This window comes from Gymnoscopelus braueri, assembly GCF_963280865.1.
Source record: "Gymnoscopelus braueri genome assembly, chromosome: 7".
NCBI classification, from domain to species: domain Eukaryota; kingdom Metazoa; phylum Chordata; class Actinopteri; order Myctophiformes; family Myctophidae; genus Gymnoscopelus; species Gymnoscopelus braueri.
The window spans coordinates 38,313,053-38,364,355 of NC_137608.1; the positions used below are offsets into that span (position 1 = coordinate 38,313,053).

At 42.3% G+C, this 51,303-nt stretch overlaps 3 protein-coding genes across 3 annotated transcripts; 1 reads left to right on the top strand and 2 right to left on the bottom strand.

Moving 5' to 3' along the window:
* Positions 1-20,637: 20,637 nt before the first annotated feature.
* On the bottom strand, positions 20,638-23,265 carry ankrd39 (ankyrin repeat domain 39). Its single transcript, XM_080433019.1, has 4 exons — positions 23,082-23,265; positions 22,018-22,121; positions 21,728-21,931; positions 20,638-21,418 (listed from the first exon to the last, which is right to left on the bottom strand). The coding sequence occupies exons 1-4, from the start codon at positions 23,173-23,175 to the stop codon at positions 21,272-21,274; spliced, it is 549 nt and encodes a 182-aa protein (XP_080289145.1). The 5' UTR covers positions 23,176-23,265; the 3' UTR covers positions 20,638-21,271.
* Positions 23,266-28,829: 5,564 nt separating this feature from the next.
* kctd9a (potassium channel tetramerization domain containing 9a) lies at positions 28,830-36,375 on the top strand. The gene is made up of 12 exons (XM_080433924.1): positions 28,830-29,032; positions 29,965-30,086; positions 30,347-30,393; positions 30,489-30,585; positions 30,718-30,776; positions 31,166-31,294; positions 31,506-31,573; positions 31,666-31,761; positions 31,853-32,002; positions 32,635-32,740; positions 32,831-32,964; positions 34,267-36,375. Exons 1-12 carry the CDS (start codon positions 28,862-28,864, stop codon positions 34,381-34,383), a joined length of 1,296 nt encoding a protein of 431 aa, XP_080290050.1. The 5' UTR covers positions 28,830-28,861; the 3' UTR covers positions 34,384-36,375.
* Positions 36,376-44,187: 7,812 nt separating this feature from the next.
* npy8br (neuropeptide Y receptor Y8b) lies at positions 44,188-47,820 on the bottom strand. The gene is made up of 2 exons (XM_080432449.1): positions 47,769-47,820; positions 44,188-45,459 (listed from the first exon to the last, which is right to left on the bottom strand). The coding sequence occupies exon 2, from the start codon at positions 45,323-45,325 to the stop codon at positions 44,231-44,233; it is 1,095 nt and encodes a 364-aa protein (XP_080288575.1). The 5' UTR covers positions 45,326-45,459; positions 47,769-47,820; the 3' UTR covers positions 44,188-44,230.
* Positions 47,821-51,303: the final 3,483 nt, after the last annotated feature.

Here is a 51,303-nt window from a genome sequence, read left to right on the forward strand (position 1 = left end):
ACGTCGGTGAGCTGGATGAGATCCTACCTGGAAGGGAGGGAGCAAGTGGTGGAAGTAAACGGCACCCAGTCCCCTCCCCTCCCAGTGACTTGTGGTGTTCCTCAAGGAAGTATACTAGGACCTTTACTGTTCCTGATATATGTGAATGATATGTCTTCAGCTTGCGACTGCAGACTGTTCCTGTTCGCAGATGACTCGACTCTGCTGGTCTTAGACAGGGACAGGCTGCAGGTTGAGAAAACTCTCAGCACTGAACTCAACAAGATCTGCATCTGGCTCTCCGACAACAAACTTTCATTACACCTGGGTAAAACTGAATCCATCCTCTTTGGGTCCAGTCCTAACCTTAGCAAGGCTGAGAGTTTCACGATCAAAGTGGGTGATGATGTTATTACAAGAAAGGAGGAAATTACCTACCTGGGTTCCATCTTGGAGGCAAACCTCTCCGGTAACAAAAACGCAGAAAGAGTGATCAAAAAGGTCAACCAAACAACACGCTATTTGTGGAGGATTGATCGTCTAGTCAGTAAGAATACTCTGAAGATTCTTGCAGGGGCCCTCATACAAGGTCATTATGATTATGCATGCACTTCATGGTATCACAACACCTCCAAGGCCTTAAAAACAAGGCTCCAAAACATCCCAAAACAAACTTGTAAGGCTACTTCTTGGCCTCAATCACAAAACCCATCTAACCCCTGCTCATTTTGCTAGGATTGGATGGCTTAGGGTTGAGGACAGAGTACAGCAACTTGCTATGGGCCTGGTCTTCAAGATACACCACAACATTGGGATCCCCCTGTATTTGTCAAAATACTAACAAAATGTTAATGAAGTCCATGATCATAACACCAGAGGCAGCTCCACAAATCATGTTCAACCCAGATTTGGCTCAACAAAGGGAATGAACTCGTTCTCATGCTATTCATCAAAAATGTGGAATGCCCTACCAAAAGGAGTAAAGGAGTGTAAAACCCTACTCACTTTCAAAACTGCCCTAAAGATACACCTTCAGGAGGCTGCAATTCAAAAATGGCCCCTATCCAAGTCCTAACCTACCACATGTCCTAACCTAACCTACCCCCCTACCCCCAGCCTCTCTTTCTTCTTTTGTACATATTTTTCACTCTTCATATCAGTAACCTGTAAACTGATTGTATGACATTCTGTATAGTAGTGTGTATATCTGTCTGTCTCTTATATGTCATCATGATTTGTGTGCATGGGGTTCTCATCTTAAACAAGCTCAGTGCTTAATGAGATTTCCAGTTTAGTACACCTTGTATTGTGAATTTTTACTTCCATGTACTGTTATGTACTGTCATGTACTGTTCTCATGTCTTACTAAATAAAGTACATCAATCAATCAATCAATGGCCTATTACCTTCTCTGGGGCAAAAGCTTTCTCCAAAGTGGTAAAACATTGTAAAATCATAGGCCTTAAATGGGGTGTGATATTATATGTACCGTATATATACAGAAAAAAAGGGAGGGGTGTTTTTTATTAAACAGAAAATAAATGTTCCAGTCAGCAGAGAGAACCCTACACATTTATCAGCTTCAATTGTATAGTGTTCCTGTTCCAATTTCACCTGCAAATAAAAATTTTCTTCACTTCACTTCACTTCACTTCCAATCTCACTTGTTTATCCTGCATGAGTTAACTTCTCACTCACACTGATTGGATAAAATTGGTATCCCGACCAGATTTTCTGTTTATTAAGAAAAACGGGGAGACTCCCTTCTGAACAAACACTCTATACAGCAGTCGTTGCTATCATAATATAGAGCTATGCAGCTCAAATAGCAAATAACGTATTTGAACAAAAACTAAATATTACTGAAACCACCAGTGGTGGAAAGTAACTAAGTACATGTACTCAAATATTGTACTTTTGAGGTATTTTTAGAATTTGTAGATCAGCTATTTTCAAAGGAAATGTATAGGATATATATTTTTATAGATATTAAACTTGTGAAATGGGACATTCTGCATAATGAGTACTTTTGCTTTTGGTACTTTAAGTATATTTTGATGCCAACACTTTTGTACTTTTACTACTAAAATTTGAATACCGGACTTGTAACTGAGTATTTCTAGATTGTGGTATTGATACTTTTACTTAAAGTAGTAGTTCACCCCAAAAATGACTTATTTTCTGTCAATTACACATTCCTAAGCCAATAATTTGATGACCGACGGTCTCTCCAGTAGGAGACACAAAGGAGACTCTTTGTGTCTCCTACTGGAGACTACGCCAGTTATCAAATTATTGGCTTAGGAATAAGGAATAAGATAAAAAAAACTAAAAAGTCTCCATGAAAGTCTCAATGCTGTATTGTGTAATTGATAGAAAACAAGTCATTTTTTGGGTGAACTAGGCCTACTCCTTAAAGTGCAACATTGTAGTACTTCTTCCACCACTGGAAACCACTTTCAATACTTAAACATAGGTGTTACCATGAGTGCATAAATCAGATCTGGCCTATCACAATCTGTGGCCTAGTTGACACTAGACTGACTAGAGAACAGTTGTCGGTGTCAGATGTTAGAAGCCACATCAGTGTAAACACCAAGACTGTTTATATTAGCTCAAGAGGTCAATCTGTGCACAATGACATATTTCAGTCATAATAGAAAGTATACGTTTTCATCAACTTCTTGTCTTGTCTTATTACAGTTTTATTGTGATGCGATTAAGATCATATCGTTGCTGTCGGCAGAAACTTGTATCTCCATAATTTTTCCGTTCTTTTAACGTTTTTTTCTAAAATGAGTGCCCTGCTTCATCATACAAGAGTGTTGCACAAAAGTAGTGAAAATAGTAGATCTACAAGCTCACAAAGTTGCGTTGTGAGCTTGTAGATCGGCTATTTTCACAATTTTTAAATGTTTTAAAAATAATAATAGGAACATACAAGGTTTCCACCCGACAGCAACGATATGCACTGGCAATGTTTCAAAGAGTAATCACTTAAAATGCATCTGCCAACTCAGCATGAACATGAACCTTATGTCTGATCAAACACATTGTTTGTATCTGAAGAACTCATATGTCTTTGCTTTAATGTCACCATTAAGATGCAAAGTCACACATGAACCCCAGCTTGGCATCTCTATCATTAAAGAAGTGGAATTCAGACATTAATATTTTAGGAACTGAGGGATGTGTTCATTAGGGACCATGGTGAGGACACTGATAGCCTTTGTCAGTGCACCGCAGACTTTTTCAAGTTCGGCCCTTTAAAGATGTTTGCTGCTTCTCTAATAACAAGCCATAGATAAACCAGTCCATAAGTAGCCCTATTAGACAAAAAAAAAGCACAGGCGAGGGACAACTATTGGGGCAAACTTGAGGATTGCCTGGAGCAGAATAACCGGGAGGTGTTGGGGGTTACAAGAAGATTACCGGTTACAGTTCTGCGAGCACAGCAGTGACAGGGTACCGGGAGCAGGCCAATGAAATGACCAGTTTCTTTAACAGGTTTGATGAGTGCCCCTCAGCAGCGGACGAGGGCAGTGTTGGTAAATGTAGCAGCAGGGCAGTAGAAGCAGCGGTGGACTGTGATGTTGAGGGCAGCAGCTGGGTAGTACTAGTAACAGCCCAGGCAGCGCCTGGGCAACAGGCCCATTCAGTGGCACCAGTTGCAGCAGGCCCAGGCACCGTCCTCACAGCAGCAGCAGCAGCAAGAATCTCCACAGTGGTAGCAACAGCAGCTGCATTAGCGGCAATAGCCCCTGGCCCAGGCGACACTCCCTTGGCAACTGTGGCCGAGTTTGATGCCAGTGTAGCAGGGCGGTAAGGATAATTATATAATATAGCCAACTACGCCACCTGGGGAGTTGCACCCCAGGAAATATTTATAATATAAACCAAACACCTGAACATCTATTACTCCTCACACAAGTTCGTGGTACATAAATGATAAAAGGCAGAAACAGTGTTTTAGATCAATGTACAAAAAGCTTTATTTGTAAATATGGTACAGAGTAAACTCATCAATAATAAAATAGCAGAAACGTTTAATATGCTAAAATCCAGTGGGGCAATGCACATAATAAAACCTATAGGACCAGTGCTGGGGGATAAGGGGGAGGCAGAGCAGGCCGGCTGACCCAGAGGAAGGGCTCCCCGATATGGCACAGCAAAACAACTTCAAACTATAAACACAGCAAAGCAAAAGGGGGAAGGAGGATTACCACAACCCACTGGGCAGCCGCCACCTGCTCCCTCACGCCAAAGGGTCCCCAGCCACAGGCCTGCAAGATAGGAGATCAAGCTTTAAGTGGTGCCAAGAACATAAGACTTAATCAATTAGTATCAGAATATATATATCTATCTATTACAATTGGTAGTATATATATATATATCTATTATAGAGTATATATATATATATATATATATATATATATAGGTATAATTATACTAGAGTGCCGTCTGTAGGCCGTATTTGTAGGGAACAAACAAAGTAAATAACCACAAAATAAACAATAATACTAAATAAGCAAATAACCAAATAAGAAATAAACAATAAACAACAAAATAGGCAACACTAAATAACCAAACGAAAGCAATAATAAGCAAATAAACAGAATGAGCAATAACGCTAAATAATAAACAACTAAACAATAAGGCTGGCTGAGAGCCTGAGTGGGGACATTTGCGTCAGGAAATAATGCTCTAAACCCATATGAGGGTGTACGCTCAGCTGAGCCAGTTGGTCCACGCCGTTTAGGAACGGGGAGAGGAGAACCTCAGCGAGGAGCGTCAATAGGAAGGGTTTGTTATACAGACGTGGGTGAATCAAAAGCAGCAGAGCAGCAGGTGGTATCACAGTGCCTGAAACGATAAGTGGCCGTGTCACTCTACCAATTTATAATACTAATGTTCACTAAGACAGGAGCAGAGAAACACACAGTGACGTACCGCTATGCAGCAAAGGCGGAAGCCCTGATGGCCCGCTTGCAGCGGCGGACACCGGTAGGAATAACTGTAGTAATATAAAGGCCATGATTATTATAGTGCCGCTATGACATAGAATTAATTGGTTATAATGTGGAGAGGAAGGACCACCAACGTACCCGTTGTGCAGCGTGAAGCCAACACCGGACTGGGCGTAAAACGCCGACGAGGTGGATAAACACACCGAGGCTACAAATGACACAAACGGTCATGGTCAAGTTCACGACCATGCGCCACACAGTACAAGACAGTTGCATAAACAGCAAGACGGAGAGACATACCTGCGCTGGTGCGCGATGCAGTAACCGACAGGAGAGCCCAACAGGCCAGCCTGAACATGTAGTGGACCGGTGTGGAGACAGACAGACAGCTAACTGAGTTTGAGGGTGCGTTGCCTTAATACTGTTGTCAATCAGCCCACTGATGAGTGGGCGGAGGATGGCAGCGTGGGAACCCACGCCCATACTGCTACAATCCATCCCACCCAATTGCATCGTCGGCCCGACGATGACTTATCCCAACACGACCAAACCCTAACTCCAGGGTCTATACAAGGCTGAGACAGCGTTCGATGCCGAAACAGGGGTGGAGACCAGTCCTCTATCCACTGCCTGTGGAAGATGGAACAGGTTGGAATGTTGGCCAGCTGTAGACCTGGAAGTTCGGCGTTGGACAGCCTCGCCACTACTGGATGGATCCTCCGGTTGAGAGACCAGTGATCTAGAGAGTGGAAGTACCCTGTTGGACTCAACTAAGTCCACAGGCACAACCGCAGTTGGTTCAAGAGCCGCCAGCACAATGGGGACCAAATCACCCTCGTGAGGTTCCCCATACTCTGGACTCATCTGTGGATCACTGTCTCTGTTGCCGGAAGGTTCGTTCAACCGAGGAACAGAGGATCCTGAATGTAAGTCTATTAATACCGCAGGGTGCTCGTTCGGATTAGCAGGCCCAACCGAGATGTAATCTGGTTGGCTAGAAGGACACAGGGGAGGCCCTGTTAGAAGTGGACCTGCGGGTGGGACCAGTCGGGACTGAGGCATGTCTGAAGACAGAACAAACCAGTCTCCATCACTCTGGTCTTCACCCGCCAAGGGTGGTGACTGCAAGGGAGGTGACTTCTCGATCCGTTGGTCACTTGGGGAGGTGCCGACCGGAGACTCTCTCCCAATCCGTTGTTTGAGGAGGGAGCGATGGATATGCTTCACTCTGCTCGGGTCACTGACCGGCGCAATAGTGTATACGGCCCCACCAGGCATGGGCGCTCTAAGTACTCTATAGACTTCGGAATGCCACAGGTCGTGAATTTTGTGGCGGCCTCTTACACCAAAGTCACGAAGATAAACTAGCTGCCCTTCTTCCAAGGACGGGTCCCGGACTTTGAGGTCATGATGCGCTTTCCGGCGGTCTGCCACAACCTTCAACCGATCCCGAGCCCCCTCGAAAGCTATCTGAAGCCGGGTCTGATGTTCAATGACCCAGGCGTTTACACTACCCGCTACCGGTTCCGGGACCCTCCCCAACAGGAAGTCCACAGGTAAACGTGGTTCCTGCCCGAACAGTAAGTAGTAGGGGGTTTCGCCTGTGGCCTGATGGGGGGTGGTGTTATAACAGAATAGCATCTGGGGAAGGTAATCGACCCAGTCCCTCTTACGAAAAGAGGGCAGAGTGCGCAAGAGGTTATGTAGAGTTCGATTGAAGCGCTCGCACTGTCCGTTCCCAGCCGGGTGATACGGAGTAGTGCGAGACTTTTGAATGCCGTACAGATTACAGAGCTGTTGGATGAGTGATGCTTCAAAGTTTCGGCCCTGGTCAGAATGAATGCGGCCAGGGACCCCTAGTTTGTAAAACCATTCATTGACCAGCACCTGGGCAACAGTTGACGCCCGTTGATCGCTAGTGGGAATGGCCAGTGTATATTTACTGAAGACGTCCGTTATGACCAAGACATTCTCCAACCCTGTCCGGGAAGGTTCTAAGATGGTAAAATCGACGGCCACAATCTCGTTGGGCCGGGAAGCCAGTAAGTGGCCCATGTAACTTCGTGCAGGCGGTCGGGTGTCCTTGGCCACCTGACACCGCTCGCATTCCAGGCACCAGCGGGCCACATCAGCGGACATACCGGGCCAATAGCACCGCTGACGCACCAACTCCGTGGTGCGCTCGACTCCCTGATGCCCGTGGTCCTGATGTAACTGGGTCAAGACCTTGTCCTTCAGGACAATGGGCAAGACCAATTGGTCTGACTCTGCTCCTCCATCCGGGCGGAAAACCCTACGGTAGACCACACCCTCCTTCTCAACCAAGCGGTCCCATTGACCAAGCAGTGCTAACGCTGTCTTTGACAGCTGTTTGCGCTCTGTAGGATTTGGACGCGTCCCCTGCCTCCAGTACCCGAGAACCTCTTGAATGACCGCGTCCCCTGTCTGTAAAGTCTGCAAGTCAGACAAACTATGGCCTGGCAGTGCTGTGATGGTGGCCTGAGTAGCCAGAGCTATTTGCTCCGGTGGCTCCGCCAATTGCAGCATCGTTGGAAGGGCTGTCCCCGGAACCAACCCCTGTAGTGCCGTAGGCCCTAATGGATGCTGTCGAGAAAGCGCGTCAGCATTTTGGTTACTCTTGCCTGAGCGGTACTTAAGCTCGAAGTCGAATCGCGCCAATTCACTGGCCCAGCGCTGCTCCACCGCGCCCAGTTTGGCCGAAGACAGGTGAGCAAGTGGATTGTTATCGGTATAAACGAGGCACCGTTGTCCCAGTAAGTACTCGCGGAATTTCTCGGTCATAGCCCACTTGAGCGCCACAAACTCCAACTTCATAGAACTGTAGTTGGACATGTTACGCTCAGTGGGACGGAGACCACGGCTGGCAAAAGCCACGGGGCGCACCTTGCCTCCCTGCTCCTGGGAAAGGACAGCGCCCAACCCGCTGTGGCTGGCGTCCACCTCCAGAATGAAGGGCAAGGAGAAGTCGGCGTAAGCAAGGACAGGGGCGGATGTAAGAGTCTTCTTCAAAGCGTCAAAGCTCAGCTGGCACTGCTCGGACCAGAAGGAAGGAAAGTCTCTTTCTGATGTTCTAAGGGAGGCCCTCTTAGACTTCGTCCCCGCCAGCTGAGCTACCAGTGCATGTAGGGGGGCCGCCATTTTGGCAAACCCCTCCACAAAACGGCGATAGTAGCTGGCGAAGCCCAAGAATGAACGTAACTCTGATACTGTGGCCGGCTGACGCCAGTCAGCGACAGCCTCGATTTTACTGGGATCTGTGGCGACTCCCTTGCTAGAAATGACATGGCCTAAGTAATGAACTTCCTTTTGGAAGAAAGCACACTTCGCCAGCTTTGCTTTTAAGCCCTCCCGCTGCAGCCGGCCAAGAACGATTTCCATCCGTTCCAAGTGCTGGGCTACAGTGGAAGAAAAGATGACAATGTCATCAAGGTAGAGGAGTAAGGTCTGACATTGTTGGTCCCCGAACAAACGTTCCATCAGCCGCTGAAAAGTCCCAGGAGCGTTGCAGAGCCCAAATGGCATTCGGTTCCACTCGAAGAGGCCAAAGGGGGTGCAAAACGCGGTCTTAGCCCGGTCCTTCTCAGCGACTGGCACCTGATTATACCCGCTGGCAAGATCCATGGCTGAAAACCAACGCGCTCCGGACAGAGAGTCCAGGGACTCCTCGATACGAGGCAAAGGGAATGCGTCCCTCCTAGTCTTGGCATTCAGCCCCCGGTAGTCCACACACATGCGGAGGCTACCGTTTTTCTTCTTTACCAGCACTATGGGGGACGCATAAGGGCTGCTACTCTCCCTGATGATATGGTTCTCCAGTAACTGATTGATGTGGGCCTTTGCTACCTCATATTCAGAGGGGGGTATGCGCCGGTACCGATGACGAACAGGAGCCTCGTCAAGAAGGGGGATCTCGTGGGAGATCAGGTCAGTGCAACCCAAATCCCCCTCGTGAGTAGAGAACACTCCACTATACTTCCGAAGCAGGGCCCTGGCCGGACCTTGATCTTCGCTCGACAGAGCACCCAAATCAAGCGCCTCAATCTGTTCTGGTATGGAAGTCGACGCGGTTGTAGAGGAGATGGTAGCGGTAACTGAACCAACCTCTGTGACACCTGAAGGCAAGGTGACTACCTGAGTGCTACTCAAATGGCCCAAGATAGTCCGTGGATAAAGTAATACATCGATAGTCCCTACATTGACTACGGGGACGTAGACCGTGCCTCGAGTCACTCTGAGCAGGGCTGGAGAGGCCAACAAGCCAACCGGTAGGCCCGACTCAGGGGGCTCAAAGAGGACGGAGGTGGGAGATTCCTGCTCTATACACGTTGCCGCAACCAGCTTCATCGTGCCTCCAGGGATGCGCCAGGCGTGCTTACCACGAACCTTAACCCGTCCCAGGCCACCCACAGTAGATTTAATCTCGGCCTTGTGGCACCGTTGTAAAGCCTCTATAATGAGACTGGGGGCCTGTAACACAGACCGTGTTTTAAAGAGGCCTGCCCCATGCTGGCCAAAGAGCTCTCTATAACGCCGAACCAGGACATTCATGCCCAGAACCCCCGGCGCCGGAGAAGTAAGAGTGGTGGGGGGATCTTTGACGATTAACACCCCACATTTTGGCACCGACTTCCCACAAAGCTCCACATCGAGCTCTATGTAACCCACGTAGGGAATAGGAAGGCCATTAGCTGCGCTCAACTGCAACCAGTGGCAAGACCGAAGACGATCCCGCCCCCAGGGTTCGAAATGCTGCCGGAAGAAGGACTCAGTCATTGTAGACACCATGGACCCAGTGTCGATCAAGCAAGGGACACTTACGCCACCCATGCAAACATCCAAATGTGGGCAAGATGACATCAGACTTGATATCATACCTGCATCAGTAAGAACTCCCGAGCCGGTGGGGTCCCCACCCGAACTGTGGCTCTGCAGCTCGGTGGGTGTCAGTTTTCCGTCGGTGCACGAGGGTGCGACGGCCTGCCCCCACCTGAAGGTGGAAAGGCAGTAGGGGGGGGTGGAGGATAGGGGGGATACCATTGGGCCTCGCATTCCCTGGCGAAGTGGCCGGGCTGCTGACACTTCCTACAGAATACCGGGCCACCACGAGGTGGTCGACTAGGCGGTTGAGTGCTGTGTAGGAGTGACACTGTCTGTGTGAGTTGGTTTAACTGCTCCTGTTGTCTTTTAAGCATCTCCTTCAACTCTGTAAACTCTGAGCGCTGAGGCGAGTTACTGCCTGCTGGGCGCGCCCCACCATGAACAGCGTACTGAGTGCCATGTGCCGAAGGAACGGAATAGCTACGACCCCTCGCACCCCCTGGCATGCCCTCCCTTTCCCACCGAATCGCTTCCTCTCGAACTGCCAACAAGGTACTGGTTGGACTACGACGTACCAATTGTTTTAGTTCCCGTCTAAGGGAGCTGTCCAAGACATGTTCAGTGAACTGATCTCGTAACAGGGCTTCGCTATTAAACATGCCAGCCGGTGCACGCTGTCTGACTCTCTCCATTAGGCTCATAAGAGCGAGAGAGAATTCCTGCAGTGTCTCTCCGTCTTGCTGTTTCCTGCAGAAGAATGCCTCCTGTAAAGCTACGTAGGACTGTGAACACCCATATAGATCTTTTAGAATGCCAATGATTTGATTGGGATCCTCCCTCTCCGCAACAGGCCGATATTTTATCTCCTCTCGTGCCTCACCCTCTAGGTGATCAAATAAGAAAAAAGCTTGGTCTAGGGCCGAAAGATAGCGAGCACGCATACAAGCCTGTGCTTCTTCCACCCATTCATTTATACTTACACCTGACTTGCCCCCGAAATATGGGCACTTTCTATCTCGCGGCACAAAGACCAACCTTTCTGGTGCAAGAGCACCAGCACCACCCAACGGGGGTGCCGGAGGAGGTGGGGCTGACACGTCAGAGGGAACTATACTAGTACCTGGCTGTGTATCTCTCTGCTCCTGTCTTAATGAACAATTATCTGCCCTTAGCTGAGCCACTAGCTCCCTGAGCTCCTGCAGCTCCGCCTCCATAGCGGTGACAGATAACTTCCACACTTACAACCAAATTGAGAACACAACACAGGTCCTGAAGTGGAAACCAGGGAGCCCGTTTAGGCGACCAATGGGTCCTCTCACGTCCACTGATACCCCCTGCTGCTCTGCTTTGCTTTAAACAAAAGAAACACAAGTTAACAACAAAAACCAAACAAATTAACAACAGAACAGAAAAATACAAAAATAAAGCTAAACACGTCTCTGCCTTTGATCTGTACGTCCTGCCGACCCACGCCAATTTGTAGCAGGGCGGTATGGATAATTATATAATATAGCCAACTACGCCACCTGGGGAGTTGCACCCCAGGAAATATTTATAATATAAACCAAACACCTGAACATCTATTACTCCTCACACAAGTTCGTGGTACATAAATGATAAAAGGCAGAAACAGTGTTTTAGATCAATGTACAAAAAGCTTTATTTGTAAATATGGTACAGAGTAAACTCATCAATAATAAAATAGCAGAAACGTTTAATATGCTAAAATCCAGTGGGGCAATGCACATAATAATAAAACCTATAGGACCAGTGCTGGGGGATAAGGGGGAGGCAGAGCAGGCCGGCTGACCCAGAGGAAGGGCTCCCCGATATGGCACAGCAAAACAACTTCAAACTATAAACACAGCAAAGCAAAAGGGGGAAGGAGGATTACCACAACCCACTGGGCAGCCGCCACCTGCTCCCTCACGCTAAAGGGTCCCCAGCCACAGGCCTGCAAGATAGGAGATCAAGCTTTAAGTGGTGCCAAGAACATAAGACTTAATCAATTAGTATCAGAATATATATATCTATCTATTACAATTGGTAGTATATATATATATATATCTATTATAGAGTATATATATATATATATATATAGATAGGTATAATTATACTAGAGTGCCGTCTGTAGGCCGTATTTGTAGGGAACAAACAAAGTAAATAACCACAAAATAAACAATAATACTAAATAAGCAAATAACCAAATAAGAAATAAACAATAAACAACAAAATAGGCAACACTAAATAACAAAACGAAAGCAATAATAAGCAAATAAACAGAATGAGCAATAACGCTAAATAATAAACAACTAAACAATAAGGCTGGCTGAGAGCCTGAGTGGGGACATTTGCGTCAGGAAATAATGCTCTAAACCCATATGAGGGTGTACGCTCAGCTGAGCCAGTTGGTCCACGCCGTTTAGGAACGGGGAGAGGAGAACCTCAGCGAGGAGGGTCAATAGGAAGGGTTTGTTATACAGACGTGGGTGAATCAAAAGCAGCAGAGCAGCAGGTGGTATCACAGTGCCTGAAACGATAAGTGGCCGTGTCACTCTACCAATTTATAATACTAATGTTCACTAAGACAGGAGCAGAGAAACACACAGTGACGTACCGCTATGCAGCAAAGGCGGAAGCCCTGATGGCCCGCTTGCAGCGGCGGACACCGGTAGGAATAACTGTAGTAATATAAAGGCCATGATTATTATAGTGCCGATATGACATAGAATTAATTGGTTATAATGTGGAGAGGAAGGACCACCAACGTACCCGTTGTGCAGCGTGAAGCCAACACCGGACTGGGCGTAAAACGCCGACGAGGTGGATAAACACACCGAGGCTACAAATGACACAAACGGTCATGGTCAAGTTCACGACCATGCGCCACACAGTACAAGACAGTTGCATAAACAGCAAGACGGAGAGACATACCTGCGCTGGTGCGCGATGCAGTAACCGACAGGAGAGCCCAACAGGCCAGCCTGAACATGTAGTGGACCGGTGTGGAGACAGACAGACAGCTAACTGAGTTTGAGGGTGCGTTGCCTTAATACTGTTGTCAATCAGCCCACTGATGAGTGGGCGGAGGATGGCAGCGTGGGAACCCACGCCCATACTGCTACACCAGCATGCATGGGAAAGTAAGCAGGGAGGAAAGATGCAAGAAGGTGCAAGAGCGACAAGCCCTGTTGATTTTACACTAATGGGAACATAATTCTGGTCCCTCTCAATTCTGCAATTCTAGCATTTGAGTCTCCAATGGCGTTTCTGGCCATCCTGGCACCCTAGGCGAGGTCACCAAATGTTACTCAAACGGTAACCAAATTGACCATCAAAAGAATTCTAATCCCCAATGAATTGGACTTCTGTACACAGTACACACCATGCATCAAATCAGGGTTTAGGCGGGTCTTTATACTTTGCCAACACCTATTCAATCTAAGATTTACATCACCCTATGTCCACAGTTAGACGAGCCCCAGGTTCCCAAAGACAAGTTTAGCACATAGTTTATGAGAAAACTAATAAACACAACCAAACTAAAAGGGGCACCCTGCCTAGAGGAGAGGACCAAGAGCCTAGCCTGGTAAAGCCCCTCCCTCCGGAAAATCTCATTTCCATTTGATTTCAGGAAGGAGTCTGGCCTGAAGGCTTGTCTGGGCGTTTCTAGCCCGTTCACCAAATGGACGAGCCTATCAGCGTCGTCGCTCATCGTTCTGTGATTGACAGCGAAAGTTGGCCAATCAGGTGGCGAGTTCGAGTGAGCCCGAATGGAGCCGAGTGCAGCCTGAGTGCAGCCAACAAAAAAAAAAACGGCAGCCATTGTTGTTTGTGCGTTGTCTTTACTTCTTACTTTCGGTTTTAAAACGCTCTCAAACTTATTTTTTGAGGCAAATGAGATTTCCGGAGGGAGGGTTTACCAGGCTACTGGTAAACCCTCCCTCCGGAAATCTCATTTGTCATTTATTTCAGGAGTGAGTCTGGCATGATCGCCCATTCTGCAATTTTGGCTGTGGGCTGGAGTTGGGCGGGAGTAATACCGTTGACTGACAACCCCTTCAGCCAATCAGCAGTGTTCCCCTTCAGCCAATCATTTTTACCACCTCCAGACTATTGTGACGCAACGGGACTTTTGAGACGGCCATGCCCAAAATAGGTTGCCTTATTCGGATACATGCGTGTCACTGCCCGCCCCTGCCGGTTCTCTGAATTTTTATTTAGGGTCTGTCATGATTAATTGACCACATATATGAAGTTAAACAACTAAATTCTATCCAAACGATATCTTAAAAGTAAATTCCGTGCCTCAAAAAATAAGTTTGAGAGCATTTTAAAACCGAAAGTAAGAAGTAAAGACAACGCAGGCTGCACTCGGCTCCATTCGGGCTCACTCGAACTCGCCACCTGATTGGCCAACTTTCGCTGTCAATCACAGAACGATGAGCGACGACGCTGATAGGCTCGTCCATTTGGTGAACGGGCTAGAAACGCCCAGACAAGCCTTCAGGCCAGACTCCTTCCTGAAATCAAATGGAAATTAGATTTTCCGGCGGGCGGGGCTTTACCAGGCTAACCAAGAGCCACCACCTTGGCCAAATGGCCCTTAAAAGGCCTCCACCCAGCTGCAGACCATGGCATGAACTCATCTTTACCTGTCTTGGGAAACAGAGCATAATTAAAAAGAGCAGGGAAAGAGCCATGTCAGGTAAACAGGCCAGTAGACAGGGCCCAGGGCCATCACAGTCCTCCATTATTCACTTTTATAGAGAGCAAACAATCTCACAGCTGTTGCATTGCGTTTAACCTCAAGGCAAATGGAACCACATTTTCTGCTGAATTGACCCAATGGCTCTCCAGCCTCAATAATATTAGCCATAATACAAAATAAGACTGGATCTTGGCTTGTCTTTACAAGTTTACAGGATGATTTTGCCACATACATATTAGATTAATTTCATGCCTGCAAGCACTTTTCCAAACAGGTGTCAAGTTTTTCAGTAAGAGCATATCACATATTAGAATGAAATTCCTCATTAATGTGTTTAACCCTGATGCTGAGACAAGGTTACCAAATGTGCCCGCTGTATTTGTTTCGGTTAACAGAATGAAAGAAAAATGTACTTGAATAAAAAGTTGTAAGAGTCAGTGAATTTGATAAATGCATGCCAAACAAAAGTGAATATACCACATCTTACCATTTCATAACAAAACGTGGATCAGCACATCATGCATTTGATGCAGTCATTCCGTTTCAAAGCACATATTTTATAGATGAGTTTTGTGTTACCAGTTATTTTGGTTTCCTTTACAAAGAGGCTGCTGGAGCTATATGAAGTAATTCATAAGGATATTTATAAAATTATGTGACAGGAACATGAAAGACATGATGCTATTCATAACATGTGCTCATAATCTTTCTTCTTCTTTGATTCATTATTAAAGTCTTCTGATGAGGGGAGATGATTGATGTATTGTGTCCAATTGAAAAAGTGTGTGCTTAACCCATTTAGACCTGAGGCCGATTCTAAAAACGCCTTCTAAATCCTGACCTAAGTTTTCTGAAAAACTTCAATGCCCGCGTAGCGGGCAGAACTTCTAGTACTGTACATAGCAACAGGAACCCCAAATGGGGTTCCCGTCCTGAAAGGTATAGTTACAAAAAGGGGTTCCCGCCCAAAATGGGTTAAAATGCTGTAAACTTCCATTCCGATGTGATCACAGATAGATTTAAAGTTAGATACATTATCAGTTTGACTATTTATAACAACACAGAAGGGACACATGTGCATTTGCTTGCACATGAGAAAAGAACAAAAAACTACTTCTAGACTGAGCAATTTAAATTCAAAGGGGCTTTGCATGGGAAACATGCAGTGTCAAACAAAACAATCAAAAATAAGAAATGTATGTATTAAATTAGAATAAATAAATGTGTAAACAGTGCAACTTTGTAGTCTAATATATTTTGCAATGAAACTTAAAAACTAGATTAAATACAAACAAAAAATGTTACTTTTGCTGTTAAGAAATAATACTTGTATACACGTAAGGATACATGTAAGTTGATGTAAAACGTAACAAAATAGCGATCAATAGTGTGCAGGTAGTGTAGTGCAGGAATATTAGTAGGCCTGGCAGAGACAATAACCATTAATCCATCTCTGTGATGTCCACATGCCATGGTCGTTCAAGAAGCATAATAGGCTGAATTACTTCACTTTTCACCAAAAGGACATTTACCAAGCAGGCACAATACAGGAACATGTGACAAACGTTTTAACCACTTAAACCCTATACTTAATTGACCAGTGTCCCCCGAGGGATCTACTACCCCTTCCTATTTCCGCAGAAAATAGTTGATTTACAATTGTGGCGTGTTGTGAGCTTGCAGATCTGCTACTTTTTCTAAATGTTCATCCTGTAATAGCGATGCTAGGGTTCAAGAAGTTAAATCTATAATGAAATAAGCATTACGTTTTTAAAAAATTATAAGGACTCCTTATTTGAACAGAGTTTGTTCACAAGGGATGAATGAGTTTGCTGATTTACATGATTCGTGACAGGGTTATGCTTCCACATCAGTTGAACCTTCACTAGGAGACAAAAGCACAGCCTAGGCCCACAGTCTGTTTTAAGTTGAGGTGGGGCATTTCTTATCACTCCTTTCTTCCTTTCAATGTAAGGAAATGTGCCGGACATTGTTAAAGCCAGGGCTACCTTATGCAAAAGCAAACTGAAGGGACACAAACCCACACATCAGCATGGAACAAACAGCGAGTCATGCAATGCTGAGATGGAACAATATATGACCCAGGCATGCTTTGCATGATAATTTCCCTAGCAGCTTCTTCACAGCCAAAAGTGGAGTTTTATTGTCCTTCCCTCACTGTTTGCATTCCATTGTTAGAGGGCAAGTACAAATATCCTTCTTTATTCAGAAAAACTCAGACAGAACTTCCACTACATTGACTGAACCCCAGTCCTTATCCATCCATCAGCATTGGCTACACAAGGCCTCCCAGCTCCAATCACTACCCCCACCCTAGTCTTTGACATAACGCTGTTGTGGCTTTCCGGGCCTGGGTTTCTATTCAAAATATTTTCTGGTGAAAAAGAAGGGGGGGAGGGCGTACGACCCATTCTGAGTCTGAAGGGTCTCAACAAATACCTGGCGGTTTTCAAATTTCGGATGTTGACGACCTCGTCGCTGCTACGGACGGTGCGTCAAGGGGATTGGTGGACCAGTATCGACCTCAAGGATGCTTATTTCCACATTCCAATTTATCCACCGCACAGGAAGTTCCTGTGCTTTGGCTTCGAGTTGCGGGTGTACGAGTACACGGTCCTTCCCTTCGGAATGTCGCTGAGTCCCCGGGTGTTCGTGAAGTGCACCCAGGCGGCCATAGCTCCACTAAGGCGGCAGGGAATCCGTCTGTCGACTTACATAGACGTGGCCGTTTCCCACCTGACGTCGCTGGATTTCACCATCAACGTCCTAAAGAACATCTTGGTCCCGTCTCAGCGGACCACATTCATAGGGATCTCGCTGGACTCGACCACGCTCACGCGTCTGTCCCGGGACAGGATAGACAGCTTCTTGGCCTGTGTGAGGTCTTTTCGTGTGGGGCGACAAGTCACATGCAGGCTATGCATGCAGGCGGCGGGTCTCATGGCTTCGGCCATACACCTGGTTCGCTTGGGCAGGCTCCACATGAGACCTTTCCAGAGGTGGATGCAGTTTCTCGGAGTCCCACATATAGCACAATAAAATGAGCAAATAGCTAATGGCTGTATTCTATTCTAACATCACACAGATTGAGTGTAATGGTGAATTTTTTATTAGAATTATGAAATATACTGATATAAACTGTTTAAGAAGAGCTACCAGTCACACTTTTGAAATTTGAAATTTAAACATATTCTCATTTGAGATGTTTTTCTACGGGAAAGGATTTTCCCAAGAAACAGTTTGGACAGTTTTAAAATCCAACAGACGAAAAAGCCTTCTAACACCAATATCAAATCCTCCACACCAGAGTGGCACTTCTATTTTGGAGGGGAATAACATCCAGTCCTGTTCTACAGGCAGGAAGTTTAATTGATTTCCAAATAAATCTCACTAAACAGAGCTATAATCCAAATTCCTCATCTTGTGGAGTCCTCCCTAAATCCTCACATTACAGGCATGAGATCACATGCGATCTTCAGAGACATTTTGCATGAAACATCCTCCAGATCACTCACTCGAGCATATGCATTAACAATAGACTGCATAAGTAACATGGGCGTTTAAACAAAAAGCCAAGAGTTGAAAGGAGGTCCTTTTTTCTAATTTTCTTTTAAAGAAAACTGCTAATTTTCGCCTATACACAGGACAGTTTTTGAGCGTTTTCCACATAAAGGGGCATGCAGCTCTCAAATTCAAACCAGCCCATGAAAATATATCAAAAAAGAATGGGGCCTTTTAACATTCCTCCACTTTTCCCCGATGACACATAGGGTTTTCATTAGCTTGCTGACTGCTGGCAAATCCAAGACATCAACTTTGATTATCCTTCATGGAATCTGGCAGTGGAACAATCAATGCCTGCCATGACTGGGTATAACAGTCTGTGTGCCATTTGAAAAGGATTAACTAATTCAAATAACACATACTTTGTTATAATGCCACCATAGAAATGAATAGCAATATCACCGTGCCAGTATCCTCACATTGATCAATGAGGAAAAAGGCAGGGCAAATTCAAATCACTGACATGAGGGATTCAAGTTGGGTGACTCAACTGACAGTCCCCTGTTGCTGTGTGGATACTTGTCACGGCGGGTAAACAGCTCTTTTGGCCTGGTTTTCTAATCTGACATCCACCTCCCACCCCATCTCCTTGTGCTGTGTGGCGTCAGCTGCAATGAGCTCCAGATGTGGGCTGGCACCCCTCCAGTCACGGCACTGGATGTGGTTAGAAGGCTGCAATGGAAACACCACCCACCAGCCAACCCAATGAAAGTTCCTCAGACTTCAGTGTGGTTTCTGTCGCGACTCCATATTTACAGTGATTCTGCAGAGACACAGAAGCAGTGCACCATGGCTTGATATAACTGAGTAGGGAAGACATTAAATATATTTCTCTGCAAGTATGCATGCACACTGTATATGATAATGTTTGATGCTCATTAAATCTGCTTAGAAAACATACTTCCACAAACCACTTTTTCCCATCGATGTTGGCATCTGCGTTTAAATGCTCGACACAAATCATCCATCATATAAATTATATATATATATATAGTCTCTCATAACGTCATTAATGATCTGATGGATCATTAATGAAGTTAATGAGGCTTCCACAATACCAGACCTTTACATATCAGATTCCTGGATTTATGTCACTGCCCTTCCTAAATGGCAGAGCCAGTTGAGAAACAGTGACTGTGTTTTGCCTAAAACAGTAGGTACTAACAGCTGGCACTTCTCTCACTGGCCATTTGTAAAGTTGTCACTTTAGCAGGTATGTTCAGTAAATTGGCTAGTCATTTAGAGTATGTCAGCCTCTGCTGTTCAATAAAAATAATACAGACTGAGAATGTCTTACCTTGACCCCACCAATGTTTAGGCTAAGATTATCGCACAAGACTTTGGACAAAAATTACATATTTTAAAATGAAAATGTTCAGAAAATGGCATTCTTGTTGAGTGGAAGGGTTGTGGGACAAAGTATAAATTATACTGAAAGTAAAGTGTTCTTTTAAACAAAGTTTTCCTAGCCATATAACTTTTTTAAACAGAAAATAAACAGATTTAATTAAATTGATATAACTACATTTTGTGTCTACTTTACGCTGTATTACTTAACAATGACAAGGTTCCTGAGTGCCCAGTGCCCACTCCAGTGCTGTATGTAGGCTAATTTTGTTTTGCACTTAGGACTTGCCTTACCATGATGCATTACAATCTAGACAGTTATGTTAAACCTTTGCCTCATTTTAACAACCACTCACTTTAGTGTTCCAACAGTGTGATGGGAGGCTTGAATGAGGTCAATCCAAGGAGCTTCAGAACATCAGCATAGAGTATTACCATAACTCTCTGTGAAGACTGCAGACAGAGGTGGTGATTATAAAAAGCAGTTGTTGATACAACAGCTCCCCCTATTGTTTGACATAGTACATTGCTTGACGTTTGGGTGCATTCAAGGTGGTGATATTGTGGTTACACACAACTTGCTCTCAACTGCTCCAGAGAGAATACTGAACAATTGTCAATATCCATTCATGCCAGTTTGGACAAATGGAAGAGGGGAGGGCAAACAATGTGCACTGCACAATGAAAGTATCTGAAGAACAAATGAAATCATTCTGGGAGGCTGCCATCTGGGTCATTGTGTCACACACCTTGTAAGGTTAAAGGTATCATGACATTCATTTTCACTTTTTTTATTTTCAATGTTTTATTTGGGGTTTTATGACCTCAATTACACCCAAAAAACCTGAACTTAGAACATTCAGTGGATTTTCTGTGGTCTGGGGTTTTCTGAATAACTAGGCTGAAAAGTAATCTGAGCTTGGCCCTTCGACAGTGAGGTCACAGTCGATTAATCCCGCCCACTCTCCTCCTCGCCCCTCCCCTCCCCTATCCTTTCCTTTGGGGGGGGGGCGGAGCAGAGGCGATGATTGACAGGCAAAATCCCTCACCAGCGACACCCGCAGGCAAAGATTTCTTTTTTCATTGCAGTTGAAAAGGCTTTAGAAATGTGAGAGAAAAACACCTGCCATGGATCACTGGAATTGAATTTTCACTTAAAACTTTTTGTACACTTTTGAAGGACCAGGACAAAGACTTTGAATGTGGTGTAAAAGTGAATGTCATTAAACCTTTAAGAACAATAGAGTTAATACACACAGCAACAGAACCCCCAGTTTTACTGAAGACTATTTCTGATTATTTTGTTGCCATTACACAATGTAAATTAGGTTCATGTGAACTGCTCCAAAACAATGTGGTAAAGACAGAGTTAACCAAGCAAAACATCGCAAGTTGTCTGTGCCTTCAGACATTCTACTCAACAGGTAGCTAACCACCAGTGTCCACACAACACCCTTGTGAACTTGAAAAATGTAAGCACCCCCTCCCTCATGAAAGTATATTCATTCAGCTCATTGTGCTACCATGGACGCATTTCTAAACTGAACTGATCCATACCTTTAAAAGATGGCAGGAATGTGGACATGATGTTTTCAGGATTATCTCTTTGGCTTATGGTTTGTATGAAAAATCCTATTCCACACCACAGCACAGATGACACTCTGATGTGATGAATGACCAAATGCAGGACCACGACTTATCCCCTTCAGTTTGGAGTTCATGAACTTCATGAAAGTTCATGAAGTTTATTGCTCACTGGTAGGGTACATCTTGGTGGCGTTTCCCATGAGTACAGTCTCAGTTCAGCACAGATGTACACAAACAGATGTAAATCATCCCTATGTCACTCTGATGGTTTTAGCAGGTCCTGCAGATGACCCTCTTTGACTAGCTGGTAAGGAAGCTGGTCCTTCTTGTTCACCTGAATGTGGAGGGAGGGACAGTGCTGGAGCAGCAGCTTGCATACCTCCTCTTGACCGCGTTCTGCAGCCTGCTCACCCATTTAAGAAAACAACACACATAACGGTAGAAGTTAAATACAAGAACTTCTCTCTCTCTCTTTAGTTTTTGGTTGTATTTTTTTGCACTGGTGTAGTATTGTAGCTTAAGAATGGAGTTAACACACAGTGAGTATTGAGATTGCAGGTCAGGCTGGAGAAATCAACTGAAATATAAAGAATGATGCAGCATATTCTAGCTCTGACACGTTTATTTAATACAAAATAAATGCAGCAAGTTGCCGAAACAGAGCTAGAGTGTGTGGCAGCATTCTTTCTATTTCAGTAGCGTTGTAGCCTACCTTGTGTAAAGGGGATGCTCCGTCATCATCACATAGCCGGGGATCTGCTCTATGGTCTAACAGGAGCCTAACCACTTCCACATGTCCACAGTATGCAGCTCGATGGAGCGGTGTTGCACCACCTGGCGTCTGGGGCGATGCACAAGCTCCGCTCTCGAGAAGGAACTTGCATACAGTAAGCTGGCCACTGCGACTCGCATAGTGCTAAAATTAAACATGCAAGGAAATATCATAGAAATAGTACATCTAGTAACACTGGTAATAATCAAACCTATTTCTGTCACCCTTACCAGGGCAGTGTATTTGGACGCGTCTCTCAAGTTAGGGTCTGTGCCCTTCTGGACCAGGTTCCTGACTCTCTCCAGGTCTCCATCCATTGCTGCAGCCCAGATACCTGCAGATATGACAACTTTTAAATGACAACAAATGTAGACTACTACAACATTTGTTGTAGTAGCCTCCCCATCCTGAAATCGAGGGGGAGGATGGCCCGATAGCTACATGACCTTCCCGTTCCCGACGGACCAGTCACCTTGGATGAGTACCGGAGGCCGGAGGGCCATGGCTATCATGTGTGGCAAGAGCTGTGGGGAGGATGGACTGACACCCGTGGTTCTAAAGTACATGCCCGTAGATGAGGAAGTGGTGGAATTGATCAACCAAGCATACATGGCGAGCTCCATTTGAAGGTTTTGGCAGAAACCGGGTATTTAGTCCTTTCTACAAGATGGACCACAATCTCTGGACGCAATGGGACCAGTGGTGTAAAGTAACTAAGTACATGTACTCAAGTACTGTACTTAAGTACAATTTTGAGGTATTTTTTACTTTACTGGAGTATTTCCATTTTCTGTACTTTTACTCCACTAGATCTCAGCGACAAATATTGTACATTTTACTTCACTACAATTATTTGAAAACTTTAGTTACTTTGTAGATTTAGATTATTACATAACATACATTAACCACTTCAGCCCTATATACATTTTGACCATTTGAAAATAGCCCAGCTACAAGCCACGCATTGTGACCTTGTGAATTTTGAATTCTGGAATTTTACAGAGTATATCTACATTTCTGAGTATTTATACTTTTACTATTAAGTTAAACATTTGAGTACTTTTTCCACCACTGGATGGGACAGAATTCACAGCAGCAATAAACAGCTGCAAAATTCCTTCAACGAGTTTATACAGTATGTGGGCCGGGCGGGTACCCAAAGGGTAGGAAGTTTGCCCAGTTCTCCTGCACTCCAAAAGAAAAGCCCTCCACGAAATTGTAAATAGTGTTAAATGACTGAAACATGTAATAGCAGCCATTCTGTGACTGTCACTCAGTAGTCATGCTTGTTAACCTCTTTCGAAGTCCATTTCATTCAGGGTCTGGTAGACACTGGGCGACGCAACTTTATTGGAGCAACAAGAACATTGTTCCGAATCAGACGCCATCAAGAGAAAGAAGTAAACGTTCGTTCTGACACAATGGGAGCTATGAAAAGGTAGTTTTTTTCAAAACTAAACAACACACTGTACGCCTAGCTTCCGGGTTTCTTCTTCTTCTTCCTCTACATATACGGTGGATGGTAAATAAATGATGCATTGGCACCACCAACTGGCGTATCCGAAAAAATGCGCCGGTTTGTTTAATAGGCGACCTTGCTCTAAATGACCCACATTGTCAAATAAACAGCGACGCGATACCTAATACTACTTTAGTAGTAGCGTATATTTGTATGTCTTCTAAATGTCATCATGACTTGAGTCCACGGGGATCTCATTTTAAATAAGCCACTGTGCTTTTATGAGCGTTGTGAATTGTACTTCCATATGTACCATGTCTTTCTAAATAAAGTATTCAATCAATCAGTCAGGCCTACCACGCTAGAATCAGATTGAAGATGCGAAATCCCTTTAAAATTAGTCGGGTGACATGACATACTTTCTTTATCCGGAATTTTAGGCTTCCCAATCAAAACCACAACCCGCAACTACCATATTTACAAGCAACTTTACAGAAAAATAAGCACAAAGTCGCTTGTAATAAACGGACATGGCAACACTGCCCTGCTTACGCACGCCCCAGGCCGTTGCATTAATCGAGTATCCCCCCCTCCGTGCGTGGTCTCTATGCACTGCATTCAGGTTCAGTGTTGCCAGATTTTGCGATAGAAATAGCCGATCTACAAGCTCACGCGTTGTGAGCTTGTAGATCTGCTATTTTCAACAAAACAAAAAAGTCTTGGGTCAACATTTTAACAACACAAATCTGTTACGGGGGTCCCTGGCACAAACTATTTTCAGATGGGTGGGGGGTCCGACAAATAGGACATTAATATGGGGCTCTCCTGACATGAAATTGTTTGTGTTAAGTGTTGCTATTTGATGGCGCCCTTACTCTGTCTATTACGGTAGCCTATTGTATTGTGTTGCACAATTTGTACAGGGCTTACGGTACGCTCAGGATGTGACGTCATCACGTTCTCAGTGAGCGCGCCAGATCATTCCGGAGGGAAGAGTGTAAAACACACTGAGCGTTTGTATGCGCTACTACTAATAAATATGCCAGCAGGCTAAAGATACTAAAAGAGTTACTTTGCTTATTCTCCATTTACGCATGGACACTGTGCACCACAGCTCGAATGCTTGACAGTTTGCGAACTACTGGTTTAAAACAACATTATAGCGGAGCAGATAAGTGCTACGATCTTTCAGTTTATGATAAAAGCGTGAAAATTGGCTTGAGCAGTCTCCATGGGTCACTTGACAAGAAAATTGTCTGAGGCATTTGGAATTTCAAGATGGCGGCCATTTTTCAAGATGGCCGACACCTTAGTGGGAAGTTAGTGATATGATGGTGTATTTGGTGATACAAGCATGAAAATTGGCATGAGCAGTCTCTGTGGGTCACTTGACAATAGGCCACCCACAGCTACTTGAAATTTCAAGATGGCGGCCATTTTTCAAGATGGCCAACACTTTTAAGGAGAAATTAAGTTATATAATGGTTTATTTGGTGATACAAGCATTAATATTGGCACGAGCAGTCTCTGTGGGTCACTTGACAATAGGCCACCCACAGCTACTTGAAATTTCTATTATCAAGATGGCCGCCCCCTGGATCCTCAAAAGATACATTTTCTCATAGAAATTTATGTTTTTTTTTCCATTAAGGACAATTATACGATTATTATTATTATGCGATTTTTTTGCTTAATTAATTCATTAAATGACCATAAAACAACATTAACAACACTCTACCCATCCCTCAGTGTGTTCCATCCTCAAATGTTTTACTTAAGTAAAAGTATCAAGGGTTAGAAAACTTTTGAAAACTTGAAATGGGACCTTCTGCATAATGAGTAGCCTACTTTTACTTTTGGTACTTTAAATACATTTTGATACCAATACTTTTCTACTTTTACTCAAGTACATTTTGAATACCTTACTTTTACTTGTAACAGAGTATTTTTACATCGCAGAATCTATACTTTTGTTTAAGTAAAAAATTTGAGTACTTTTTCCACCACTGGTATTCAGTGCATGTAGTGACTGTTAGTGCACACAGGACGAGGGAGTCCAGGGACACAGCATAGCGACCCTTCATTTCAATAAGGGCAGACGGCAGAGCCAAAACCTGCAGAACATGTTTAGCACAGCCACAGCTGAGATCACGACTTGTTTATTAGAGGCAATTAGTATGTCTGGCTGGGGCCGCTTGACAATGGGAACGGTGGGGTGGGCGGAGGCTGCGGAGCTACTGCGCCGGTAGAGGAAAAAAAAGACGATTTTTTTTTTAATATATAAAAAAATAGGGGAGCAGAGTTTTCCAGACCGGGCCATGGCCACATTGGCCTCTATGACGGTACGCCCTTGACACTGGTGATATATCACTGCTGTTAAACTCAGAGTGGGGTTTAATGTCAGCTAATTGAAAGTTAATAGTGTGCTTACAACATCTGAAGAGAACTGAGCTCCTGACCTCTGGGTAGTTGAGTATAGTAGCATTTTTCTTATTTGGCAAGCTGCTAGTAGTTGTACCCTAAGTGCTTTTCTATTAGTACTGTATTATTAGCTTGTGTGTTAGTCTGTAGTTTATAGTTGTATTGTAATTGTACTTCAAGCAGTAGGCTTGTCTGGCTGACATCTCGGAGTGGATGTCGACGCACCACCTGAAGCTCAACCTGGACAAGACCGAGCTGATGTCCGCACCGAGACATGGCCATCACCATTGATAATGCTGTGGTGACGTCAACTCGGACTGCGAAGAATCTGGGTGTGACCCTGGACGATCAACTGTCGTTCTCGGCAAACATCGCATCAGTGACACGTCCTGCAGATTCCTCCTCTACAACATCAGGAGGATTCGCCCCTTCCTCACGGAGAAGGCAGCCCAGGTGCTCATCCAGGCTCTTGTCATCTCCCGCCTGGACTACTGCAACTCCCTCCTTGCTGGTGCTCCGGCATCTGCCATCAGACCTCTGGAGCTTGTTCAGAAAGCTGCAGCTCGTCTGGTGTTCAACCGCCCCAAGTTCTCCCACACAACTATCCTTCTCCGTTCTCTACACTGGCTCCCCGTAGCGGCTCGCATCCAGTTTAAAACCCTGGTGCTAGCCTATAGGGCAGTGAAAGGAACAGCTCCTTCTTACCTCCGGGCTATGGTCGATGCCTACACCCCTGCCCGACCACTTCGGTCTGCCACCTCGGGGCGACTGATTGCCTCGTCACTCAAGGGTCCTTCTGGCCGATCCACACGGTCACGACTTTTTTCTGTTCTGTTGAACTATCGGACTAAGTGTAGGGTTAAGGCACAAACTTAGTTGTATCCCATACATCAAAGTGCTTGGTAAAAGGTGGTAAAAGGATAAACCCTCTGCCTCTGCCTATACTGCAGACATGGCAGAAGCCATCATAACAGTTGAGAAAACATGGGACAGATGTTTCATTTGTCAGCAGGTCACCAAGGAAAAACTAATTCAGCCGAGTTTATTCAACAGAGAGCACGATCGTACTGGTTATGATACCATTGCAAGAAATGTTCCATTATTTCATAAGATCAATGCTCTGCCTATCTTACTTAGTCCAACCCGACTAGATGAAGGTGATGGCATAGAAAGCACATTGACAAGAAACAGAACAAAATATCATTCAAGCTGTAAACTTAGGTTCAACAACACAGAGCTGGAAAGGGCCCAAAAGAGAGCATCTACATCTGCTGAAGACACCAAAGATACCAAAAATATCCATGTCAAGAGGCCAAGAAGATCTAATGTATGACAGGTCCAGCGATGTCACAACTGTGAACGAGGCCAGGCTTGATCTCTTTGCCAGAAAGCAAAGACAATATGCCTTGATCCCACCAACTCAAGCAGCACTCAAAGAGCATGTCAAACGTGCTTCTTATGAGGCTGGATACGTGTGGTGACAGGCATTGAAGCGACATCCACAAATGCCGAGCCCATCTGTCTGGGGATGGGTGGAACAGGACGAGAAGTGGAAAGTCTTCTCCACTTCCACTTCCGCCTACACTTGAAAACACAGAGGACAACAGGGAATAACTCTGGCAAAATAAACATGCAAATAGGTTCTAGCAGGGGCAACTACATAGGCATGTGAAACTGAGTCCATATCTGAAGCACTTACACCTTCCAGTGCATGCCTTGGTGCACCCACATTTGGTCAACTCCCAACAACTCAAATGAACCATTATATAACTTAAATGCTCCACTAAAGTGTCGGCCATCTTGAAAAATGGCCGCCATCTTCAAGTAGCTGTGGGTGGCCTATTGTCAAGTGACCCACAGAGACTGCTCATGCCAATTTTCATGCTTGTATCACCAAATAAACCATCATATAACTTAATTGCTCCACTAAAGTGTTGGCCATCTTGAAAAATGGCCGCCATCTTGAAATGTCAAGTAGCTGTGGGTGGCCTATTGTCAAGTGACCCACAGAGACTATTCATGCCAATTTTCATGCTTGTATCACCAAATAAACCATCATATCACTTAACTGCCCACTAAGGTGTCGGCCATCTTGAAAAATGGCCGCCATCTTGAAATTACAAATGCCTCAGACAATTTTCTTGTCAAGTGACCCATGGAGACTGCTCATACCAATTTTCACGCTTTTATCATAAACTGAAAGATTCTGCCAGAAAAAAAGCATTTAGCCGCTCCACTATTAGGAAGTCCCAAATAAGCAAGTACACTTTAGAATCAACCCCGACAAACCGCAATCCGCAACTACCAATATTTACAAGCAACTTTACAGGAAAAACAAGCCCAAAGTCGCTTAAAATAAGCAGACATGGCAACCCTGGTCAGGTTCCGAAACCATCGGAAGTGGGTTGATTTTGTCTCCAAAATAAATGTCTGCTGGGTTGTCTGTTGAACAACATACCAAACATTATTTTATAAAGTTATACGGTGGGACTAAACGATGAAACTAACCACCAAGTCCACCAGGGATTCACAATCATGACCTTCCCATACCCCCGACGAACCAGTCACCATGGATGAGTATATGTTACTAACATTTAGTAACATATGAATAAACCGTATATTTAAAATACGAAAGGGTTGATTTTTATTGGGAACTAGTAGAACTAGTAGAACTACTGGGGTTGAGGAACTGTGTTTGTTTTCTTTTGTTAAGGGGAGTGTTGTGTTGTCTTTGTTAATTTTAGAAATAAATAATAAATATATTAATTAATACAACTCGTTGTACATTTTTACATATTGTGTCCAAGTTTTATCTTGTTTCTCAGACATTCTCATGTCAAGAAACCGCACATTGTATGTATTTGTCTGCAGACTGGGAATGTTTTGAGACATCGTTAAAATATTCCACCTTTTTAAAAAATGTCCCCAAGATTCTTTTGAAAATAGCAGATCTGCTATTTTTATAGGCTATTTTCAAATAACCGATGCATATAGGTTTAATTAAAGTGCTCATGTGGCTTGTTGTTTGCATGCATGTGCCAGGCATGTTGCTTCTTTTGGGCTTGTTTTCATAGACGTGGCTGCTTATTTCTTTCACAAATTCTGGCAACGCTGAACTCTGGTTGTATTTTGAAATCGGAAGTCTTGCCATTATACCTTACGTTGGTGTCGCACTTGACGCTGTGCTCTGCCCTATGATAGTCTCGTGTTGTCTTAGTTATAACCAGCTTGTAGCAAAGCCAGCCAGAGTCAGAAAGCAAACATTACGTTTTCTTTGCAACTGTAAAAGCTGCCCTCAAGCCAAAGCGTCCAAAATAATGAGAAGAGTCAACTTATTTGTTAACGGGACGTCTAAAGATGGCAAGGTGCGTACAGCTTCCTTCCTAGTCAACTGACTCAACGAGCCTGGGCCGCAGAATAGAATGACTGGCCTTATATGGCTTCAAGGTGTTTCATTGTTTATACGTTGCTACATTGTTATTACATTGTTTTATTACAATGTTACGTGTTTGGGCTAACCTTTACCCGTTAGGCAGAAGGTTAGTTCAGATGTAAATGCGCTTCTATCTCTTAAGAAAAATATATGTATAGTGACTGTCATGCAATGGTGGACAAAGTACTCAAATTTTTTACTTAAGTAAAAGTATCAATACTGCTATGTAGAATTGCTCTGTTACAAGTAAAAGTCCGGAATTACAATTGTACTTGAGTAAAAGTACAAAAGTATTGGCATCAAAATGTACTTAAAGTACCAAAAGTAAAAGTACTCATTAGGCAGAATAATGTCCCATTTCAAGTTTTCAAATGTATAAAAACTTTTGAGAATAGCAGATCTACAAGCTCACAATGCCACGCATTGTGAGCTTGTAGCTATTTTCAAATGGCCTATTTTGTAGCTATTTTCAAATGGCCGAAATGTATATAGGGCTGAAGTGGTTAATGTATGTTTTGTGATAATAATAAAAATCTAAGTATCAAAGTAACTAGTAACTAAAGTTTTCAAATAAATGTAGTGGAGTAAAAGTACAATATTTGAATCCCGAGATGTAGTGGAGTACAAGTAAAAGTATTGGAAATTAGAATTAATCAATAAGTAAATAATAAGTAAAGTGCAAATACCTCCAATTTTCAGTACGTACTTAAGTAAATGTACTTAGTTACTTCCCACCACTGCTGTTATGTTAAACATCATAGATTTTGCTCCAGCTATGTGAGAAATCATGCGATTTAAATAGTATACCTTATATCTCAAGTTTGTCAGATTCAGACAATATCTGAAAAATCCTTTCATCTCTAGGTTGTAGCAGTTTATGGAACCTTGGCTGACCTCTTATCTGTGGCAAGCAATAAGTTGGGAATCAGAGCCACCAATTTATACAATGGGAAAGGCGGTCTCATAGACGACATTGCGCTGATCAGGTAATATTGCTGTCCTGCCTTCTTCATGTACTTTGGAAAGGTAAATAAATATATATATATGTGCCTACACTGCCTAGGGATGGCACTGGCCTAAATTGGAGCTTGTCCCTGGGTGCTGCCCAGTGGCTGACCACTGTTAATTAATGCAGATGATGAATTTCCCTACAGGGTTCAATAAAGTAGGCCTATAACTTATACACCAAAATGTGTTCTGCCTAAATGTGTGATAATCAAGTTGCTGCATTCTTGTACTGTTATAGGGATGATGATGTTCTGTATGTCTCAGAGGGAGAAGATCCATTTATTGGTGAGTATATTCACCAATGTGTCTTTTTCCAGTCTCCTTGGGAATCTCCCGTTTCATCACTTTACTTCCTCACCGCCTACATGTATACTTTTCAGATCCTCAGAATGAAGTCAAAGTTCCATCTGAGCGGCCAGGAGCGCAGACTGATTGGTTAACGCTCAATATTGGTGGGCGTCTCTTCACCACTACCCGGTAGGTGCAGAATAATATTATTGTGCTGTGCAGTGTGCACACACATGCTTAGTAAACGGATTGCAAAAGCTCAAATCAACAAAGTGACAGTTTAATTGGCTTCCATTTGGATCATTTCTGTTTTGCACACAGGAGCACTTTGGTCAGTAAGGAGCCAGAGAGTATGCTTGCACACATGTTTCGAGAGAAGGGTAAGTTAACAGTATGGAACATCTTTTTACGGTGTGGCTCTGTAGGAGGCTATTAATCTAGAGATGGGTCTGTGAGTCTGTCTTTCTGTCTCTCTTTGAGTCTGTACTCGACCGATCAGTATCAAATTTCATGCGCTATCTGATCGCCAGTGGGCCAAGGAAGGAAGTACTTCCTTTTGACATATTTAACTTTAATTTTATAATGGAAGTCAATGGCGGTTAGATCGGGCTGAAACCGTGTCCACATTTGGAGTCCTAGATATGTCGATGACTGGCCATATAAGGTCAGAGATCCACAGGGAAGCCACACCGTTATTAGACCCTGCCTCGTTATTGTAATAGGAGCCATCTGTCAGAATGGGTCTTGTGAACCTCTGTGTTTGCTTTAGATGTGTGGGGGAACAGACAGGATCAACATGGGGCATATCTGATCGACCGCAGCCCTGAATACTTTGAGCCTATTCTTAATTACCTGAGACATGGGCAGCTTATAATCAATGAAGGCATCAATATACGGGGTAAGTCTTAGAGTTTTTCAAGATGTAAAACGTTTAGTATGATCCTTCTGAATAGATTCATAGAAATCATATGGGTTCATTGGAATGGTCCTACACTGTAAAATGAGTGTTAATTGAACTCAAATGGACCCTGGGGGTCATGACTTTACTGTACACATGAATAAAGAACTGTAATTTGCTTATTGGTTATATTATCCTAATTGTCTTTAAGGTGTCCTAGAGGAGGCCCGCTTTTTTGGAATTGAGCAGCTTGCTGAGCAGTTGGAAGTAGCAATAAAGGTGATCAGAAGCCTGGAAAATAGCATATATGCATACTTGATAAATGTACTCTTTTGAGAGTATACTTACATACTGTTTCTGCTTTTAAACAGAACTCCCAGCCACCAGATGACCACTCTCCAATCTCTCGCAAAGAATTTGTTCGTTTTCTGCTTGCTACTCCCACCAAATCAGAGCTCCGCTGTCAGGTAACACCACATTTGTACTTTAACACTGATTACATGGTATTCAATGGTCAAGTCACAGCAAGATCATATTGTACCTTTGTTTCCCCTTTAGGGTCTTAATTTCAGTGGGGCTGACCTCTCTCGGCTTGACCTACGTTACATCAACTTTAAGATGGCTAATCTCAGCCGCTGCAACCTGACACATGCCAATTTATGCTGCGCAAATCTGGAACGGGCTGACCTCTCTGGAGCCAACCTGGATGTAAGCCTAAACAAAGTCATTGTTCACAATCACAACCATTAATAATGTCTGGTGCAGTCATAATGGGCAGTGCAGTCATTTGTTTGCCTTCCCTCTGATTAGCATCTTTTGATTACAGTATTTTTCAGTCTCATCTTCATGTCTGTGAACCTTTCTGTTCAGTTAAATTGACAATACATCAATTCAGTGTCAGAGCAGTGGTTGTGGGACACCAGAAATGTTTATATATATTTTTTTCTTTCTGGACATGGTGTGGGCCCAGTTCAATGAAATATATGTGAGATAAAGTGTGCACTTGTTCACCACAATGACATACTTGCTCTCTCCCGCACATTCAGGCAAGGTTTCTAGATTGGCAGCAACCCTAAAAAGCTCAAGGGATTATTTTCAAATTAAATGTAAAAGTATAGTAAATGTACATTTACAATGTATATTTTATTACCTAAGATCCACATTTTGCAAACTGCACATGAATTCATCCCCCAGACAGTGGACAAAAATATGAACCACTGAACAATGTAATTGTTTTGGGTCAAATGTATTTGTTGGCTGGGAGTGGGAAGCATGTTCTTCTAATATTTTACTACTGAAATGTACTGTAAACACTCATGTGTCTGGTGTATCTATTGAAGGGTGCCAACTTACAAGGGGTGAAGATGCTCTGTTCCAATGCAGAAGGGGCTTCTCTGAAAGGATGCAATTTTGAAGATCCATCTGGACTGAAGGCCAATTTGGAGGGTAATGCATCATATTTCTTAATTAACATAATAATAATCTAAGAGGAATGGCCCATAACCTTGTCTTGAACTAAAATGTTATTGTATTTAGGTGCTAATCTCAAAGGAGTTGACATGGAAGGAAGCCAGATGACTGGCGTAAATCTGCGTGTGGCCACTCTCAAAAATGCAAAACTGAAGAACTGTAACCTGCGAGGTGCCACTTTAGCAGGAACTGATCTTGAAGTAAGTAAAGGAGAAAGAGCTGCCTATACCACTGGGTTCAATTCCTGGCTGCAGTGCCTCTACTTCTGTGCATTACGGCCTTTTTGACATTCTTCATTTTCAAGTGAAAAAAAGTGGATGGTGGCTCTCTGTAGATACTTTTATACAGAGATCCTACAATAATGGAGTGAAGAGCTGTCATTTATGCGGGGTTTGCTTTCTTGCACTGAATTAAACAAAGCTGCCTCCATTGTGTGCATTTACTACATAGCATGCCGGCGTTGCGTAATCAGTGTGACATGTAGCAACGGCCACAGGGTCTAGTAGTTGCATTCCACAGCATAGTGTAGTTCACAAAATACAAGATGGACTCACTGACAACGTAGCAAACCACAGTCACAGGCTGTGTAGTCCTGTAAGTCCTGTACTGATGAATTTCCACTAAGCAACATAAAGTTTGTTTTTCCAAATAAGTAGAGCAGGGGTCTGCAACCTTCTTGACATGTGCCATGTTTGGATTTTCTTGATAGTCAGCGTGCCATATCAACATTAAATATTTCCAACAGATTCTGATTGTCCATAAATATAACAACCTTATTTTCTTTTTCTTCTTTGGAAACATTTTCTTTCACATCAGGACAATGATCATTAGACTCAAAGCAATAAGCCATCTATATCTCCCAGACTCCCTCCCCAGTCAGAGTTGAGTGTAGAATTGTGTGCAGGATGCAATTTGCATACAGATGTGAGGGAGCTTAATTTAATTGATTTCATTTTAAACCAAAAATCTCTCACACTTATGCCAGTGTGCCAGTGATAACCCTCCCCTGTGCCAATGTTGGCACCTGTGCCTAAGGTTGCCTACCCCTGAAGTAGAGCACGCTAAAGTTGTATAACCCACTCAGTCAGTAGTCAAAAAAATCTTTCTAAAATTACAAACTCACTTCATAATGTAATTTCACTCTCTCTATATATATAGAAAAGTATTTATATAGTGTTATTTGTAAATGTGGGTGTTAACCTGGAGTGGAACAGAACACACTTTAAAGTGTAGACTCATAAGGCAAGTTGTATAGCCACAATATGAAATCTCAAGGATAATAAAAGTAAGAATCATGCCTTGTGAATGGGATGCATGACACATGTTTTCTTTCCTCTTCTTATTTCACATTTAAAACTTCTGCAGTGCATGCATAGACGATGATAATGCATGCAATATGTTACATTGTAACATACACATACATTATCATTGTCTATGCACATCTTCACTAAGTACATGGGAGTCCTGGCTTATTGTTATTGTGTCTAATTTCCTTCTCTTAGAACTGTGACCTGTCCGGATGTGATTTACAAGAAGCCAACCTGAGAGGATCTAATGTGAAAGGAGCCATTTTTGAGGAGATGCTAACTCCACTGCACATGTCTCAGAGCGTCAGATAGTCTAGCAGCAACTTAAGGTCTGCAAATTCCACTTGGGCTGTTATTGCTTTGTCTCTCTTTTCCTTGTCCCTCTCCTGTTATCAAACTTATACCTGTTTGAAATGCAGGTAGCTACGGTATTATGCACATCTCCGGCATTCCACTGAATATTATGTTAGCTTTAAATGCCTTGCACTAGAGTTTATCCAGGGTTATTAATTTCTGTTTTGTGGCAGAATACTTCTAGATAATCTAGATGTTCAACTATCTCGTCGTTTGTCACCAAAACAAAAGAAAAACGTTTCTTCTTGTGTTTGAATTCAAAGTGTTTAAATTCAGTGTGTTGAAATTTTAAGGTTTATGATTTACATCATTTTTATTTGTATAACTTGACACAGTTCACTGGAAGTTGAACCTTATCAGACTGTGTACAGTAGGGTTTCAAAAAAGAGCCTCTTCTACTGCAGTGGTGGAGTCGATGGGGCTGAGTTATGACTGTGTAACGGTACGTTCTTCTCAAAGTATATAGTTTACTTTGCTGGATACAGCATGATAAAAGGAGCTGATGCAAGCCAAAGCCATACAGTAGCACTAAACTGACTAAATGTGCTGTTACTGCAACATAAAACTATGCCAGGACCTGTTTTCAACCCAACTTCAGTATGCAATACATCATTTACAGCTGCGAGTGTTCCTGTCCTGTCCTACTTTTGAGTATTGCTTAAAGCTAATTTATACTTCATGGGATGACCATGTCATATTCCAAAAATGTAACTTTTTTTGAGTGCTCCGTTATCCCACTGAGTGTGCATACCACATAAGTAAGGCTATAGTCCTTTGTGCAGCTGGCCCGGGTTAAAATGCGATCTGAGGCTCTTTACTGCATGTCATCCCAACTCTCAATCCCACCTTTCCTGTTTCTTTGTTGAAAGAAAGCATCAAATTCCAAAATTATATCTTAAAGTCAATACATTGATTTGAAGAAGTAGAAATTGGCTTTTGCACCAAAATCTGTCTTTTGTTTTGTGCTCTGTCGATCTACCTCTGTTTGTTTTATTACATTGTGAATGAATGTGCTGTAGTCGCATGTGTTTCACTGTGGCGTTGCTTATCTTGTATGTTATTCATTATTCCTATCGCCAAATATGAGAGAACAATCTCCAATTTTTGTGCTTCAATGAAAGTCATTGTTAATGTATATGATGTTCTGATGTCCTTTCGTCACTGTTGTATCACCTAATCAGGAGAAGTGTGGTTGTCTGAACACAGGCGAAACGTAGAGGTGCTGAACAGCTGCTTATTATGTAAACATTCTTCTGCTTTGCACAATGTTGTAAATGTAAAACCTTTGCGTTGTATCTTTTAACCTAAAGAAATGTATGGTGCTTGTAATCTAAATGTAAAGTCAAATCCAATGCTTCCAAAACATCCCAAAGTTCATAGTGTAGTCAAATGTTACCATGTCCTGCACTATGTCTGTCAAGAAACAATCTTGTGTGTTTTTACTGGATTCTTAACTGTCCGCCTGCATGTTTGAAGAGCTATACTCCTCTTTGGTGAAGTTACTGTAGGTGTAGTAGCTTAAGCTTTATCGAATGTGTTTAACCCAGCTCAATAGTAGGTACCCTGAGAATGATCAATGAAGGCAATCATGTTGTGTATTTTCATCTTGAGTGAAGATCAGTGTAAGAGTTATGGTTATTTATTTTGATACATAATATAATACTGATTAGTTTTGAAAGACAGTGTAGCAGAGTCCCACCTGTCTATAATTATTGCACTTGACCGTGGAAATATATTTTTATTTTCCATAAATGACTGTTATAAATAAAAGTATAAAGATGATAAAGGGCTGGTTGTCATGTGTTTGCAACATTATCAGCTGCATGTATCTCAGTTGCAAGAGATTGTGTTTGTCTTAACTGCAGATGTATGACTATGTAATTATTTGAAATGAGAAGCAAGTAAGTGGACCTATGATAGATTTTATAGCCATGCTCAGCTTGCCTCGTGTGTGTCACCTGTTGTCCCCAGTCAGTATAAGAGCAAATATCACAAAGTGTAATCTTTTAAAAGGCCTGGCAGGGTGGCAGTAGATGTTCTTTTAAAGATATGAAATTCCACTTTGTGACCCCCACTAGTGAAGGGTTAGATGTTAACTACCTATAAAAGCTTCAGAAAATATTGTGCAGCTCCATTCATGTAGAACTATAGATAACAGCTAATCAAAGAGAGAAGCTGTCCTACTTGTGCCTGGAAAGGTAAGAGGAAGTACTGTGCTCGACCAAATAAGCAATTCCACTCTGTATTGATCAGCACTGAGATATTTCATTGTGTGTTGGAACAAGATCACATTTTAGAGAATGTGAAGTGAAAGTACAAAGCCAGCCTATTTGTAATGTGAAAGTGCCTCATTTTTAGAATGACAAAAACCTGGTACTGTGCTGCTCCCTCTGAGGACATTAGTGGCACAGGGTTACTATCAGCATTGGCCATATGGTCTCTGACTGAGCCCAGGGGGAAAAGGAATTCAGAGAACCTTTCAGATACACAGGACAGTGTAAGAACTAAGTGCATTATCTTGTGGTTGCTATCACCGTCAGCCAAAGGCCCTGCACACTGTGTGAGTGTGCAACTAATCTTGGAGGTAATAGGATAGGTGGCCACCAAGGAAGAGTGGGCACCTCTGTGTTAAATTGGCTATTTTTAACAAAATGATAAAAAAAATATATATATATATTTGGAACATGTTTTTAAGTAAAGTATACACATGATTAGAACATGCTACAAATTGCTACAAAACCTGTATATCCAGTAATTTTGGGGCATAAACAAGAAGTTGAAGGATAAAATTAAGTCTGAGAATGATGAATGAGGTACGTACAACAATATCAAAATCAGCCATGTAATTTTTGTTTTGGGGGTGTTGGGGAACTAGCCACTGCTTGGGAACCATATTAAGCCAGCAGAGGGCACTAGCAAATAGTGGAAAGTTAACTCTTTGAGATCTTTTCTTTGACAGTTTAAGGGAATTAATTGGCTTCTTTATTCTTAAGCAAAATTATTTAACGCCTCATTCATTGATTCATAAAATATAATTTCCCACAAGAATAGTGACATTACATGTAAAACCTATACACATTCTGTAAAGAATGGCTGTAAATAATCAGTTTAGAGTGTAACCAGGATTTGGATCTGATCTTGTCAATACTATAATTTATATAAATTTATTAAATGTATTTGTGTTGTGGACAGGCATGCATCCATCTAAAGATAAACCAAGCAGTCCTGCAATTATAGTGCATCACTGCACGAGATAGGCTAATGACAACTCTCATTGTTTGCCTGGCTTACTTCAAATAATACAACACAATCTCTTCTGGATAACAAAAGACCCGCTGACAATTCATTGGATAAGCAACATGAAAATTGTTGGAACATGTACACGTATACATGGAATTTAAACAAACATTGAAAATGGCATTCATCATGACCATTAGACTGTGAAAGCACAATGTGCAATATCCTGCTGATTAGAGAATAGGTCAGACTTTAAAAATAAATCTCAAATCGACTGCGATTTTCAAAGTATTTCAATCTGTCTGCCACTCTGCTCTGCTACTCAGCAAACACACTAGACAGATAATCACTTCCACAGGCATCTTGTTGATGAAATCGCAATCATTGCCATTCAGGACACTCATTGCATCATATGGAAGAAGTATTGCCCTGAAGTTGATAAGGAATAAACATAACACATAAGCCACAGTATCACAGGTGAATGAAGAAAAACATTTACACAAGCTCGATTCTGTTAGGAGCAGCAATTCCTTGACCACATACACTCTTTTGAAATTAACTCAATCATAATCAAAAACATATATAAAGCAGAGAACATATTTACATTTCAAAAAGGGGAAACATCAAAGCAACTTTAGTCATCAAGGTGGATACATTTAAGCACAGGAAGTGGGGCAACTACACATTATCATAAGAGATAAGACAACTTTATTATCATTATAATGATGGGATAAGTAACATCACAACATCACATGAAATTATGATGTTACTCCCTGGATTTAAAACAATATTAATAGCAATGAAAACAATTAGACAAATCTGTAAGAGCAGTACACAACATCAAGGTAATCTGGTGTGCAAATAAACAATTGGCAAAATACATTTAACAGTGTATAAACACACTATACATTATTTCACGGAAGAGAGTTTAGTCCAGTGTGTGTGTTGTAGTAAATATTTAATAAGACTGGATTTGAAGTCAAATAATGACAAATCAATAAACACTGTACCCAGAAAACACCTGTTGGAGGCCCAGGCATGGGTCATTTTCGTAACTGTGCTAAATAATTTAAGGCCCAAGAACTAACTGGTCTCCACAAGATGTTCTCGAAGCAGGTGAACAAAAGTGAACATCAGGGAGGGAAATAAAGCCCAATGCTGTAGTTGAAGATAGGAACCACAACAACACCCCCTGCTGAGATGACTCAGGCCAGCAATTGCAGATCAGCTTATAGATCTATGTCCTCCCACATTAAAATTACATGTGCAGTGCTTGCAGACTGGTGTGCTTGAACTTGTGGGAATGAATCCAAAACAGATTTTCAGGACTTTTAATCAGGGAGCCTGAAATGAAAGATCTTTATGCCTAGCACACCAATAACAACTCCTAATTGATCTAATTCCCTACCCTCTTCCGATCCATACTGATCAATGATTCTTCCCCCTTACATCTATTTTTGTGAACCGAGGTGTGAAAATATTGGTAAGTACCCAATAGTTGATTATACATTGACGTGTGTATTAAATGCAATTTAAGCATGGTACAAGCAATAGAGTCCAAAATACTAGGTTAGTCACCAGCCCCCCCCCCCCCCCCCCACTATCAAAATGATATCTCACATTCTTTGACTTCTTTCTTCTCTGTCTGTATCAACACCGGTGTAGCCGAGGGACGATTGTTGAATACGTACAGACAGACAATCTGTACGTATTCAACAATCGTCCCTCGGCTCCACACTGTCCACTCCAGTGAATCAGCTAGGATTAGCCTCTGTCAGAGGGTTAAATAATGTGATGCTCCTCAGTTGAAAAGAAAACCACTGAATTGCCTAACAATGTTGTAGCTATAGTCAACTAAAGCAGGAGGATGTTGTATCCCTTTTTCTTCTAATCCAAGCAAAAGACGTCTAGGTCTGATCATAATTTATAAGGGCTCATAAATCTACTATCTATCTGTCCATCTCTATATCTATTACATCAATATATTACATATTTAATGCAGTGTGTTTAATTAGTCATGTATGGTTGAGATGTTGGAGCCAAATGATTTTCTGCTACAACGGAAGCATAAATGAAAGCACAAACATGCTGTGCCTAATACAATCCTGGGGGAAAACTGTCTGACACCAATCAGGGACTGTTACTCCCTGCTGTCGAGTCTACTTGTTTCATGTAAGACGGAAACAAAATGTGTGTGTGTGTGTGTGTGTGTGTGCATGCGTGTCTGTGTGAACTGTGAGCAAGATCATCTACAGGATGAACTAGTTAGATTTATTTCAAAAGCAGAGGAACAGATACTTCTACATTTCATTTTGAAAGATAACATGCATTACCCAGGATGGCCAATGAAGCAATCAAGCAAAATTCCTATCCTCACAAAGTCAAAGTAGATCAGTAGTTGATTTCACAAAATACTAAGAAAAAAAGTAAGCATATCAGGGATGTGGCTGATTCCACAGTCAATTAGGGCGAAAGGTGAGGGAGCCAGCCAATATTGATTGAGCCGATAAACGTGTTTAACCCCAAGGTGAGTTACATGCATGTTCTGCTGCAATCTCATATATGTTTGCATTTCTAATACAATAATTGGAATTCTAGAAGCAGCATAGCAACTCCCTGTGACCTTTTCATCTGCCAAGACAGAAAAGACTAGTTCACTTGCCTGAAGTAGCAAAGATCCATAGGGGCCATTGGGAGTTAGGGTCATTTAGCCTACCAGGGGATGTTAAAGTGGAATTTTGTTAACATTTTCCATATACTGTACTGTACATGTCCTTTCATGCAGATCTCAATGACAATTGTTATTATTATTCATATTGAGAGATCCATGTGCTCTGTTTGTGATTATGTGCTATGCATTTACATGCATATAGCTGCATGCATAGTCTATATAGCACAAAGAACAGCTTAATCAAAGTTATTCTCCACCCTACAACATAACTCCCACTATCCCTGTGATCTTGTATGGTTCTCCCAAATGAATATTTAGATTAGATTAACCAAGATTAAAAAAATCCTCTATAGAGCATTTACTTGAACCTTTGCCCTCAAATGAGCTTAATTTCTTTGAAGCACTGACAACTCTTGAGACACAAAAAAACCCACATCCATATCCCCATTGGGTAATCCTATCACCACATCCATAAAATGCACTTTCACTGTGTTGTGAGTTGATGTCATCACCATATGACCTGGTTATATTGTTCCTACCTTTTGGACCAACTTGTTCATGTTGTTATGAATAGGGGCCTAGTTCTTGACAAAGCATTTCCTGGAACTTCATGTGAGATTTCTGTTAGTGTTCTGCATTAGGTTCAATAGCTTTTCCTCTTGACTGTTCTTATGTGACAAAAATGCTAAATCTAGATGGCCATTTTTGTCTGAATATCATGCTCTGTTGTTGAAAGAAATGGATGACAAAGAGATTGTGTATATCTTTATCAACAAACAATAGTTTTTATACAGAGAGAAGGGAAGATCTAGGACCAGGCCAGAATCACATCACAAGCATGCAGTATCGATTGGCTCTTTTTAACTACAAGAACTGAGTGAACTGTTCTGGGTTTGTTTCCATACACACTTGATTTCAGATAGGTTTCTCAGAACCTAATTTGGACCCTGCTCAGGAGGTAGTAATAACCATGAGTTCTGGCAACCCAGAACTCAGAACTATGCTTTCAAACTATGCTTTTGCGTGGAAGATGAGAACACATTCATTCATGGGGTTATCACCAAGCTTAATGGACAGTGAAATAGCACAACTATAGTTTTGCTGTTACATATCACCCTTATTAGCAGGCTGGATCACAATGCAAGTAATGTAAAAATGACTGGATATAACATGCTCTATATTCTGATAGTATTACTACCTTTTAAGATTGAGATATCAATTTCCTCCAATCGGTATTAGATTGCAGCTACATATCAGCTTACATTTTGTTCCAGTTAGAATTTTGACAGCAAATTATTTGGCTCATCATTTTCAATTTCAGTTGTTTATCCTGTGTCCTGTATGATTTCTCTCTCCTGATTGGACAAAATTGGTATCCCGACGTGAAAATGTATTTTGTTTTCTAAAGAGCTGGAGAGAAGGGGAGACCCCTTGTTACTGAACCAACACTCTGATTACTATCGGAATATAGAGCTAGCCTTATTTTAACGAAACAAAACAAAAAATCACTTACACCACCTTTAACCCATTAAGACTGGGGACGCATCTGCGTCTCATTTTAAGATTTCTTTGGGCTATTCAAAAATAGCAGATATACAAGCTCATAGCGCGGCACCGAGTGCCGCGCTACGAGCTTGTAGATCTGCTATTTTTGAAAAATATTGAAAAAATATTTTCCAGATTTTTTTCAAAAAACTGTTGAGATTTAGATTTTTTAAAGAATCGCCTCAGGTTTTAATGGGTTAAGAAAACTAGCATCCCTGTTCAGGGGCAAACATTCTGCAAAAAATAACAGATCTACAAGCTTAGAAAGCGTCGCAACGCGGACTGAGTAGCAGCACATCAGTGATAGTAGGTTCTTTGAATGTTATTCATAAAGCCTGTAAAAAGAAACGCAATACGAGTTTGTAGATCAGCTATTTTTGTCAACGATATTTGGTGTAGTGGAAAAAAAGGAGTGGGCCTAGTATAAATCCCTGGGGGTCAGTATTTTTAAGTAGTTAATATAATATATAATATTTAATAACATTAATTAACATTAATATTTTCACACTTGGATCTCACACACATATCACTTTCATATTTGCCCCACTGTACACCAGAGACCACTAGAGTCAGTCGAGCAATTGTTCAGGCAGACTAGAAGAGCTCATGTTTAAACATATCAAAAGCTTTAGCCTCAGGCTCAGGGGAATGACTATGCAGAGAGGAAGAGAAGGTGATATCCCATAGTTGAGGGATATTTCCTATGAACAATGTAGTGCAGATGAAAGCCTGCAATTAATGCATAATTTTGCTTTTGATGGGTGATTTCCACATACTTCCAATATGTGTATTACTGCATGTGGCAATTATAGTGATTCTGCTCTGGATATATTTGCGAAACAAAAATCTGAGAGGAAATTTCTCACACTGTAATCATGTTACTGTACTGTATGTGCATTTTCGTGAGCTAAAAATCATATTTTTGTCACAAACCAGATTGGTTGGCTACAGAGGACTTATGGCTACTTCCATTTTGAAATATAGAGTATGCTCAGACAGGAAAGTCGAGAGGAAGTTTGACATATTGGTTTAGCCATAGCATGATTCATCTTGGCATGTTTTCCAAGTAACCTTATGAATAAATACAGTAAACTGCTTCCCTGTGGGAAGGACACACCTACCAAAGTAAAGACCTTCAAAGAGCAGGATTGTGTATCAATAAAAATGTGTTTTACAACAGACACTGAATGGTTACATACACTGGTACATGGTTTAATTCAATTCAATATTACAAAGAGAAGTATACTTTCCAACTACACGTTTTATAGCAGAGATACCAGCAGTGCTACAGTGCTGTTTATTGCCAATCACAACATGAAGTATAACTGTGTCAGATCTATTACTGTGCATACATATATCAACTTATGGACATATACAGTGGAGGAACGCTGCATTGACATAGTCCTTTCTGCCTCTTATATTCTATTTTATGGCACTGGATTTATGGTTGTTGTGTGACACATTTTATTTCAAAAACCTTCCCTCATACAGCAATATAATATTGGACATAGACCTTGGTGGACAGCATTAAATGTATGTAGTTCTCAAACTCATTCAATATGAAAGTTAGACCACATATTTCTCACTAGTTTAGATGTTAAAAACTGCATTAACATGATGCAAGTAAATCATTTGAAAATATTAAAAGAAACCGCCTAGGGCAACTTTTAAGCAGGTATTTTATGTGTTCTCCATCAGTTGTGTAATAAGCTAGTGTCTATGGATAATCATTAACACATTTTGGATAAAAATCCCTTTAATTTCTTATGTTAGTTTTAATCAATATACTATTAACACAGAACATTGAATTCTACAGCTCCCATAAGGTACATTTCCACTGTCCACTTCAGCTTGTCAATACAATCCATGTGGTTCCATTGCTTGTAGTCAGATATGTAAAAAGCACATTATAATAGTATTCAGTCTAACCTTCATAATTCAGAAAAATACACATGAGAAGGAACATTGCGGATATACATACAGTACAGCATCTTCAGATTAGAAGATTTAGATTGTTGTGTTGCCATTTACACATGATTACAACACACTTGCACAATATATTGTAATTGGAAGACTGCTTGTGTCTTCAATAGTCCTACAATACTTACACATGTACAACCTTTGCACCATCATTTGGTTATCTACTTCCTCCTCCTACAGATGAAGTCAAACTGAATGGAGGGCGCTATGCCATGGCAGTTAAGTGTTTACATTCTGCTCCAACTGGACAGTCTAACCAGGTTTATAACTCCAGCAATATCAGCCTCGTTTTGGCACAAAACAAAGCAGGAATAGAATGGATGACCAAAATAATGGAGGATTAAAGGCCCACATTTTTTTTTTGTCTCACATTTAAATGGATTCTTTGCTCAAAATTGATCCCTTGGTGATCTCAGTGCTGACAACAGAGAGGGGGAAGCTCTCGTACCTCTCTGTCGACCCCCAGCAGCGGCATCGCAGCAGGGTCGACTTGAGTTGCTTCTGGAAGTTGCTGTTGAGGAAGCCGTAGATTACGGGGTTCACGCACGTGGAGGCCATGGCCAAGAGGTGGCAGGCTGAGAAGATGATGTCGTGCTGGCAGGACGGGATGGCCTCGTAGTGCCAGTCGAACACCGTGTTGAAGACGGTGAGGGGGAGCCAGCAGAGTGCAAACGCAACCACAATGGAGACTAACATGGCGGTTATCCTCTTGGATTCCTTGGACTTTTTTTGGTTGGAGTCCCTGGCACGGTCAACCATATTTTTCCTCTTCCTGAGGCGTAGGAAGATGTGCAAGTAAAAGAACATAATGAGAACAAGAGGTAGGATGTATTGAAAGACCAACAGGAAAGTGGTGTAGGCCAGCCGGTTGTCAATCAAGGGCCATTCCTCCATACAAACAAGGTGGTTGTTGACTGAAAAGGGGATGCTCAGGTTCTGGAAAGGTGAGTTGGTGAGAACAGTGAATGACAAAAAAGGTGAAGAAATGATGCAGGCCACCACCCAGGTAATGCCTACAGCCACATAGGATTGGGCCACCACAGGTTTCCATCCAGTAGGGTAGATGATAAGTTGGTAGCGTTCCATGGCGATAAGGACAAGGGAAGAAATGGAAACGGTAACGGATATACACTGGACAAAAGGGGTGAGCTTACACAGGGCCTCCCCCAGAATCCAGTGGTCCATCAATGTATAGATAATGGTGACGGGCAGGCACACAATGCATATGAGGATATCAGAGCAGGACAGGTTGGCAATGAAGATGTTGGTGACGTTGAGCATCTCCTTCTGCCGTGTAATGACGATCACCAGGCAGGCGTTACCAACGAGGCCCACCGCTATTACTGCGCTATAAGCGATGATCAGGAAGGTAGTGCCACTAACTGAGGGTGGACACTCCTCTGTTAAATACCATGGCATCTCTCTCCATGAGGTCTGGCTGTGGTTGGTGTTGTGGTGCAACTCCATGATCAGATTATTTACTAATTGTTTTATTACTCTGTTTCACACCTAATGTAATTATAAAGGCTAATAATGGATTTTCTCACAGGTGTCCATCATCATTTGCTTTTGCCATTTTTACTGCAGTCTTCGTTTGCTGCCTGAAAGAGGAAAAGAAAAGGTGAACATTAAAAGCTATACAAATTAATAATAATTACATCAAATTCCCGACAACTGTAGTGGGTGAGGACAGAAAACAGTCAACTTACAACCTTTTACTAAATGATATAAAGTAATTTGATAAATTGTCCTGTGATTCTTTTAAATATGACATATACAATACATGAAGGCTCGGCAACTGTTTACTTGCTGCAGGACAAGTTTCAAGTTTCCAAAGCTTGTGACTAGCATTCTATTATTATCTGTTTGGCCTTGAAAAGTCTTTACTTTTACAGCTGTGTAAACACAGGAGACAGATTTTACATTACAAACCCCAGAATGATGAATAGAATAATTGTGCTAGTATGCAAATATGATGAGTCTGACAGAAAAAGAGAGAAACTCTCTCTCTCTTCTTAAATGCTATAAGAGCAAATGATGCGTTTATGGCATTTCATCAAGAAGCCAACCCAGATGAAGACAGTGTTATCATTATAAAGCTGAGATCATTTAAATTTCCATCACAATAACCGTGTTAATGGCTGCTACTTCGCAATTATTCTTCCTCATTGTTTTCTGTCATGCGACAGTGGGAATTTAACGGTTTCTTTCTCTGTGAAAATGATTATTTCCCCACGGCATACTGTATTCATGATTTTCACTTCGGAATCCTGAACATACAGTAAGCCAAAACTGTACAGTAAGCGCCTCCATGTTAATTTAAAGTCTGAGAATGTAAACTGAATCCAAATAGACCTTTAGAGGACGCACAAAAATGTACACAAATGGACCTTTACAGGTCACACAAAAATGGACCCATATGGACCTTTAGGGGTCTATTTCACATTCTGAGTTCAATCAACACTGAGTATTTAGCCGTGTACTGTGCTGGGAAAAAGAATTGCCATTTCATTACACTATAACACCATGAACAGTAACCAAGATGATGCATGCATGAGTGTGTGAGCAATGAGCGTGCTCACCCACACAATGCTGTTGTGTGTTACACTGCGGCTTCACACACTATAAGGTTTGTCTTGTTCACTAACATCGTGTACGATTGAAAGCATTTATCATATTGAAATGAGGGCTTCTCATCGTAAATGTACCATAATGACATCAACTGTCACAGTATGCTCATGTATGTTATAATGTATTGCCTCACATGTGATCATTACAAATACAGTGTATTAACAACTCAAGTCCTATTTTACACTTCATCTTACGATGGCGCCGTGCCTATCTTGTCTATCTACAAACTTCACATCTTAACATGTTGTGAGCTTGTAGATTGGCTTTTTTAAATTTTCATTTTACATTATTGATGATTAATATGATATGAATCCCAAATTGTGTGTACTTATAGTCTTCTCAACAACATAGCATTCAGGATGTGAACTTAAGATTGACTGTTTTTTCATAGACTTTGGCCAATCATTCTGCAGTCTTAATGATTATTTATGGCTGAGCTTGGGAACTTGAGGTAATACATGACCACAGAATCTCCTCTCTGACCATCTGCTAAAAAAAAGAGACAGCCCTGGGGAGGGGGAAAAGGCTTTCCAAAATGTTCCAAAACCAAACAGGGAAAATAGCAATATTGGTGCCATATGTTTAGCAAATTATGGACGTGATTAAACTCAATCTGTCATTATGGGCTAATTAGATATGCATTAAAGTGTCAGAAACATAGGCCTATAGCTTAGTTGAGGACAAGAACAACTGTTAAGTCTAGTCACTGAGAGAAAAGCGAGCAGGCTAGTTTTCATCTAATATCAGATGCATGGGAAATAAACAAATTCATTGACGAAAGCACTTTGTCTGCATCACATTCTACAGAGCCCCTCATATTCTCTCATGGGGAAAAAGGCAAAAGAGAGTCACGCAGCCCTACCTGCGCCTGTATAAAGTGGGAAAGTGTCATATTTCCTATCCCTCGATCGCCGTTATCCTTCGACCGGGTGATGATGATGATCAGCGGGCTGTTCTCTGCATACAACGAGCCTGACTTATGTTATGCTTTCTGGACAGGTAGGTTCGCACCCAATAGACGCTCTTTTGGGTTCTAGAAGCCAGCGCTCCCATTCTAACGACGACATCACTTAACATTTCTGGCATATTAATATCTTTGCTACCTGTTTCATAAAAGCACCATTGCGTGCGTGTGCTGAACGGTTAAAACGTGATTAAAATAAATGGGCTACAGAAAATACCGGTATCAGGTAGGCAGCTCTCTCCACACTCTGAAAATTATGAGTTATTTAAACATTTCTTTTAGTTAGTTGTTGTCACACTAGTAATGTTTACCTACCAGAATCAATGTTCTCCTCTCTCTTTGAACTTGGAACAATGCTGTGATGATCCATCCAGTGCAGACAGACATAGCAGAGTTTTTGACCAAGGAGAGAACGTAGGAGGTGTCCTGGTCCTGCAAGATCACATTCTAATGATACAGCCTGAGATTCCTCTTAAAGCGACCTGATACCTACAGCGGACCAGAAGGGATGTGATTGAAAACGCGTTACATAATAGCCAATAGACTTGGGCTTCGCTTGGCACGCGCCCGCGCACACGCACGTCCGCATCGGCACAACGGGGGAAACGGAGTAATTTGAAATAATTTAGTGAGCCTGCAGTACGTCATGACTGAGCCAACTAGTCTGGATGTTATTGTCTCCGCCAGGCCGAAGGCGTGGCAGAGAGTAGGCTATGTTTTGCACCCTGTCCGTCTGTCCATCCGATCTGTCAGTGTGATGAGTGTGTGTCTGTGAACAGCTAATCTCCTGCACCGTTGGAGGGATCGCAGTGAAACTGTGCACACACACTCCCTGGATGCCAGAGCAGAACCTCTGCCCCACATTTTTCAGACCGGTTACAGCGCCACCAGTAGGCAGAATTTTGCAAAACGCATTTTTAAAAAAAACGTTTACATATTTTGTCCAAACATCACGCAAATCGCACAGTATCTCTATAGTCATTGAACGAAACAGGTCTTTCAGATTTTTCATATTCCACCCTGATTGGCTAAGATTGACTTCCAAAGTTTGCAGGAGTGCTCCGTTTGGAACAAAATGTCTCAAATCATGCAGCGTCAGCATGCGATTTCCGTAAAACTTTGCACGCACATTCTCACCAAGCCGAGGACGTTTTTCAAATCAGCCGCATGGTGGTGAAACTTTGCACGCACAGCACACTACGTTGAAGAAAAAATGTCACCCTTTTAATATTGCCCCCCTATTATAGCTCCACCAGGAGGCAGATGTTTGCAAAAAAAATTTGTTATATTACTCCTAAAAATGTTGTCCAAACCTCCCGCAAATCGGTATACACATTATCTCTACAAGTGATCAAGACAGATCCATCAGATTTTTCAAATTCCATCCTGATTGGTGAATTCCAAACATTGCTGGCCCACAATAACCTACCTGACCTGGCGGAGACCTGTGCTCCGAGGAGCACTTTTTCTAGTTGTCTCCGCCAGGCCGAAAGGCATGGCGAGAGAGTATGTTTTGCACCCTGTCCGTCCGTCCGTGTGTCCGTGTGTGTGTCCGTCCGTCTGTGATCAGCTAATCTCCGGCACCGTTGGCTTGATTGCAGCAAAACTGTGCACACATACTCCCTGGATGCCAATTCTATAGTCCTTAAACCAAACTGGTCTTTCAGATTTTTCATATTCCATCCTGATTGGCTATGAATGGCTTCCAAAGTTTGCACGAGTGCTCCGTTTTGCACAAAATGCCTCAAATCATGAACACAGCATGCGATTTCCGTGAAATTTTGCACGCTCATTTGCACGCAGAAAAATATCAAATCAGCCTCATGGTGGCGATATAACAGGCCGATTTGTGTTTTTACCTATAACTGCACTGATCTGTGTAAAACTGTGTGCACTATAGAGTGTACCAACGTCATGTCACCAAAAGTTAGCCACGCCCCCTTTTCGACGCTACAGCCCTTTGGGGGTCAAACTGTACATGGAGACGGGTTTAAGACTAGAGAGTGACGGTGGTTTGTGTTTGTAAACATTAACTTCTTTGCCGACTACATAGTGATCAGTGCACACTGTACATGTGTGGCTGGTCTATGAGAAAGCTGTTCACATGTTGCAGCTCTCCTCTTGAAGATTGAATACAGTGTGAGGCTAACAATGTATTAAACTTAAAGAGAAGAGACTAGTATGGCTTGGATCTCAGCTGTACCACACAAATAATTAACGTTCAACAACCTGCCCAAATACAGCCGTGTTTGTTCACGTCATTTTCTCAAAGGTACATTTTTACCAAAAACATGAAACTGCTATGTTGTCTCTGCTAACTAAAAGTAACTAGGTAATGTAACTAGACTAGGATAGCCTAGGGTGGTCCAGAGTGTTAGTGACTTTTTTCTCTCTCTAACGCTCTGACATGCGCGCTGCTACTACCGTGTGAGGTCTCCAACTTTAATAAAAAAATAAACAAAACTATTTCACTATTCACCGAAACAAAGGCAGTTTTGTGTTTTTGAAAGTTTCGGTGAGTAGCAAAATAGCTTTGTTTATTTTTATTAAAGTTGGAGACCTTGCACGGTAGTGGAACGTTCAGTCTATGAGCAGAGCAGCGCGTGTTAGAGAGGAAAAAGAAGACAAAATAGCAGTTTCATATTTTTGGTAAAAAAAAAAGACCTTTGAGAAAGTGAAGTGAACAAACACGGCTGTACTTGGGCAGGTTGTTGAACGTTAATTCTATGCGTCGTACAGCTGAGATCCAAGCCATACTACATCTATTTGAGCTCTGTGATGTTGCCTCTATGCTGGAAAGCTGACAAATTGTACTGCTTTATCTACCACATTACCTCGACCCGACCTGCTATGGCACTTATGAACTGAGCAAGTCCTCACCATTGTGACTGTGAGTTTAAAAAACAAACACGGTCGGGTCACTGTTTACAAGCTGTTTATGTACCCTCAACCCTCAGCCCCAATCCTCCCAAGATGGCCGCCACTACCAAAAGACACTTGTTGACGCCCCCTTCAGGATTTTTTTGGTACACCCTATAGAGACCAAGAAAAAACCTTTGCCCTGCATTTTTCACATCTACCTTTTATAGCGCCACCAGGACTTATGTAGGCTAAAACATATTTTTGGATATTACTCCTTCAGCTTTTATCCAAATATCATGCAAATCGGTACACATGATCTCTATAGTCATGTGATCAAGACAGATCTGCTTGATTTTTCATATTCCATCCTGATTGGCTAAGATTGACTTCTTAAGTTTGCAGGAATGGCCCGTTTGGAACAAAATGTGCCAAATCATGAAGCAGCATCCGATTGCGGTAAAACTTTGCACACACATTTGCACTACGTGGAGGAACAAATGCCACCCTATCTACATTGCCCTATTATAGCGCCACAAGGAGGCGGGCTGTTCTCTGCATACAACGAGCCTGACTTATGTTATGCCTGACTAGTTTCTGGACAGGTATAGGTTCGCACCCAATAGACGCTCCTTTGGCCGATTTTTGCACAAAAAAAAAGTTCACATTACTCCTACAAATGTTGTCCAATCATCACGCAAATCGGTACATATTATCTCTTAAGTCAAGTCATCCGTCCGATTTTTCACATTCCAGCCTGATTGTCGAATTCCGAACATTGCTGGCCCACACAATTATAAGTGATTTATAGGCTATACATATATATAGCCTAATACATATTTTAGATGTCAAGCCTTTACACCAATATCACATAATGCTGACCAGTTTCGATGCCTTCTTTAAAGTAGAGATCTACACCAACACCACTTAACCAATTTATACTTGATTTAGCCTATTTTGATCCTGAAATATAATTATTTCAGTTGTGACA

Excerpts from the sequence above, each read along its gene's own strand:
- ankrd39 (XM_080433019.1), bottom strand. The coding sequence starts at position 23,175 with ATGGCGTCTGATTCGGAACAATGTTCTTGTTGCTCCAATAAAGTTGCG. Across the intron at positions 22,122-23,081 it reads TGAAATGGACTTCGAAAGAG|GTATCTGGGCTGCAGCAATG; the intron begins GTTAACAAGCAT and ends TCATATCTGCAG. Across the intron at positions 21,932-22,017 it reads CGTCCAAATACACTGCCCTG|CACTATGCGAGTCGCAGTGG; the intron begins GTAAGGGTGACA and ends GTTTAATTTTAG.
- kctd9a (XM_080433924.1), top strand. The coding sequence starts at position 28,862 with ATGATAGTCTCGTGTTGTCTTAGTTATAACCAGCTTGTAGCAAAGCCA. Across the intron at positions 29,033-29,964 it reads GGACGTCTAAAGATGGCAAG|GTTGTAGCAGTTTATGGAAC; the intron begins GTGCGTACAGCT and ends TTTCATCTCTAG. Across the intron at positions 30,394-30,488 it reads GGGAGAAGATCCATTTATTG|ATCCTCAGAATGAAGTCAAA; the intron begins GTGAGTATATTC and ends TATACTTTTCAG.
- npy8br (XM_080432449.1), bottom strand. The coding sequence starts at position 45,325 with ATGGAGTTGCACCACAACACCAACCACAGCCAGACCTCATGGAGAGAG.